Here is a 60,948-nt window from a genome sequence, read left to right on the forward strand (position 1 = left end):
TCAACCACAAAAAAGAAGAAAATCTGACATTTGCAACAATATAGATGAATCTTGAGGACGTTATGCTAAGTGAAATAAGTCAGACAGAGAAATACAAATACTATATAATCTCACTCATATGTGGAATCTAAAAAAGCTGACCTCATAGAAACAGAGAGTGGAATGGTGGTTGCCAGGGCCTGTTGGGTGGGGAAAATGGGGAGATGTTGGTCAAAGTGCACAAGCTTCTAGTTATAAGATGAATAAGTTCTAAGGATCTAATGTACAGGACAGTGACTATAGTGAACAATACTGTATTGTATACTTGAAAGCTGCTGAGAGAATAGACCTTAAATGTTTTCACCACACCCACAAAAAGGTAATTATGTGAGGTGATGGATGTGTTAACTTACCTTATTGTGGTAATCATTTTGCAATATATACGGGTATCAAATCATCATGTTCTATACTGTAAACTTACATAATGTTATATGTAAATTACATCTCAATAAAGCTGGGGAAAAAAAGAAAAATAGTGACTAAGTTTCTTCTGACAAAATCTTGACATTTGGTTGAGTAGGAGGCACCTTGAAGTTGTAGAAGGAGCTATAGTTAGTGGTGTAGTGATTTTGTGAGCTATATTTAAACATATCTAAAGAAGAATGAACGTCTATATTTATGACTCATTTTTTGAGGATGGATCATTTGCATGAATTAAATTTATTTCTTAAATCAAAACCACAATTTGCTACTTTTTCTCCCCTAATTACAGGATGGTAAAGCAGGAAGGCATTAGGTATCTGGGAGCTGCCCCTGTGTAGAGGTTCCTGGGCCCTGCGATGTGAAAGGCACAGAGAAGGAAAAGCAGGAGGCATCAGGCCCCAGCGCTTCCTGGGAATCCGCCAAACCCTCTGAGGAGCAAGACCATTTCCCGAGATCTAGAAGCCAGCAAGGCTGCACTGTTTGGAGCCTCCGAGTGTACCCCTGACAGCTCCCCAGGAGACGTGAATGCCTGGCAGGGGATGGATGATGTCTGGCAAACATGGGGGATGCCATCAGAGAGCACAGTCTTGTCCCTGACACCTGTCAACTGCCCCTGTGACTCCAGAAAGCCATAGGAAGATGTCATCCTCACCCAGGGACGCTAGGGGCCCCAGACAACTGAGGGTTGGTGTTCACTAGGTCTCGAATGTTCCCTAGGGTCTCTAGGCCACACTAGCCAAGTGACCGTGAGTTCATCTCTGAACTTGTCTCACATTCAGCTGCCCCATGAGTGAAATGGTAACAGAGCAGTTTGGTGGTTTAGCAGGTGGGTTCAAGTCTCAGCTCTGTCACGTACTGGCTGCAAAACTGGAAGTAATTCACTGTATCTCTCTGTGCCTTGGTTTTCTCAGCTGTAATATAAACATAACACTAGTATTTAGTGTTAAGGTTTCTGCTAGTTCAGGGGGTCACAGAAGCAGATGCCAAGACAGGAAGGGAATCAGACACGAGAGCGACGCGTTAGGGAAAACACCTGTGAGGGAGGTGGGAGAGGCATGGGGGGCTGGGAGAGCCTTCCGACCACCATGCAGGTGTGTCCCCTGGGCTGGAGAGAGGGAAGGACAGTTTTGGCAAGGCCACTGGGGTGTCATAGAGCCAAAGTCACTGCCAGAGGAGTCCCACCTCTGCCAGGGGTGGACCCGCCCAGGTGATGAGTTCCTGCCACACTCATCACCAGAGGGGGAACCGCCTCAGAGCACAGTGGTCAATTACTCCTGCACAGTTGGAGGTTTGAGGGCACCTCCTCATGCCACCACCGCTGTCATAAGAATTTAAGAATGTGCTTAATTCTGGTGGAAGTGTTTCAAATAGAGCTGGGTTGAGCCTCCACAAATGTCCCCAACTTCCCAACCTCTGGGACCACTTTCCTTCTCCCCTCTCTCCATCTTCAATGGCCCTCCTGATTTTATTCTTTTTTTCCATCTTCTTCCTTTCCCTTTTCTCTTTCCACTTCTGCCCTCCAGCCACAATCCCCAGCCAGAAAGGCTGCAGAAGGACAGGGGGAGAGGAATGACAGGAATGGTTTGGAGGGTCCTAATGTGAGGAGGGAAGCCTTGGACCATCTGCCCCCATGTCCCTTCCTCCCCAGGCTGGACCTTCGGGGCAGTGTGGTCCATGCAGGAGGCTGCCCCCAGAACTGTGGCCATGTGCCCATACACAGGACTTGTGCCTGGCTTACTTCCCACAGGGAGACTTTGCCAGTCCACACCTGGCCTTCACCTGCCAGCCTGTCAGCCAAGAAAGGCGGGGAGCTGGACGCCCTCGGTACCCTCACTCCCTTCCCAGCATGATGGAGATCTATTTTAGTTCCCACTGCCTGTTAGTCACCAGTGTGGTGGAGTGACATTAATCTCCACTGTTAGGCGGAAGCTGAGGAAGCCAATACTTCTCCTTCGGGGTATGAGTTGCAAAACCCTTCCTTAATCCCCAGCATTATAAATCCTGTTTTTATTTTCACAGCTATGAGCAAAATCCAAATAGTGACCTTCTAAAACTAGACAAAAGAAGCCACAACTTATCCTGAAAAGAGTCCAAGGCCCTCGGAGGAGAGGCTAAGAGGGGCTATTCCAGCAGGGGTACCTCTATGCTTGATGGGACAAGAGATGTGCCGTGAGGACAAGCTGACTTCCTCCCTTGTGTTTCTGATTCAAGGAACCAGCTGAGGTGGAGCAGTCTGGGGAACATGCATACCCCAAAGACTGGCATCCTCCCAACTAGGGAAATGCCAGCATCGTGGTACAAACTGACTCAAAGAAAGGAACTACCCTTGTGTGTTTGTCTGCTGCACAGAGGCACTGAGCTAGGTGACCGCAGCAAGGCTGTCCGCAGCCCTCCACGCCGCTGGCCTGATCTGCACTCACCACAAGGCAGCCCCCAAAGTCTGAGAAATCATTCACAGTGTCCTTCCAAGTCAGAGTCACACCACTGTGCCGGCTGTTACCTGCAAAAGGTGTTAGAGGGTTTGGGGTACAACTTCAGGCTGACAAAGTACATGATCTTCCCCTGAGCTCACGTCCCTCCTTCCCTGAGCATATCTGTGACTGGTTCCTGCCCCCAAGGAGCCTTTCTGGCTGAGCTGATATGAAATCCTGGTGCCTCTTCCGCTATCATTGGAGAAGGGTGAGAGTGTGTAGTAGAGAGACAAGCAGGCCCCCAGATTTTCATGAGGAAGAGGAAGTTCAGACACACAACCTCAGCTAGACAGCTGGCTCCCAGGAACTTGGTGGCTGACCCACCTGCCACCCAGAACTGGATGGAATTTTATCTTGTTCCTTATACAGGAGCTTCCATTTTGTGGATTGAGGTTGGTTACCTTGCAGACACCTCCCCTGGAACAGCCCAATCATAATGGTAACCCCGTGGTTAACCTACTGTTCGCTCTGCCTACGGGTGTTAAAGGTCCACATGCACGTGGACCAGTCCCTCCTCAAAACCAAACCACCAGCCAGTTGCCTTTTATTGTAATTCTTCTCCCTAAGGTCATGACTGAAAGACCATACTGTGTAGTAGTGACAAGGGGCAGCTCCAGAGGGTTACAGCCTGGTGCAAATCCCAACTCTTTCACCAACCAGCTGTGAGATTTGGGGAAGCTCTCAACACTTTTGGACTCAGTTTCTTCCTCTATAAAGTGAGAGTGACAAGGATAGTTCACCTCATAATTAACTGAATTACATGAATTACATGAATTAAAGGAATTAATATGAATTCATAGCTGTGAAGTTCTTAGACCTGGACCTGGCACATAGCCAGGGCTCCATGAATATTCCTGGTGGTGGTGGTGGTGATCATTATTGGATATGTCTCACGAGCAGAAAGTGGCCAGGCTGGGAAATGAATGCTGTACCAGGTTACTACTCAGTCATGCTCTTTCCAGGAAGCTGCTTCTAATTTGGGAACTTCCAGTCTTTAAAGTAAAGAGAGGGTGCCTCCTCTCTCATGTTATTAACATGTAACTGGATGTTTTAAAGTTATGATAGCCTTCCGTTTCAGCCCACTGATTTGTGTTGCCTGGGCCTTATCCAGGCTGAAAGCACCCAGCTGTCCTCCTGTCAGACAAGAATTATTGTTCTGACTACGGAAATAGGAAGAGAAATATCAGAGGAACTCTGGGGAAATTCACTTCAAATTTTTTCATCTTCAGATTTTGAAAAAATCAGATGAACCATTTTAAGCAGCCTAAAAACTGACTGCTGAAATATTTAACTAGATTAAGAATTAAAATTAAGAAAGTTTCTTTCATTGTTTTCCCCAACTTTTTGTTTTTAAAAATTTCAAAGCTAAGGAGTTAAACGAGTACTACAATACACATCATATAACCTTTATCTGGATTCACCAGTTTTAACCATCTGCCACATTTGTTTGATCTCTATAGAGATAGAGAAGAGAGACTGAGAGAGGTGCCTTTGGGATGCCTAAATGGTGCTGCCAATTGTCCATTTTTCTAAGTCATAGAGCCAATGTTTTCCTATCAATGTGTGTACTCTTTATATTTTAAGACCATTCTAAGATTATTAACCATGAATTTGGAAAATGCTTTTGTCCCATTTTCTGTTTTCATTTTTCTTTTGTTTATCATGAATGTTGACATCCAAACTCTTAGTTTTCAGTTAGGTAAATCTATTAATTACTTCCTCTGTGAATTCTTTTATGTCAGAAAGTCAGGAAGGACTTTGATATACTCTAGGCTGTCCAGAGCTTGGATTGACCCCAGTGGGGAACACATCATATTCCACACCTCTGGCCCCAGAGGTGGGTCCTGAGTGAGCACCTGTTCCAAGATGACCCAGTGAGAGTCAATTTCAGGATATGGTGGAACAGTTGGGAGGCAGGTGTTCCCTCTCTCTCTCTCTCTCTCTCTCTCTCTGCTGGGGAGCCTCACTTGGAGGGATGGAAATGTGGACATGTTCATCACTGTCTTGCTACCATTAGGGAAAAATCTGCTAGACAATAAGGCCAACACAAAGAAAAGCAGAACCAAAAGATGATGAAACACAGACACTCCTGATGACATAGCTTAGGAACCTGGATCCCATCACACCCAAACTTTTGGCCTTTTCATTACATAAGCCAGTAAATTCCCTTTTATATTTACTTCAATTTGATTTGCATCTTCATCACTTGCAACCTAAAGAATTGGGTAATGAAGTACATGAGATGTAATCTCACCCTGAGAGTAGGACTTTCCCACCACCTCTGCCTCAAAAGCCTATGTCCAAGCTGCACACGCACATTCCCTAGAACGCCTTTGCCTGCTTGGGACGCTGTCATTGTCCAGCTCAGCTTGGCTCCCTGATGGTCTCCAGATGACTGTTACTTGGAGGGGGACCAAAAAGGACATCATGACAGAGGATGACAGGACAGAAAGATCTGGAAGGGTAAAGAGGCCCATTTCTCATACCCACACCTTGCTCTTGTCTCAGCTATGACTCCATGGGGTGGCTCTGCATCCAGATATGTCTTCCTTCAAACATCTGTTCTTCCTATGACCTGGGTAGATTTCTTAATCTCTCTCTGTCCTTTCAGCATTCTCAAAAGCAAATGCAAAATGGAGCCAATGATACCTACTTCTGAGACAATGTTGTGAACACTAAATGAGATAAATTATGTTATGTGAAAGCATACTTTGGGGGACTTCCCTGGTGGTCCAGCAGTTAACACTCCACACTCCCAATGCAGGGGGCCTGGGTTTGATCCCTGGTTGGGGAACTAGATCTCATATGCTGCAACTAAGAACCTGCATGCTGCAACTAAGAAAGATTCTGCATGCTGCAACTAAAGATCCCACATGCCACAACGAAGATCCTGTGTGCCGCAACTAAGACCCCCATACAGCTAAATAAATAAATAAATAAATAAATATTTTTTTTAAAAAAAGCATGCTTTGGCTTTCGTCTTAGAGCTATCCAGAGAGACAAAACCAAATAGGAGATATACATATATATCCTACTGGTTTTTTATATATATGAGAAAGAGATTTATTTTAAGGAATTGGTTCATATGATTGTAGGAACTGGCAAGTCTGAAATGTGCAGTGCAGTCTAGAGACAAAATTCCCTCTTCCTCGGGGGACATCAGTATTCTTACTTAAGGCCTTCACCTAATTGGATGAGGCCCACCCATATTATGGAGGGTAATCTGCTTTACTCAAAACCTACTGATTTAAATGTTTATAACATCTTTAAAAAATACCTTCACAACAACATCTAAACTAGTGTTTGATCAAACAACTGGACACCATAGCCTAGCCAAGTTGACATATAAAAAATTAACCATCACAGGACCCAATGCAATGCTGACATTCTAATACAGGTTTGTTGATTTGAAGTAAATTCAGTTTCTCCCAACAAACTCAGCAGCAGTCTTTGGGTTTGCTTTCAAGTTTAGCTTAATCATTATTTGGTAATTAATAACACAGCACTTTATAGTTTGTAGAGCCCTTTCTTATATGGGTTCCTTTGCAGGAGACTGGGTGCCTGGGGTGTGGCAGGAAGGATGATTGGTCTCATTTTACAGACGAAAAACATGAGGATTAGTGAGAGGCAAACCCATAAACAGCTCACTATAGTTTCCTGTGGCAAGTGCTCGGACAGGTGGGCACAGGGGAGGACAGAGTCCCCCTTGTTCTTAGTTTGGTTCCAGTAAAGAAGTCTGGATGTTTGGCGTCCATCCAACTCCCTTTATTACCTGTCTCTTGAACCATTTTAATAATTACCTTGCATCTAAAGATTACTTAATTAATTTTAGTTTTCCTGCTGGATAAGGAGTAACCTTTGTCCTTTACTCTGGGGGCCTTGACATGCCCCAGGTGGTCCCCAAAGCCCAGAAATTTAGACTCCCTCCTGCCCAGAGGTCCCTTATCTGACCTGCTAGCCATTAAAGCAGGGGTCACAGACCCAAATGCTGACAAAGGCCAGGTAAGTAACTTATGGAAGTGAGGAAGCTGGGAGGGCAGAGGGGTCTTCAGCAAACTGGAGTAGGCATGTCCCATCATAAGATGGCACCTGCAATGCACCTCCAGGACACAGTGACTTTGGGGAGCTCAAGACTTTTAATATCTGGAAATTGGGTTTTTTTTTTTTTAAAAGTGAAATATCCTGATTTGAACTGGCAGCCAGTTCAAATTGTTTTTTAAAAATACTGCAAGGCGCTTCCCTGGTGGCGCAGTGGTTGAGAGTCTGCCTGCCGATGCAGGGGACACGGGTTCGTGCCCCGGTCTGGGAAGATCCCATGTGCCATGGAGCGGCTAGGCCCGTGAGCCATGGCCGCTGAGCCTGCGTGTCTGAAGCCTGTGCTCCACGACGGGAGAGGCCACAACAGAGAGAGGCCCGTGTAACGCAAAAAAAAAAAAAAAAAAAAAAGAGTCATGTACCAAAATGTTCGTTGCAGCTCTGTTTACTGCAATGGCCAGGACGTGGAAGCAGCCTAAGTGTCCATCAACAGATGAATGGATAAAGAAGATGTGGCACATATATACAATGGAATATTACTCAGCCATAAAAAGAAACGAAATTGAGTTATTTGTAGTGAGGTGGATGGACCTGGAGTCTGTCATACAGAGTGAAGTAAGTCAGAAGGAGAAAAACAAATACTGTATGCTAACACATATATATGGAATCTAAGAAAAAAAAATGTCATGAAGAGTCTAGGGGTAGGATGGGAATAAAGACACAGACCTACTAAAGCATGGAGTTGAGGATATGGGGAGGGGGAAGGGTAAGCTGTGACAAAGTGAGAGAGTGGCATGGACATATATACACTACCAAACGTAGGGTGGATAGCTAGTGGGAAGCAGCCGCATGGCACAGGGAGATCAGCTAGGTGGTTTGTGACCACCTAGAGGGGTGGGATAGGGAGGGTGGGAGGGAGGGAGACGCAAGAGATATGGGAACATATGTATATGTATAACTGATTCACTTTGTTGTAAAGCAGAAACTAACACACCATTGTAAAGCAATTATACTCCAATAAAGATGTTAAAAAAAAATACTGCAAGGGCCAAATAAAACACATCTTCAGATTATCATTCCTGCCTAGTTAGTTAAAAGAGAAAATAAAACATTCCTTCCCATGACTAGCTTGGCACGTATACAATCTGTCCACTCATAAATGAAGGAGGCAAGAATTACTATATTTGTCTATTTCTTGAGTGCAAGATAAGAGGAGGATCTTGCCTGGGAGATTCAGAAGCAAAGAAAATGGGGACCTGGCTCCCCAATATTTCCACCAGCCTCTCCACAGCAGATACTGCTTAAGTGTTGTCTACTCCCCTGCATTGTCTATCAAGAACAACCTTAAATGTCGTTTCTCTAATTTATCTGCCACTATTGATGCCTTTTCCTAGGTTGTGGAACCTCACCCAGGAAGGCACATCTGTAACCATCACTCTAGCAGGAGCTCAAGTCCTTCCAGCTAAGAGTCTCTGCATCTAGAAGCAAGCATGCTTCACCTGGTCAGCTGTACTAACACAGGAGGGGAGGGGTGAGCACAACCCTGGAGTGTTCCCACCATGGGGTGTGTTCTTCTCACTTCTCAGCTGAAGACACCCACTTGCTGCTGGGGTCTCAGTGTGTACACAGCCCTGGGCAGGAAGTAGAGCCACTCCCTCCCTCAGCCCCTTTTCAGGGAAATGCAAACCCAGACTCTTCAAGGCGGAGGACACTGCCCTGCAGTATCACTGAGTTCTCTCGCCGTACCTTCTAAGTTTAACAGTTTTCTCAACTTTTTTTTTTTCTTTTGCTCATTTTTCTCCAGCACAAGTTCTGTGGTCCTCACACACCCATGAGTTACTTGCCTGACATGAGTTACATTCCTGCCTGGAGAGAGAAGAAAACTCTGAGAATGCAGGTGTCCACCTGCCATCCCTTAGCGCCCCTTCCTCTCAGGACGTGCTCTGCTCCTTCTCCAAATCCTAGCCCAGAGTTCCCTGCCTACTCAATCTGAGATTCCCCCCAGATGGGGAGGAAGAGGCATGTATTTTATTTTTTTATTTTTAACATCCTTATTAGAGTATAATTGCTTTACAATGGTGTGTCAGTTTCTGATTTATAACAAAGTGAATCAGTTAAACATATACATATGTCCCCATATTTCTTCCCTCTTGCATCTCCCTCCCTCCCACCTTCCCTATCCGACCCCTCTAGGTGGTCACAAAGCACCGAGCTGATCTCCCTGTACTATGCGGCTGCTTCCCACTAGCTATCTATTTTACATTTGGTAGTGTATATATGTCCATGCCACTCTCTCACTTTGTCCCAGCTTACCCTTTCCCCTCCCCGTATCAAGTCCACTCCAGTAGGTCTGCATCTTTATTCCCGTCTTGTCCCTAGGTTCTTCTGACCATTTTCTTTTTTTATATTTTAGATTCCATATATATGTGTTAGTATACAGTATTTGTTTTTCTCTTTCTGACTTACTTCACTCTGTATGACAGTCTCTAGGTCCATCCACCTCACTACAAATAACTCAGTTTCGTTCCTTTTTATGGCTGAGTAATATTCCATTGTATATATGTGCCACATCTTCTTTATCCATTCATCTGTCGATGGACACTTAGGTTGCTTCCATGTCCTGGCTATTGTAAATAGAGCTGCAATGAACATTTTGGTACATGACTCTTTGAATTATGGTTTTCTCCAGTAGTGGGATTGCTGGGTCATATGGTAGTTCTATTTTTAGTTTTTTAAGGAACCTCCATACTGTTCTCCATAGTGGCTGTATCAATTTACATTCCCACCAACAGTGCAAGAGGGTTCCCTTTTCTCCACACCCTCTCCAGCATTTATTGTTGATTTTTTGATGATGGCCATTCTGACCGGTGTGAGATGATATCTCATTGTAGTTTTGATTTGCATTTCTCTGATGATTAATGATGTTGAGCATTCTTTCATGTGTTTGTTGGCAATCTGTATATCTTCTTTGGAGAAATGTCTATTTAGGTCTTCTGCCCATTTCTGGATTGGGTTGTTTGTTTTTTTGATATTGAGCTGCATGAGTTGCTTGTATGTTTTGGAGATTAATCCTTTGTCAGTTACTTCATTTGCAAATATTTTCTCCCACTCTGAGGGTTGTCTTCTCGTCTTGTATATGGTTTCCTTTGCTGTGCAAAAGCTTTTAAGTTTCATTAGGTCCCATTTGTTTATTTTTGTTTTTATTTCCATTTCTCTAGGAGGTGGGTCAAAAAGAATCTTGCTGTGATTTATGTCATAGAGTGTGCTGCCTATGTTTTCCTCTAAGAGTTTGATGGTGTCTGGCCTTACATTTAGGTCTTTTTTTTTTTTTTTTTTTTTTTTGCGGTACGTGGGCCTCTCACTGTTGTGGCCTCTCCCATTGCGGAGCACAGGCTCCGGACGCGCAGGCTCAGTGGCCATGGCTCACAGGCCTAGCTGCTCCGTGGCATGTGGGATCTTCCCAGACCGGGGCACGAACCCATGTCCCCTGCATCGGCAGGCGGACTCTCAACCACTGCGCCACCAGGGAAGCCCTACATTTAGGTCTTTAATCCACTTTGAGTTTATCTTTGTGTATGGTGTTAGAGAGTGTTCTAATTTCATTCTTTTACATGTAGCTGTCCAGTTTTCCCAGCACCACTTATTGAAGAGGCTGTCTTTTCTCCATTGTATATTCTTGCATCCTTTATCAAAGATAAGGTGACCATATGTGCGTGGGTTTATCTCTGGGCTTTCTATCCTGTTCCATTGATCTATATTTCTGTTTTTTTGCCAGTTCCATACGGTCTTGATTACTGTAGCTTTGTAGTATAGTCTGAAGTCAGGGAGCCTGATTCCTCCAGCTCCATTTTTCTTTCTCAAGATTGCTTTGGGTATTCGGGGTCTTTTATGTTTCCATACTAATTGTGAAATCTTTTGTTCTAGTTCTGTGAAAAATGCCAGTGGTAGCTTGATAGGGATTGCATTGAATCTGTAGATTGCTTTGGGTAGTACAGTCATTTTCACAATGTTGATTCTTCCAAGGCATGTATTTTACAAAATCATTCCCATGGATCCCACACAGTTTGACTGAATCCTGCAGGCAGAGCTAGTGAAAGATTCTGCCTTCAATGAGTTCACCATCTACTGGGGGAAACTAACATGAAAAATGACCTTATCTCTAGATGGCCCTTAGTCTCTCCCCTTTGTGCGGGTGGGTGAGCCCAGAGTGGGGAAGGGGTTCCTGCCAGGCAACACCAAGGGATATTAACAGAAGGGATTTGTAAGATAAACCAAAGTGGCTGCAGGAGACATAGCATAAAGTCTTTTAGCATAAACACATATATATGGAATCTAAAAAAAAAAAAGCTTCTGAAGAACCTAGGAGCAGGACAGGAATAAAGACACAAACATAGAGAATGGACTTGAGGACACAGGGAGGGGGAACGGTAAGCTGGGACAAAGTGAGAGAGTGGCATGGACATATACGCACTACCAAATGTGAAATAGATAGCTATTGGGAACCAGCTGCATGGCACAGGGAGATCAGCTCGGTGCTTTGTGACCACCTAGAGGCGTGGGAAAGGGAGGCTGGGAGGGAGGGAGTCGCAAGAGGGAGGAGATATGGGGATGTATATATATGTATAGCTGATTCACTTTGTTATAAAGCAGAAACTAACATACCATTGTAAAGCAATTATACTCCAATAAAGATGTTAAATAAAGAACAAAACACTTAGAAAATAATTTAACAAAAGAAATACAAAACTTGTACCCTCAAAAACACAAAACATGTTGAAAGAAAGGGAAGATCTAAATAAATGGAAAGATATCCCATGTTCATCGATTGGAAGACAATATTAAGATGGCCACTCCACAAACTGATCTACAAATTCAATGCAATCCCTAGAAAAATCTGATCTGGCTTTCTTGCAGAAATTGACAAGTTTATGCTAAAATTCATATGAAAATGCACAGGACCTAGAACAGTCAAAGCAATTTTGAAAAATAATGAAGTTGGCAGACTCACGTTTCCCAATTTCAAAACCTGCTACAAAGTACTGCTATAAAGGCAGACATAATAGGTTAATGAAATAGACTTGAGAGTGTGAAATAAACTTTTACATTTATTATGGTCAACTGATTTCTGACAAGGAAGCCAAGACAACTCAATGGGAAAAGAATAGACTTTTCAACAAATGGTGCTGGAACAACTGGATATCCACAAGCAGAAGAATGAAGTTGAACTACTTTCTTACATTTTACACAAAAATTAACTAAAAATGGATGATAACCCTACATATAACAGCTGAAACTATGAAACACTTAGAAGAAAACATAGGAGTAAATCTCTGTGACCTTGGGTTAAACAAAAGCTTCTTAGATACAACATGAAAAGTATACGTGAAAGCACAAGTGAAGTGTACTTTTGTTTGTGATAAAGAACACTTGATAGAAACCTATGCTCTTAAACAAATTTTCAAGTGTACAATACAGTAGTTTTTACTATGGGTACTATGTTGTACAGCAGACCTCCAGAACTTATTCATCACATATAACTGTGTAATTGAACAACTCCCCATTCCCCTGTCCCTTCAACCCCTGGCAACTACCTTTCTATTCTCTGCTTCTATGAATTTGAATATTTGAGGTACCTTATATAAATGGAATTATGCAGTATTTGTATTTCTATGACTGGCATATTTCACCTAGCATAATGTCATCCAGGTTCTTCTGTGTTGTCACAAATGGCAAGATTTCCTTCTTTTTTAAGGCTGAATAATATTCCATTGTATGTATATACTACATTTTCTTTATCAAGATCATACACTTTGAAAATATATTCCTCAGTATAATCACTCTTCCATGATATACTAGCTGTTTGACCTTGGGCAAGTGACTAACCTCTCTGAGGCTATCTCTCTGCATGTAAGATGGGAATAATGTACCTTGGACATAGTTCTTGCGCTAGTCCCTGACGTGACGTATTGTACCTCCCACACCTCCCCAGCCTATAACAAGTATTCAATAGTTGTTACTTCTGATCCTCCTTTTTCCCTTTTTCATTCCCTCCTTACCTCTTCTGGTTCAATTTGGATGCAGATATAAAGAGATTCACACACACACACAAAAAAAGTCTTTTAGCATAAAGTCAAAAAACTATACTAGTCGAGGACATTATCAAGCATGTAGGAATCTTTTTCAAGAGTAGTAACAGAAGATCAATCCAAGTAGTGAGAGATGTCCAAATTTTAAACAAAGAAGGTAGAACTGCAGAAAAGGGAAGCCTTCCTCCCTTCTTCCCTCAATATGTAAAGCCTCTCCCTGCCTCCACTTTCCAATGGTCTAGGGAGGGGGAGGGGAAAAAGGAGACTAGTCAAAGTCTGTGCAATTTCCAAAGATGAAAAAGGAGTCTGAAGGCTTGCAATTTCTAGGAAAAGAGTCACGACCCAGGTAAAGAGGGAATCTGGGTACTTTGGGTAGCCCAGGCTTTGACCTTTCTAAGGTCGAAACAAGCCCTACCCTACAACTCTCATACCCCGTGGTGTTGGTAGAGACCAATGGGAGCCTGGACTTTCATTCCCACCAGGAAGTAACAAGTAACCCCTCCCCCTCCCCGCTGGGGTGGTATCTGTGGAGGCCTACCAGAGAGTCAGGACTTTTGCCACTGCTTAGTGATAACAAGGCTACCTGCTCTCTGTTGTGTCAGTGGAGGTCACATGAGGAGCAGTAATGAGGCCCTCCTACCTCTTCTAGTCCTTCTGGACAAAGAGGTATCAGCAGAGGCTGGGTAGGAGTGAAAAACCTCACATACACCCATCAGTAACAAGGAGTTTCCCTCCTCAGGCGTCAACAAGTGGGGAACCTGAACGTCTACCTTCACCAGCAGTAAGGAGGCAACAGCACTCCTTCTCCTGCTTGAGTGGTGTCAAAGGAAGCCAGACAAAAGAGAAGGTTTCAATAAGATCCAGAGTCTTATAGTACCAAAAACGTCCAGGTTTCAATTAAAAATCATTCACCATATAAAGAACCAGGAAAATCTCAAACTGAATAAAAAGACTATCAATGGACGCCAACACCAAGATGTCAAAGATGTTAGAATTATCTGACAATGGTTTAAAGCAACCATCATAAAAATGCTGCAACAAGCAATTACAAATGTGTTTGAAACAAATAGAAGGCCTCAGCAAGGAAATATAAAGTATCAGCAAATAAATTAAAATTATAAAGAAGAACCAAATGGAAATTTTAGAACTGAAAAATACAATAACCAAAACGAAAACCAAAACTCAGTTGATGAGCTAAACAGAAGAATGGACAAGACAAAGGAAAGAATTAGTGAACATGAACCTTAAACAACAGAGAGAAAATAAACTGAAAAAAAAAAAATAGAGTCCCAGGGATATTCAAGACTATAATAGAGATCTAACACTCATGTCTTCTTCCCCAGAAGGAAAGAAGAAAGAGTGCAAGTCTGAAAAAGTACTTGAATGGCTGAAAGCTCCCCAAATTTGGCAAAAGATACAAACCTACAGATTCAGTAAGCTGAGGAAACCCCAAATGCGAGACACCAAAGAAAGTCAAACCAACACGTAATAGTCAAACTTCTGAAAACTAAAAGCAAAGAGAAAAAATTTCAAAAGCAGCAAAAAGAGAAATGACAACTTATAGATGAGAAAAACTTTTCAAATGACAGTGGGTTTCTCGTCAGATACTAAAGGCCAGAAGGAAAGTGCTGAAAGAAAAGAACTCGATCTAGAACCCTACACCCACTGAAAATATCCTTCATAAATGAATAGGAGGGACTTCCCTGGTGGTTCAGTGGTAAAGAATCCGCCTTCCAATGCAGGGGACCTGGGTTCGATCCCTGGTCATGGAGCTAAGATCCTAGATGCCGCAGGGCAACTAAGCCCACATGCCACAGCTACTGAGCTCTCACGCCTCAACTAAAGAGCCTGCGAGCCGCAAACTACAGAGCCCAGGTGCTCTGGAGCCTGCATGCCACAACTAGAAAAGAGAAAACCACACGCCACAGCTAGAGAGAAGCCCACGCAAGGCAACAAAGAGCCCATGGGCCACAATGAAAGATCCCGCATGCCTCAACGAAGGTCCCACATGTTGCAACTAAGACCCAACGCAGCCAAAAATAAATTTTAAAAAAATGAATAGGAAATCAAGACATTGTCAACTGAAGATAACCTAAGAGACCATGTTGCCTGCAGACCTACCCTAAAGAATGACTAAAGGAAGTTCTCCATATGGAAAAGAAACAATAAAAGAAAAAACTTTGGAACTTCAAAATGGAAGAAAAAACATGGTAAACAAAAATAGGGGTAAATATAATAATTTCCCTCATCCTCTTGAGTTTTCTAAATTATGTTTGATAACTGAAACAAAAATTATAACACTGTCTCATGTGGTTCTCAATGTATATAGAAGAAATATTTAAGACAATTATATTGTAAATTGGGGAGGATAAAGGGATGTAAATCCTACACGCTGGACATCATCAAAATTTAAAATTTTGCTGTGTAAAAAACTCTGTGAGGATAAGAAGACAAGCTACACAGTGGGAGAAAATATTTGCAAACAGCATATCCAACAAAGGACTAATATTAATAATATATTTTTTAAGCTCTAAAAAGTTAACCGTAAAAAACCAAATACTCCAATTAGAAAATGGGCAGAACACATGAAAAGACATCTCACCAAAGACATAGAGAAGGCAAATAAGCACATGAAAAGATGTTCTACATTGTTAGCCAGTAGAAAAGTGAAAAAAATTAAAATCACAAAGAGATACTACTATGCATCTATCAGAATGGCTAAAATAAGAAACACTCCCAGACGCTGGCAAGGATGTGGAGAAACTGGACCACCCATAGATTTCTGGTGGTGCAGACATTCTGGAAAACAGTTTGTAATTTCTTTAAAAACTAAATATGGGGACTTCCCTGGTGGCGCAGTGGTTGGGAGTCCGCCTGCCGATGCAGGGGACATGGGTTCGTGCCCCGGTCCGGGAAGATCCCACATGCCGCGGAGCGGCTGGGCCCGTGAGCCATGGCCGCTGAGCCTGCGAGTCTGGCGCCTGTGCTCCGCAACGGGAGAGGCCACAACAGTGAGAGGCCCGAGTACCGCAAAAAAAAAAAAAAAAAAAAAAAAAAGAATCTGCCTGCCAATGCAGGGGACACAGGTTCGAGCCCTGGTCCGGGAAGATCCCACATGCCACGGAGCAACCAAGCCCATGCGCCACAGCTACTGAGCCTGCACTCTAGAGCCCGCAAGCCACAACTAGTGAGCCCATGTGCCACAACTACTGAAGGCCATGCACCTAGAGCCCGTCCTCCGCAACAAGAGAAGCCACTGCAATGAGAAGCCCGCGCACCACAACCAAGAGTAGCCCCCACTCGCCACAACTAGAGAAAGCCCATGCGCAGCAACGAAGACCCAACGCAGCCAAAAGTAAATAAATAAAATAAATAAATTTATTTTTTTAAAAAAACTAAATATGCAACTACCATATAGCTCCGTTATTGTACTCCTGGGAATTTATTCCAGAGAAATGAAAACTTACGTTACAAAATATCTGTATACGAATGTTCATTAGCAGCTGTATTTGTGATAGCCCAAAAACTGAAAACAATCCAGGTGTTTTTCCAACAGATGAACGATTAAACGAATTGTGGCACCTCAATACCATGGAATACTACTCAGGAATAGAAACAAATGAACTACTGATACATGCAGCAACCTGGATGAATCCCCAAAGAATTAAGCTGAGTGAAAAAAAAAAAAAAAAAGAAAACCAACAAAACAATACCAAAAGTCCACATACTCTATGATTCCATCATTTAATACCATTTGGAAATGACAAAAATATAGAAATGAGAGGGGGATAAATTAGGAGTCTGGGATTAAAATATACACACTACTATATATAAAATAGATAATCAACAAAAACCTACTGTATAGCACAGGAAACTATACTCAATACCTTGTAATTGAAGAGAATGTAAAAAGAGAATACATACATTTATATATATGTGTATATATATGCATAACCAAATCACTTTGCTGTACACCTGAAACTGACACAACATTGTAAATCAACTATATTTCAATACAAATTTTTTTAAAAATTTAGAAATGGGTAACAGATTAGTGGTTGCTGGGGTTAAAGAGAGTGTATGGCCCTTAAAAGGCAACATCAGGCATCCTTGTGGTGATGAAAATGTTTTGTATCCTGTCTCTGTCCATGTCACTCTCCTGGTTTGGACCATATTTGTAAAATGTTGCTATTTGGGGAAATCGGGTAAAGGGTACACAGGATCTCTCTGTATTCTTTTTTTACAACTGCACATGAATCTACTACTACCTCCAAATAAAAACTTCAATTAAAAAATAATAAAAAAGAAAACTGACAGAAAAAAAATTGTGAAGCATTAATTTTAAAAATGTCTCTTGGGAATTCGCTGGTCGTCCAGTGGTTAGGACTTGGTGCTTTCACTGCTGAGGGCCTGGGTTCAATCTCTGGTCAGGGAACTAAGATCCTGCAAGCCGTGCGGCATGGCCAAAAATAAATAAATCTTAAAAATTAAAAAAAAACAACACCGCCTCTTGATACCACTTCCCCTTCTGTACCACAATCCCATTTCTCTAGTCTCCTTCACAGAAAAACTCTTTTTAAAACATAGTTTTCTTCTCTGCTTACTGACTCCAATTTCTCTCTTTCCATTTTCTCTGAAATGCACTCCAATCAAATGTCTGCCGACATGGTTTCACCAAAATAGCTCTGGCCAAGGTCATTTACAACACTACTAACGCCCATGGTCAAGCCTCAGTTCTCATCTTAATGTATGAACAATATTTAATACAACTGATCAGGTTTCTGCTCCTGGACACACTCTTTAGCCTTGCTTCCAGAATTTCTCATTTTCTTGGTTTTTCTCTTATGTCACTGGATGCTCTTTCTCTGTTTCCTTTTCTGGCTCTTCGTCTCTCCAATTTCCTAATGTTTTAGCATCCCAGGGCTCCATCCTTGATCTTTCCATGGTCTGTCTATATTCACTCCCTAGGTATTCATCCAGCCTCATGGATGTAAATATCATCCATCTACTGATGACTCTGAAATTTATATCCCCAGCCTGGACATCTCTCCCAAACTGCAGACTTGTATGTCCAATTGTTTCCCTAACATTTCCCTCCTCTCGTGTGTTAATAAATATCTCAGAGTATTGTGAATGAAACTAACTTCCTGACTTCCACTCAAAATCTGCTCCTTCTCAGTATTCCCCCTCTTGGCTTATAGCATCTTGATCCTTCTAGTTGCCCAGTCCCCAAGCTTGGACCATCCTAGACGCCTCTCTTTCTCTTCTGAGTGAAATGGGAGTCCTTGGAGGTGCTCAGCAGAGGCAGGACATGATGTTATAGATATAGATAACTTTAATTAGATGGAGTTTATACATCACATAATTCATTGTTTTATAGCATATTCACAGAGTCATGCAACCATCACCTCAGATAATTTTAGAACATTTTCATCACCTCAAAAAGAAACCCCTTCCCCTTTAGATAGCACTCCCCAATCTTCTCATCAACCCCCACCCCAGGCCTAAGTAACCACTAAGTCACTTTCTGTCTCATACAGAGACATATATAATTTGCCTACTCTGGAAATTTCATATAAATGAAATTATACCTGTATTTTTTTGTGACTGTCTTTCACTTAGCATAATGTTTTCAAGGTTTATCCACGTTGTAGCACGCAGTATCAGTACTTCATTCCTTTTTATGGCCAAATAATTTTCCATTGTGTGGATTTACTACATTTTGTTTATCCATTCATCAGTTAATGGACTTTTGGGTTGTCTCCACTTTTTGACTGCTGTGAATAATGCTATGAACATTCATATATAAATTTTTATTTGGACATATATTTTCATTTCCCTTGGGTATATACCTAAGAATGGAATTGATGGGTCAAATGGTAACTTTATATTTAACTTTTTATGGAACTGCCAGACTGTTTTCCAAAGTGGCTACACCATTTTACACACCCAACAGCAAGGTATGAGGGTTACTTCACATTCTTGCTAACACTTATTGGCTTATTTTTATTCTAGTCATGACAGTGGGTGTGAAGTATTATCACACTGTGGTTTTGATATGCTTTTCCCTGATGGCTAATGATGTCGATCATCTTTTCATGTGCTTATGGCCACTTGTAAATCTGCTTTGGAGAAATATCTATTCAGAGCCTTTGTCTATTTTTGTATTAGGTTATTTGTCTTTTTATTATTGAGTTGTAAGCATTCTTTATAAAGCGTCGATTTCCAAATATTTTCTCCCATTCTGTGGGTTGTCTTTTTACTTTTTTTTATGTTTGTTTTTTTAACATCTTTATTGGAGTATAATTGCTTTACAATGGTGTGTTAGTTTCTGCTGTATAACAAAGTGAATCAGCCATACATATACATACATCCCCATATCTCCTCCCTCTTGCATCTCCCTCCCACCCTCCCTATCCCACCCCTCTAGGTGGACACAAAGCACCGAGCTGATTTCCCTGTGCTATGCCGCTGCTTCCCACTAGCTATCTATTTTACATTTGGTAGTGTATATATGTCCATGCCTATCTCTCACTTCGTCCCAGCTTACCCTTCCCTCTCCCCGTGTCCTCAAGTCCATTCTCTATGTCTGTGTCTTTATTCTTGTCCTGCCCCTAGGTTCTTCAGAAACTTTTTTTTTTTTTAGATTCCATATATATGTGTTAGTATACGGTATTTGTTTTTCTCTTTCTGACTTACTTCACTCTGTGTGACAGTCTCTAGGTCCATCCACCTCACTACAAATAACTCAATTTCATTTCCTTCTATGGCTGAGTAATATTCCATTGTATATATGTGTCACATCTTCTTTATCCATTCATCTGTCAATGGACACTTAGGTTGCTTCCATGTCCTGGCGATTGTAAATAGTGTTGCAATGTACATTGTGGTACATGTCTCTTTTTGAATTATGGTTTTCTCAGGGTATATGCCCAGTAGTGGGGTTGCTGGGTCGTATGGTAGTTCTATTTTTAGTTTTTTGAGGAACCTCCATACTGTTCTCCATAGTGGCTGTATCAATTTACATTCCCACCAACAGTGCAAGAGGGTTACCTTTTCTCCACACTCTCTCCAGCATTTATTGTTTGTAGACTTTTTGATGATGGCCATTCTGACTAGTGTGAGGTGATACCTCATTGTAGTTTTGATTTGTATTTCTCTAATGATTAGTGATGTTGAGCATCCTTTCATGTGTTTGTTGGGAATCTGTATTTGGAGAAATGTCTAGTTAGGTCTTCTGCCCATTTTTGGATTGGGTTGTTTGTTTTTTTGATATTGAGCTGCATGAGCTGCTTGTATATTTTGGAGATTAATCCCTTGTCAGTTGCTTCGTTTACAAATATTTTCTCCCATTCTGTGGGTTGTCTTTTTGCTTTTTTGATAGTGTCTTTTGAAGCACAAAAGTTGTGTGTTTTGTATGCTAACACATATATATAGAATCTAAAAAAAAAAAAAAAGGTTCTGAAGAACGGAGGGGCAGGACAGGAATAAAGACACAGATGATAAGAATGGACTTGAGGACACGGGGAGGGGGAAGGGTAAGCTGGGATGAAGTGAGAGAGTGGCATGGACATATTTACACTACCAAATGTAAAATAGCTAGTGGGAAGCAGCCGCATAGTACAGGGAGATCAACTCTGTGCTTTGTGTCCACCTAGAGGGGTGGGATAGGGAGGGTGGGAGGGAGATGCAAGAGGGAGGAGCTATGGGGATATATGTATATGTATAGCTGATTCACTTTGTTATACAGCAGAAATTAACACACCATTGTAAAGCAATTATACTCCAATAAAGATGTTAAAATAAATAAATAAATCCTGCCGATGCAGACACGGGTCATGCCCCCGTCCGGGAAACCCACATGCTGTGGAGCAGCTGGGCCCGTGAGCCATGGCTGCTGAGCCTGCATGTCCGGAGCCTATGCTCCGCAACAGGAGAGGCCACGACCGTGAGAGGCCCGCGTACAGCAAAAAAAAATTAAAAGGAAAAGTTAACTTTAAAATATATCTTTATCATCCTTAATAAAGGGCTTTTACCCTTACCAAAAAAAAGTTGTGGTTTGTTTTTTTTTTTTTGATGAATTCCAATTGATCTTTTCTTTCATTGTTTGTTATTTTGGTGTCATAGCAAAGAATCCATTGCCTAATGCAAGGTCATGAAGATGTACACCTATGTTTCCTTTCAAGAGTTTATAATTTTGGCTTTTATATTTAGGTCTTTGATCTATTTTGATTTAATTTTTTTACATGGTGTGAGGTAGGAGATCCAGCTTCATCCTTTTATATGAGGCTATTTGGTTGTCTCAATATCATCTGTTGAAAAGACTATTCTTTCCTCATTTTTGTTTCTGTTTTTGTTTTTGTTTTTTGCGGTACGCGGGCCTCTCACTGTTGTGGCCTTTCCCGTTGCGGAACACAGGCTGCGGACGCGCAGGCTCAGCGGCCATGGCTCATGGGCCCAGCTGCTCCGCGGCATGTGGGATCTTCCCGGACCGGGGCACGAACCCGTGTCCCCTGCATCGGCAGGCTGACTCCCAACCACTGCGCCACCAGGGAAGCCCTGTTCTTTCCTCATTGAATGGTCTCGGCACCCTTGCCAAAAATCAGTTAACTATAGAAACACAGATTTATTTATGAACTCTCAATTCTATTCTATTGATCTGTATGTCTAACCTTATGTCAGTACCACATTGACTTGGTTATTGTTCCTTTGTAGTGAGTTTTGAAATAGAAAAGTGTGAGTCTTCCAACTTTTTCTTCGTTTTCAAGATCGTCTGGCTATTCTGGGTTTCTTGAGTTTCCATATGAATTTTAGGATCAGCTTGTCAATTTCTACAAAGAAGCCAGTTGGGATTCTAATAGGAACTGCATTAAATCTATAGATCAATTTGGGGAGTATTGCTAACTTAACAATATTCAGTCTTCTGATCTATGAACATGGGATGTTTTTCCATTTTTGTAGATCTTCTGTAATTTCTTTCAACAACATTTTGTAGATTTCAGGATATAAGTTTTGCCCTTGCTTTGTTAAATCTATTCCTAAGAGTTTATTCATGGTGATGCTATTATAAATGAAATCATTTTCTTAATTTCATTTTTGGATTGTTTGTTGCAAGTGTATAGAAATGCAATTGATTTTTATATATTGATTTCATATCCTGCAACCTCACTGAACTCATTAATTAGTTCTAATAGTTTTTTAAGGTTTCTTAGCATTTTCTATATACAAGATCGTGGCATTCAGAAATAGAGACAGTTTTACTTCTTCGTTTCCAATCTCAATGCCTTTTATTTCACTTTCTTGCCTGATTTACATTTTAACAAATCCTTCTGGCTGCCTTGATGAGAATACACCAGATCAGGATCAAGAGTGGAGCAAGAGTCCAGGTAAGAAAGGACTGTGCCTTGGACCAGGTGGGAGCAGAAGAAAAGTCACAAAGTACTTCAGGGTGTTTCTCTTTTGTTCTTCTCTCCTTTAGTTCTTCTTTGTCTTACTGGCCATTTGGTGATTTTTTTGCCTCAACCAACTGCAAAGCCAGTAACAACTTTTAAAAAATCCTCGTGTAGTAAAAAAAAAAAAAAAATTTCTACATGAAGGAAGCAGGAAGCAGGCACCAGACAGGAGACTAAAGAAACCCAAATCCTACAGGTCCCATTTCTGCAAGAACAGACCGTACAAGACTGATTGGACTGAAGGCCTATTTTTATGAGAAGAGAAAAGAGAAGTATCTGTCACCAGGTCTCAGAAATGCTGCAATCCTCAGCAACCAGCTAAAGATAACCCAGGCAAGGAAATCTGTGCCCAGACTTGGGGGTCCTCAGTGCTCTGGGTACACAGGATAATTCAGGCTTCTCCAGTGAGTGAGCATCCCACGCTTTCAGATCTTTTGCCTTGGGGAAATTAGCTTAACCAGCGTTCCCCAGAAACTTACTTCTCCCTGTAGATAGAAATACAGGAAAACTCCCCAGAAGTTCCCCATACCCAGTCCCTCCAAGCGAGATACGATCTCTCCCTCCTGGTGAGCAGGACCCTAGTGTTCTATTGAATAACCTGGGCTGAGCCTTGGGTGAGATAAGGGAGGTACCTAGGGCACTCGTATGACTCTGGGAGTGAGGGCCTCCTTAAACTGTGCATCCAAGGCCCTTCGCTTACCTCTCCCTAGTGCTAGCTCTGGTTCTAATCCCAGCTCTGCCACTGACAGGCCATGTAGACAAGGACAATCCCTTGTCTTCTCTGGGCCTCACTTTATTCATCTGAGAAATCAAAGTGCTGGACTTAGATCAGTGTTTCCCCATAATGAACCCTGAACCCAAACTGATCCTTAATTTTCAGATTCACAAAACCTTTTCCAAAGTCCTCATTTCTTAAAATCTGTAAACCAATTCAAAAAACTGCCCTATGAGAACTTAATGTATGACTATAGAATGTAACAGATATGTTCTCCATATGACCCAATTAGAGAAACTGCTTCATCTTACCTCCAGCCCTGTAGGGGCCTCCCCAGGAACTACTGTAACTTTGTTCCCCACCCTAACCAAAGGTAACTGGACCAGAGGCAGACCCCAGACCCAAGATGAACCAATCTATAGTCTGGATGGAGACAAGCAGATTATCCCTCTCAAAACTTGGGCATCATCGAGACTCTATAGCTAATAATGGTGTGCAGCCCTGTGGTCAAGTCAGACAAACAGGCTGGTGGTCATGGGGCTCACATGAAAGAATAGGAAGCTGCTGAAAAGAAGGAGGCAGAGAGAAGCAGCAGAATGAATAAATCCTGTGGCTCATGAGAGATGAGAAACTACTCGGCTCTTGAGAAATGGAGAGTGCCCTTGCTTCTTACTTTCCTGTATTGCTGCCAATGTGAAGCATGAACTATCCTTGCATTCTTGAATGTGTCCTTACACAAACCACAGCCGAAGGAACTGTGAATATAGCAGAGGAAAGGACAGATTCTTCAACAAATATAATTAATTGCTATGCTTGGGAGAAAACACAGAGATTCTGCCTCATACTGTGAAGAAAAATTTCCAGAAGGATTTTTTAAAATGATGTTTAAAAAGAGAACTTTAAAAAATGTATATTCCTTCCTTCCTGCATAAGTTAGTTTTCTCTTCCTTTCCCTTCCCTCTCCTTTCCTCCCCATCCCTTTCCTCTACTTCTCTTGGGGATGGTAGTGGCCACAAAGGTAGTGGCAGAGGGGTCTGGGAGCCAAGGACGTGACCAACGTGGTAGAGAAATTACTTACAGACAGAGAGATTGAGTACATAAATAACCATATTGAAGACAACGAATGAAGGTTTTCTTGTTCACAGAGAAGGAAGTTACATAGAAGGAAAGGGGAAAGGCTAAAAATAACCCTGACATATTGATGGAATTAGAGGTACCAGTGCAAATTCATGGGCCTTTAAAACATAAATAGATAGATATAGAAATAGTTATAGTAGTACGTAGGGTACACACACAAATACACACACACATGCACACGTTTACATGCGTATATGATCCACCTCTGTACATGAGAAGGCCTACAACTGATGAACCCCAGAAGCAATAAGCAACCAAATACCCAGATTTTAGTTTCCAAATATCATTCTCCACTCCAGAACTCCTTGGAGAAATAGCGAATTGCAAGGCTGAGGCAGGGAAATTACAAGATAAGCCTGGAACATTTTCTTGTGCCAGAAAGTAAAGAATTGCTCAAAAAATTATGGGGACATAGCTGAAATTCAAGGGGCCAATTGTGTTTTTTTTAAATTTTGGGGGGAAGTATGGTTGATTTACAATGATTCAGGTGTACAGCAAAGTGATTCAGTTATATATATTTTTTTTTCAGGTTCTTTTTCGTTATAGATTTTTATAAGATATTGAACATAGTTCCCTGTGCTATACAGTAGGTTCTTGTTGCTTATCTATTTTATATATAGTAGTGTGTATCTGTTAATCCCAAATTCCCAATTTATCCCTTCCTCCCCCACAGGAGCCAATTTTGATGTGGCTCTCCTGCTAGCCAAATCTGGAATGATTTGATATAAAAATAAATAATGATAATAATGGATTAAGTCCATTGAATAAAATAGTATTCCATGGGCCTACACTGATATAAATAAATGAAGGAAAAAAGACATCTCTTCCTTATAATAGGATGCCAACTAATAAACGTAGCAGGAGTGATGGTAACAGAAAATGGCCATTTGGTAACCACTATAATGGTAGTTAATTTAGGCAAGAATCACCAATGTCTAATAAATCAAATGAATAGAGATTTAATGAAATGTAGGATATTGGCATAGTTTGAGAGTATCTTCCCATAAAATACTTATCAATTACAAAAAGGGAAATAATGACTTAACGTGGAGAAACCAGGCAGACACTGAACTGACCAAGTGATCGAGATTAATATTACCAGCAGTAGAACTGGTCAACGTCACGAGCCTCCTGATGCGATGCAGTGAGGAGAAGACAGCATCACTTCTGTATATTCCTTCCAAGAATGCATGTCTGAGTCCCGTCCTGAGGAAACATTGATGAAACCAGGCTGAGCTTTAGCCTACAGAATGAAAATCCTGTACTCTTTCAAACTATTAAGGTTGTGAAGACAGGAAGAGACTAAGGATCTGTTCCAGGTTGAAAGAGACTAAAGAGATGTGATTATTAAGTGCAAAGTGTGATCCTGGGCCAAACAGGAAAGAGACCTTGTTGGGATAATTGGTGAAATCTGAACAGAATCTTTGGATTGGATGTCAGTGTTATACCAATGCTGATTTCTGATTTCCTGATTTGGAGGGTTGTATGCCAGTTATGTAGAAGAGTGTCCTTAGTTTGGGAAGATACACAGTGAAGATTTTGGGAGTTTGGGGCATCATGTTGCAAATATATAATTTATATACTTTTTATATTTTGTATTTTAAATAATACCTAAGCAAATTTTATGTATTTTACTTATTTATTGATTATCATTTGTATCCCCAGAGAGAGATTCTGCAATTTTATCTCTCAGTCCTACTACTGATTTTTTTTCAATTTAACTAGTATTTGTAATTTCCTAGAATTCTTTTTTGTAACCTTTTCCATAACCATCTGTTTTTGTTTTACCAACAAAATATGCTCTCAATCCTTCCTTCAGTGCTGGACATTGCCAATTGCTCATTCCCTAGGTGCTTCAACATCAGCCTGCTCAAAATCAACTCTCCATCTTTGTCCACAAGCCTATGGACCCTGCAGTCTTGTAGGCCACTGAAAGCAATAGCTTTTCTGAGTGGTATGGGGAGCCACTGAAGGGTTCTGAGCAGAGAAGTGACATGATAAAATTTGCCTTGCAAAAGGATCACCCTAGATCCATTGAGAATAGACTGTATGGAGGCCATGGAAGAAACAGCCCAGGTAAAAGTACAGTGAAAAACTACCCTGGTTTGCCCCAGGGTTGGGGGATTTCCTGAGACAGGACTTTCAGCACAAAAACAGAAAACCGAAAACTGGGAAAGTACCAAGCAAACTGGATATTCTAGTTAGATTATTCCAGAAGGTGCAGGCGTGACATAATTTTAGCATGAGCTAGGAGGAGGTGATTATCAGATGTCATATTCTGGATATGTAATGGGTATATAATATATCAATAGAATGTATGAGATGTGTCATGTGAGGAAAAGAGGATTCTCATGTCCTTGGAGTACTAGGGGGGAGACCTGAATTATTATTTACTGGGGGAGGAGGGGGACTGCCAGAGGAGACATTTAGAGGGGGGATGGGAATTAGGAGCTCAATTTTGGACTTGCTAAACATGAGGTGTCTATCTGACATCCAAAAGAAGATGTTAGATAGGCATTTTTTTAAGGCTTTTTTTTTTGATGTGGACCATTTTTAAAGTCTTTATTGAATTTGTTACAATATTGCTTCTGTTTTATGTTTTCAATTTTTTGGCCCCGAGGCATGTGGGATCTTAGCTCCCCAACCACGGATGGAACCTGCACCCCCCTGCACTGGAAGGCGAAGTCGTAACTACTGGACTGCCAGGGAAGTCCCTAGATAAGCATTTAAATACACGAGTCTCGAGATCAGAGGAGAGAAGTTAGGGATGTAGATATTGTATATTGTATGTACATGGCCTCTAAAAAGATAAAAGAAGCTCATGAAGAGGGTAGATTAAAGAGAAGAGGTTCAAGGACTGAGTCCTGGAGACAAGATTTGTTTCGGTAGAATGATGGGGGCAAAATCTTGATAAAGAGAGAATGGGAGATGACGAATCGGAGGCAACAAGTATAGACAAGATTTTCAACAAGTTTACCTGCAAAGCGAGGAAGAAAGGCAGTAGCCAGAGGCAGAAGCAGAGGATTGTTTGTTGTTGTTGTTTTGACAAATACTTTTTTTTTTGGCCACGCCACACAGCATGTGGGATCTTAGTTCCCCGACCAGGGACTGAACCTGCACCCCCGGCATTGGAAGCATGGCGTCTTAACCACTGGACCACCAGGGAAGTCCCTGTTTGTTGTTTTTTAAGATATGAAAAATAAGAGCGTGTTTGCATGCTGCTGGGAGTGATACAGTGTTGGGGGGGGGCTGATGCAGGAGAGAGGGGACAGAGTGGTGAAGCTACTTCTTAAGGTGGAGAGAGGGGATGGGATCTAGGGTTTAGGGGAAGAAGCTGGGTTTAGCTAAGAGTAGGGACAATTACTCCATATATAATATGAAGGAAGATAGAGTACATGGGCAACGGATCAGGTAATTGAGTAGACCTAGTGGTGGGAACTTATGAGAATTCTCATCTAAATCTTCTAATTCTCAGGGAAGTCAAGGTAATCAGCTGAGGGTGAGGTTGGGGGAGGCCACACTGGAGGTCCAAAAAGAGAGGTAAAGATATAAAATCATTATCTAGGGGAAGAAGGGCGTGAGTGGAAGAGAGAAAAGAAGGATGATTACTGACCAGCACTCACTTGGGGTTTCAATATTCACATGGATTTAGAGGAGGCCAGTCAGCACTTTCAGTTCCCTGAATTATATCTGGTGTGTTTTGTTTTGTTTTGTTCCTGTTTGTTCATCTTGGTCCTTCTTAATTTTGCTGTTGCTTTTGCAGAAACGTCTGGTGGCTAGTTGTTGCCCATTCATACTTGAAATGAGGGGCTGGGTTAATTAATATAGGTGACTGAAGACACACTCTTCTGACAGAAAGCACCCTCCAGCGCTGACTTGACTAAATGGAAAAAGGTCCAGAAGCAGACACTTCTCTTGGTCAAGTTTCAGAACCAGGAATGAAGAGGATTTGGTATGAAAAAATAAATGGTAACAGCAGTCAAAGTTGTCACCTGCAAAAGAAAGAGTATCAGAAGGTCACCAGCAACCCCGGGGGCTAGAAGACAAAAACCAAACCTTCAAAGTTCTAGAATTCCAGACCCTGCCAATTACCGATGCAGCAGGAGGGTGGAATAAACACACCCTTCATTGTATCAATACTTAGAATGTATTCCAACAAAATAAGGGAATAAATGGAGAAGGTTCTTGGACAGAGGCTTACCTTTTTTTTTTTTTTTTTCTTCACCCTGCCATGAGGCTTGTGGGATCTCAGTTCCCTGAACAGGAACTGAACCCAGGCCACGGCAGTGAAAGCCTGGAATCCTAACCATTAGGCCACCAGGGAACTCCCATAAGGCTTACTTTTAATAACTCCTAGTTGCACACCTTTCCTTAGGTTTGAATGTCTTTACTTTGTGCATTTATTAGTTTTACAACCCTTTTTGTATAAACAAGGGCTTACTGTTTACCTCTCAGATCATCAAACTTCTAAACACTACAGCTTCTCCCCTTTCTTTTCCCACATGGCCTGAAGTATTGGAAGAATAGGTATGCTTACTTCCTTATTCATTTTTCACACCAAACCTCTTCCTTTTTCATATTGTCAGAAGTATTTAGACTTAACTATAAATAACCAGTTTCATTGTTCATCATTGCTCCATACATAAATGTCTCTTTATTATAGAAGCTTGCCTCATTTTAATTTATTTTTCTTTGGGCTGAATTATATGGTATAATTTCTAAAGTTACACATTTTCTTCATCCTATCTCTAAAACACTTAGCTGATTTCTATTATTAAATTAAAAGAGGGCGTATATCCTGGCTGTTTAGTAGAATTCATAGAAATGCACACCCCAGGAACTAAACGTAACCAGCAATATCGAATTCCATGAGCTACACTCCATGGGAGCACTAATCTTAACTATAACCGTAAATGTCCTAGCAGGGAATACTTAACACTGAAGGCTAAACCCTAATCGTATCCCAACTCTAATCCTAGACTAAATAAAACAAAGCACTACAATTTACCCTAATCCCAATACCCTACCCTAACCTAAATCTTAACCTCAACCTTAATCCCAATGCTGTATTTTTAAAACAGGAGATTTTGGTACCTATGTAAAGTGGTTTATCAAAATAGTGAGTAGAGAAAGAATCTCCTTCCACTCTCCTTGTTGCCCCCCTGCTCCAGTCCCTGGCCTCCCACTGTCCCCTCACTTTCTTCAGGTCTTTACTCAGATGTCACCGTCCACAAAGCGTTTAGGACCAACTGCACAGTTAGGGAGAACAGTCCCCAAAGAGACCACCCTCACTTCTGACAACAACTGCAAGTTCAGGGGTCTCCCCCTAACCATCGTCAGGTTTGATGATTTGCTAAAAGGACTCACGGAACTCAGTGAAAGCTGACAAAGTCATGGTTAAGGCTTATTACAGGAAAGGGATACAAATGAAATCAGCCAAGGGGACAGCACAGGGCAGGGCCCACGGGGGTCCAAACAGACACTCCTCGTTGTCTCTCTGTGGAGCCATGGATGATGCGTGACCTCCTCCCAGCCACAAAATGTGACAATGCACAGAGCATTGTCAACCAGGGAAGGTCACCCAAGCCTTGTGTGTCCAGGGTATTTAGTGGGTTTTCGTCACATGCTACTCATGTAGCTGACCTGCAGTCGCCAGCCCCTCTCAAAGGGCGGCTAATAGCTTTAGTCTCCAGCTGACCTGGAGCTCAGAACTCAAGTGTGACCCAAAGTCCCCATCATAAATCACACTGTTGGACTGTCCAGTGGCCAAACCCCCCCTCCCTGCCCTCAGGCAAACAAAGACACTCCTACAGGGGCCTAGAGACACCAGCCAGGAGACGAGGAAAAGGCCAGACTCCCCCTTTGGGTGAAGTTAACTCTTCACCACATACCTTCTCAGTGTGACCCTCCCAATTTAAACATGCAACTTCTGCCCCAAGAATCCACATCACCACTTATCACCATCAGGCATAAAATTCATTTTACTTGATTGGTTATCATCTTTCCTCTCCATTAGGAATGGAAGCTCCACGGGGGTGGGAATTTTGTCTGCTTTATTCACTGCGTGTTCACTGTGTCACCTGCTTCTAGAACTGCACCATCCAATACTGAACCAACTAGCCACTTATGGTGAGTGAGCACCTGACTAGTAGCTAGCCCAAATTAAGTGTAAACTACACACTGAATTTTAAAGGCATCGTATAAAAAAAAGGATTTAAAAAATTCCACTGATACTTTATTATATTGGTTATAAGTTGAAATATACTGGGGACATATTGGGTTACATAAAATATATTATTGAAATTTATTTCGCCTTTTTCTATTTTGTAAGCTTATTTAATGTGGCTACTAGAAAATTTTAAATTACATATGTGGCTCCAATCTGAATCTCACTTTATGTACATATATAAGTAAAATTTACTATTTTTATATATATATACACATATGTATGTTTATACATCAACACAGATCTAGAAGAGATGTCAGCAAACGTTTTCTGTAGAGCATCAAAAAGTAAATATTTTAGGCTTTGTGGGCTATATGGTCTCTGTTCAGCTCTGCCATGATAGCACAAAGGTAGCCATAGACAATATTTAAACAAACACATGTGGCTGTGTTCCAATAAAACTGCATTTATAAAAACAAGCAGCTGCATAACTTGGCCTGTGGGCCACAGTTTATGCACTCCTGATCTAGAACATTGTTTAGTCCATAGTAAATATTCAGTAGATATTTGTTGGGCGAATGAATAGAAAGAAGGCTAAAGTGACAGCACAGTGAGCCTGGGAGCATGGTTAATGCCGAAGGTAATCAGTGGCCAGAAAATGTAGACAACTCAGAAAAGCTACCCCAGCTCCAGAGCTCCTCATAGGATTGGCCGCTGTGATCCTTGTTGTGCCTGCAACTTTTGTTGCAACTGCACTGCAATTCAAGTGTCAGCTCCACTCCTCACAGGAGTACATCTCCTCCCGTCCCTCTCCCACCGGTACTGATCCCCTAAGCACTCCCCCCAAAACTTCTGGCATGAAAATCTGCATCTTAGAGCCTGAGTCCTAGGGAACCTGACCTACAACAGCTGATACCAGGAGCGGTCTGAGAAAGCAGACTCTGGACATGGGATTTTGGAGTTGATTATCTATCAGCTGAATGGCAGCGAGAACCCCATTGCTGGTTGTAAGTTAAGGATGCATAGCCCCTGGCAAGCTGTGGCAGTGCAAATGTTAAAACTGTAAGTGGTGGTGAACTGGGATGATATGTGGAGGAAGAGGATGCGCTGATGGGTGCAATGTATCAGGACTTTAGAGGGTGCATATAGTTATTACAGGGGCAGCGGAAATGAAGGCTGCTGCTGGAGCCATTGAAGCATCAGAGAAAGACAATGCCAAGGGTGAACGCCAGGGGTCAGCATATAGAAATCTCATATCCTGTATCCAGAGGGCAGAAAAGGCTGGAGGGCCAGTGTAGACAGGGAAAACAGTAAGCAGGCCTTTGCTTCAACCCAGGCAAGGGATGGAGCTGGCTTGGCCCAGGATACCAGTGGCACAACTGGGAAGTGTTCAGATCTTGGCTGCATTTTGAAGATAAAAGCAACATAATTTGCTATGGTGTTTGCATTAGTTTCCTATTGCTAGTATAACAAATCACCACAAACGTAATGTCTTAAAACAACTCAGATTTGTTCTCTCACAGTTCTGAAGGTTGGAAGTCTGAAAAGAGTCTTTGGGGGCTAAAATCAAGATGCTGTCAGGGCCGCTTCTTTCTGGAGGCGCTGGGGGGAGATTCTGTTCCCTTGCCTTTTCCATCTCCTAGGGGCTGCCTGGATTCCCTGGCTTGTGGCCCTTTCCTTCATCTTCAAAGCACATCACTCCAACTTCTGCTTCCATCCTCACATCTCCTTTCTCTGACTTTGACCTTCCTATCTTCCTTGTGATTACATTGTGACCACTTCAATAATCCAGGATAATCTCCCCATCTCAGAATCCTTACTGCAATCACATCGGCAAAGTCTCTTTTGCCGTGTAAGGTAACATGTTCACAAGTTCCAGGGATTAGGATGTGGATGTCTTCAGAGGGCCATTGTTAAGCCTACCACAGGGTAGGATGCAGGGGTGCTAGAAAGAGAAGAGTCAAGAATGACCTTAACAGTCTCCCAAGGCGATAGAAATAAAAACAAAAATAAACAAATGGGACCTAATCAAACTTACAAGCATTTGCACAGCAAAGGAAACCATAAAAAAAAAAAACGAAAAGACAACCTACGGAATGGGAGAAAATATTAGCAAATGATACAACAGACAAGGGCTTAATCTCCAAAATATACAAATAGGTCATACACCTCAACAACAAAAAAACAAAAACCCAATTGAAAAATGGGCAGACCTAAATATGTCTTCCAAAGAAGACATACAGATGGCCAGTAGGCACATGAAAAGATGCTCAACATCACTAATTATTAGAGAAATACAAATCAAGACTACAATGAGATACCACCTCACACCAATCAGAATGGCCATCATTAAATAGTCTACAAATAACAAATGCTGGAGAGGGGGTAGAGAAAACAGAACCCTCCTACACTGTTGGTGGGAATGTAAGTTGGTGCAGCCACTATAGAAAACAGTATAGAGGTTCCTCAGAAAACTAAAAATAGAATTACCATATGATCTAGCAGTCCCAGTCCTGGGCATATACCCAGGCAAAACTCTAATTCAAAAAGATACATGCACCCCTATGTTCATAGCAGCACTACTCACAATAGCCAAGTCATGGAAGCAACCTAAATGTCCATCGACAGATGAATGGATAAAGAAGATGTGGTACATGGACTTCCGTGGTGGCGCAGTGGTTAAGAATCCGCCTGCCAATGCCGGGGACACGGGTTTGATACCTGGTCCAGGAAGATCCCACATGCCATGGAGCAACTAAGCCCGTGCGCCACAACTACTGAACCTGTGCTCTAGAGCCTGTGCGCCACAACTACTGAGTCCATGTGCTGCAACTACTGAAGCCCGTGCACCTAGAGCCTGTGCTCTGCAATGAGAAGCCACCACAATGAGAAGCCCGCGCACTGCAAAGAAGAGTAGTCCTCGCTCACTGCAACTAGAGAAAGCCCGTGCACAGCAACAAAGACCCAACGCAACCAAAAAAAAAAAAAAACAAGTAAAAGATGTGGTACCTATATACAATGAATACTACTCAGCCATAAAAAAGAACGAAATAATGCCATTTGCAGCAACATGGATGCAACTAGAGATTATCATACTAAGTGAAGTAAGACAGAAAGAGAAAGACAAATACCACATATCACTTACATGCAGAATCTAAAATATGGCACAAATGAACCTATCTACAAAACAGAAACAGACTCACAGACATAGAGAACAGACTTGTGGTTGCCAAGGGGGAGGGAAGGACTGGGAGTGTGGGATTAGCAGATGTAAACTATTACATATAGGATGGATAAACAACAAGGTCCTACTGTATAGCACAGGGAACTATATTCAATATCCTGTGATAAACCATAATGGAAAAGAACATAAAAAAAAGAATGTCTGTATGTGTATAACTGAGTCACTTTGCTGTACAGCAGAGATTGGCATAACATTGTAAATCAACTATACTTCAATAAAAGAAATAAAAATAAAAAAGAATGACCTCAATGTTTGGAGGCTGGAGCATCTAGAAGGATGGGTGGCCATGACCTGAGATCAGGAAGACAGAGGCTCAGAGATTCAGGCAGTTCTTCTTTAGAAGCTAAGTCCTTCCACCTCTCCCCCCAGAGGCTTCCCTGTGTTAAAAGATACTTTTCAGAAGGTAAAACCATGACTCTCATTACAGAAGTAAAAATGAACGCATGTTGAGGAATTTATTTTACTCATATGATCTGAGAAAACCAGGCAGATGTTATAACCGATTCTAAGGAAAGCTCAAAACAGCACAAATTTATATGGTAAAGGAATGTTGAGATGAATTGCAAAAGGGGACAAAAATGAACAGGGCTAGAACCTGAAGACCCAGAAAGGTATGTTGCAGATGGTGCATAGTTATCTACTAAAACACGGAATTTTTTCTACACCTGATTCTCCTGTCAGAGTACTCAACATGTAAGTCTCAGGTGGGAGCAGGAGCACCTGAGAATGAGAAGGTGGGTTTGACATCTAACAAGATCCAACAAAAGACAACAGAAAGAAAAACAAAAATGACACATATCAACACAAACATTTTGCACTGGATTCATTATAATACTTTTTGACTGGTTAGTATTTCTTTGTAGAGAAGTTGTTATAGCCTAAGGTTTGTGTCTCCCCAAATTCGTATGTTGAAGACCTAACCCCAATGTGATGGTATTTGGAGGTGTTTCAGTTTAGATGAGGTCATGAGGATGGAACCCCATTGATAGGATTAGTGTCCCTATAAGAAGAGGTAGGGAGACCAGAGCTCTCTTTCTCTCTCTCCCCCGCACCATGTGAGGACACAGGGAGAAGGTGGACATTTGCAACCTAGGAGGTGGCTTTCACCAAAGAACCAAATCAGCAGATGCCTTGATCTTGGACTTTCAGCCTCCAGAACCGTGAGAAATCAATTCCTGTTGTTTAAGCCACCTAGTCCATGGTATTCCATTATGGCAGCCCAGCTGACTAATACAGAAGATGTTGATTTTTTTTTTTTTTTTTGGTCCAGTCACTATGTAATCAGCCGCCCGGTAACATTTTACATTCCACTCAAATACAATTAGACCAGACTGAATGAAAACAAGTGTCATTCACCCACTTTCCTAGCCATTATTGCTTTGGAACCAAGAAAGTATTCCTTTTGTGCAGCTGCTCCCGAGCGCACATGAGCCCTTCACTGTCGGTGACTAAACTGGAGGTACAATTATTTCATAAATAAGTAATAAATTTAGTGGTATCCTCTCTTATATGTTCTTTTTTTCCCCATCCCTTCTTCTAGTCCAATTAACACGCATGGGAGAGAGGGAGGGAGAGAAGGAGTGAACACTTTGCTATACAGTGACATTGGCAGAGCAAGAGGACACACTCCAGGACAAGATAGAAAATCTTACACAGTCACCCATACTCTTGTCAAAGAAGAATGTGTTGGGAGGAAAAAATTCCCCTCTACCAGCTTAGGTTCAGTGGTGGGGGGCCTGTGAATTAACTAACAAAAGACAGATTAACAGGAGAGAAGACCAAGTTTATTTACCAGAGAGGCTTCAGATGAATTGGCTCCCTGGACATCCAAAGATAAAGGTTTATAAACCCACTTAACGACTAGAAAGGAGGGAGAAAGGTCTTCTGTGGAAGAATAAATGGAAGGTAGGACAGTTTCAGATACAGTTTGTTTAAGCAATTACTCATCCCTGTGATAGTGGTTAGTCTCCCTTCTGGCTGTAAACTTGCCAGAGAGGATTTATACCAACTGTATTTTCCAGGAGGTCCTGCTTAAATCTACAAAAGAAGTTGAGATCAGGTTTTTTTCTGTGACTGCTGTTTGTTCAGATGTTTTTAGCTCAGCAACTAACAAAGGATTAATCTCCAAAATATACAAGCAGCTCATGCAGCTCAATATCAAAAAAACAAACAACCCAATCCAAAAATGGGCAGAAGACCTAACTAGACATTTCTCCAAATACAGATTCCCAACAAACACATGAAAGGATGCTCAACATCACTAATCATTAGAGAAATGCAAATCAAAACTACAATGAGGTATCACCTCACACCAGTCAGAGTGGCCATCATCAAAAAATCTACCAACAATAAATGCTGGAGAGGGTGTGGAGAAAAGGTAACCCTCTTGCACTGTTGGTGGGAATATAAATTGATACAGCCACTATGGAGAACAGTATGGAGGTTCCTCAAAAAACTAAAAATAGAACTACCATACGACCCAGCAACCCCACTACTGGGCATATACCCTGAGAAAACCATAATTCAAAAAGAGACGTGGGCTTCCCTGGTGGCGCAGTGGTTGAGAGTCCGCCTGCCAATGCAGGGGACACAGGTTCGTGAGAGGCCCGCGTACCACAAAAAAAAAAAAAGAGAGACATGTACCACAATGTGCATTGCAACACTATTTACAATCGCCAGGACATGGAAGCAACCTAAGTGTCCATCGACAGATGAATGGATAAAGATGTGGCTCATATATACAATGGAATATTACTCAGCCATAAAAAGAAACGAAATTGAGTTATTTGTAGTGAGGTGGATGGAACTAGAGTCTGTCATACAGAGTGAAGTAAGTCAGAAAGAGAAAAACAAATACCGTATGCTAACACATATATATGGAAATTTAAAAAGAAAATGGTTATGAAGAACCTAGGGGCAGAACGGGAATAAAGACTCAGACCTACTAGAGAATGGACTTGAGGACACGGGGAGGGGGAAGGGTAAGCTGGGACGAAGTGAGAGAGTGGCATGGACATATACACACTACCAAATGTAAAACAGATAGCTAGTGGGAAGCAGCCGCATAGCACAGGGAGATCAGCTCCGTGCTTTGTGACCACCTAGAGGGGTGGGATAGGGAGGGTGGGAGGGAGGGAGACATAAGAGGGAAGAGATATGGGGATATATGTATATGTATAGCTGATTCACTTTGTTATAATGCAGAAACTAACACACCATTGTAAAGCAATTATACCCCAATAAAAAAATTATAGATAATATAAATAAATATTAAAATATATAAATAAAATAAATAAATAATTAAAATAAAATAAAAGATTATTTTAAAAGAATCCTCATGCCGCTGAGCTGAATTTTGAATCCCTACAGGTGCAAAACCATGCGGGATCTTAGTTCCCCAGCCAGGGATTGAACCCGTGCCCCCTGCAGTGGAAGTACGGAGTCCTAGCCATTGGACCGCCAGGGAACTCCCAAGAGGGTTTCTTGAAGGAAAGGGCTGTTCTTCCTTCCGCCTCAAGTCTGATAGGGGGGCTTCAAGGGAGCATGGCCTGAATTCCCTGGAGCTGACTGGGGTGCAAGTGTGAAGCGGGCCACTAAGGTCTGCTGTGAGCCCCACCGGCAGGGCAGATAGAGACAGGTCACAGAGTCGACCTGAGGTTGTGTCACCCTGGTCAGGGGATGGTGCACCCTCAGGTGGTGTCTCCAATGCTGAGCAGCCCACGAGAGGAAGAGCCAGCATCTGGGCATCTGACTGCCCCCCAGAAGGCACCACCACACTTTTTCTGCACCTGTATCTCTTCTCCCTCTCCTCCCGTCACCCTAAATGAGGCTGGAGTGATATCGTGAACCGGTGAAGGGTAAAGAGGGCTGAGAATAGGGAGAGGGAATAGTGAGGAAGCCAGCCACACCTCCCTTCCCCACTGAGTTTCCAAGCTGAACCAGGGCAGCCTGCTGGGGCCCCACCAGCTCACCTCCCCTGCTGCCCAGTTTGCCCTTCAAGTGTTCTGACCCTTCCAGACTCTTAAGTTCAGGAGTAGGGCAGGAGAAGAGATAAAGGTGGAAGCTGGACTGTCTCTAATGACCCAACCTCAGAAGTCATAAAGTATCCTTTCTACTCACCTGGATTCTAGGGGATGGCACAGAGACTGCTTTCTCTCAAACTGGAGGAATGTCACATTCGCAGTATAAGGAATTCATATAGGATGGGAGATACTGGACTAGCCATCTTTGGAAAATACATCCAATCTGTCCCATGAATAAGCAAACACATCAGAGTGGTGGACCCAGTAAATGAACTCAAGTTTTGTTAGTACCTTTTCTTCAAAGAGGAAGGAATATATGTCACACATTCTAGAAAGTTTCTCCTGCAACTTGGAGAAGATAAAAGCTTTGTTGATAAAGAGGGTTGATTGACAGTTATGAGAATAATTCACTTATTTGTGTAATCTGCCTCTTTAACAAAAATGCAGGCTCTGTGAGGAGCTCTAGACAGATAGGTAGTTAGATAGGTAGATAAATTCTCCAGTGCATAACTCAGAGCCCAGTACATAGTAGCTGTGCAAAAAATTCTTATAGAATAAATAAATGAAATGATGAAATGCAGTGCCTGGACTTCTGAGATGAAGTGTCACTTGATGAAGTGCTGCCACCTTCTGGTCACTGGGGACCTTGCCAGCCATTTCCAACATTCCATTTCCCCATCTGCCTTTGGAAGGATGCACCCATCTCTTGCCATCACTTTTCTCAGTTTACAGGGCGCTTTCCTGATGGCTGATTGGTTTGGGTTTTAACAACAACCCTGACTCCTATGTTGATTCCCATTTGACCAGTAAGAACCGTGAAGACCAGAAGAGTTATTTACCAGAATTCTCTCTCCCTGATCTCCACATGCTCAGCCCGAGCCCCACTCAACCCTCTGCAGCCTGGTGTGGCTTCCTCCACTGCACTGTGGCTGTTCTGGCCAAAGTCTTCAAGGGCACCCTCGTGGAATCCAGCAACCCCTTCCCCTCCATATCTCACTCTGTACAGCACTGTACACTGTCAATCTCTTCCCTCCTCTAAGTACGTCCTTCCCTCAGCATCTTCCATTAACTAACTCCTCCCCGGATTTTCCCCTGCCTCCCTGGCTGCTGCTTCTCCTCTGCTACCTCTCTACAGTCCACCTTCCCCAGGGCTGTCCTGAGCCCACTTCTCCTCACAGACTCCTGGGAGACCACCTCCCTCAAAGCCTCGATTCCCGCCTGCACACAAGTGGCCCACCAGGTCTCTGTCACCAGCCCAGTCTTCTCTCCCACCTCCAGATCCGTTCATCCAGCCCCTGAAGACGGGCTCTGCCTGGAGACCCTGCACCTCACGCCCATCTTGTCCGAAGTCAAGCTGTGGTCTCCCCTCTCTGCCAACCTCCCTGCCCTTCCCCTCACGCCCATCACCCAGCCTAGGGAATGGCACCCCCACCCACTCACTTCCCCAAGACAGAAGGCTGGGGACCACCCCTGAGTGCTCCTTCCCCTCACGGCCGAGTCCACTGAATAGTTGTCAGTCTGCTCCCTCAAACCAAGCACCAGGCACTCAGGCATCTTTTAGCTCTTTTAGGTCTTGTCTAGTCTACGCCCTCGGCATCCCTCGGACCAGCCCCTCCTCCCTCCCCTCCTCTCTGCCACCATTAACATCTTCATCATTCAGAACCTGGGCCACTATGACAGGCCCTCATCACCAGCCTCCTGTGACCCAAATTGCCCCTGGTTAAAACACTTCAGGATGGGGCCTAAACTCCTTGCCTGGCATCCATAGATTAGCCCTGCCTGCCACCCAAGACCAACCTCCACCCTCTGCCCATCCACCCTGCCCTCAAGTCACACCATGCACACCTCTGTGCCTCTGCCCATTCTCTTCCCTCTGCCTGGAATACCTTTCTTTCATCTGCCTATATCTAAAGCATCTCATACCCACTGTACAGACACGGAACCTGAGGCTCAGAGCACTAACATAACTTGTCCAAGGTTGTAGAGCTGGGAAGTGGTGGAGATGAGGAACCAAAGGAGGACGGTCTGAAACCTGCTCCTTTCACTCCAAAGCATCCAGGCTCTGCTGCAAGCCTCAGTTTCCCCAAGTGTAAAATGCGAGGAAGGAAAGACTCTGGGCTCTTCCTGCTCTGACTTCTTCCCTAACCAGGATTTCTTGATTTGGGGATGCTCTGAAGCTCTCTGGTGGTGACCTGGGGGTACTAAGCACCGCTGCCTAGAATCCCCTAGCCAGCCACTCAGTAGAGAATGCTTGGGCCAAGCTCTGAGCTGGCTGGGCTATGTTACAAGTGGACAGACATGGTCTCCTGCCCTCCCTCCCTCAACTGCTCCAGTTTCCATTCTCTATTAGTTTTCTGTAGCTGTGTGGCAAAATACCACAAACTCAGTGGCTTAAACAATACCCATTTGTTAGCCTAGTTTTGTAGGTCAGAAGTCTGGCACAGCAGGGCTGGCTTCTCTGCTCAGGGAATCCTAAGGCTGAAACTAGTCCTCATCTGGAAATCAAACTTCTGTTCCAAGCTCATTCAGGTTGGTGACAGAATTCAAATTAAAAAGTTCTGCTGTATGAAAGACAATGTCAAAAGAATCAGAAGATGAGGCACAGACTGGGAGAATATATTTGCAAAAGGCATATCAGATAAAGGACTGTTATCCAAAATATACAAAGAACTCTTAAAACTCAACAATAAGAAAACAAACAACCCAATTTTAAAAATGAGTCAAAGACCTTGACAGACATCTCATCAAAGAAGATACACAGATGGCAAATAAGCATATGAAAAGATGCTCCACATCATATATCATCAGGAAAATGCAAATTAAACCAATGAGATATCCCTACATGCCTATAGAAATGGCCAAAGTCCAGAACATTGACAACACCAAATGTTGGCAAGGATGTGGAGCAACACGAACTCTCATTCATTGCTGGTGGGAAGGCAAAACTGGTACAGCCACTTTGGAAGACAGTTTGGCTGTATCTTACAAAACTAAACATACTCTTATCATTCCATCCACCAAGCATACTCCTTGGTATTTACCCAAAGGAGTCGAAAACGGATGTCTACACAAAAACCTACACACAGATGTTTACTGCAAATTTATTCATAATTGTCAAAACTTGGAAGCAACCAAGACATCCTTCAGTAGGTAAATCAATAAACTGTGGTACATCCAACCAATGGAATATTATTAAGCCCTGAAAAGTCATGAAAGAACCTTAAATACATACTACTAAGTGAAAGAAGGTAATCCAAAAAGGCTATGTACTATACGATTCTAACTATATGACATTTTTTGAAAGACAAAACTATGGAAACATCAAAAAGATCAGTGGTTGCCAGGGGTTAGAGGGGAGGGAGGGATGAATAGGCAGAGCACAGAGGACTTTTAGGGCAGTGAAACCACGCTGAATGATTCCATAATGATGGATACATGTCATTATACATTTGTCCAAACCCACAGAATGTACAACACCAAAAATGAACTCTAATGTAAACTATGGACTTTGAGTGACAATGATGTGTCAATGTAGGTTCATCGATGGTAACAAATGTACCATCTGGTGGGGATGTTGATAGTGAAGGAGGCTGTGCACTGTGTGGGGGCAGGGGGATCTATGAGAACTCTGTACTTTGCGCTCAATTTCGCTGCAAACCTAAAAACTGCTCCAAAAAAAAACCAAAGTCTATTTCAAAGGAAAAAAATATACACTGGATTTGGAAGGTTCAATTCAAAATAAAGAATGTAAAAATATCTCATTAAAAAAAAAAAAAAAAAATATCTCATTAATAATTTTTATTGATACATGTACATATGATAATGTTTTGGAAATTTGAGTCAGATAAAATATAATATTAAAATTAATGTCACTTTTTTCTTTTTTCTTTTTACAATGTGGCTACTAGAAATTTTTAAATGCCTTATGTGGCTTGCATTGTTTTTCTACTGGGCAGCACTGGCCTAAATCTTCAAAGCAACTGCATGACATAGGCACATTATTATCTCACAGGTGGGAGAAGTTAATGTAGCAGACGCTGCTAGTGCCCCCGGATCCCTCACATCTCCCAGGGGTCACCTGCAGCTTCAGTGCGCAGTCCCTGTACAGGCTCACAGAGTCCTAACCTCAAACATGTGCATCTCTCTGCCTGAGGGGCAGACCGGAAGTCCAGGGCAGCTAGCGCTTCTGGGACCAGCCCTCAACCAGTGGGGTGAGGAAGGGTGGATAAATACCCCAGCTTCCTCACCCTGGGTGAGGCGTGTTCTACACCAGCTCCCAGAGGGTCCCCAGTGGTATCCAGTCTCAGCTGTCCACAGAAGTAATCTGCTTTCCTTCCCCTCCTCACTTCTTTACTCCCTCACCACCTTCCTCCCCTCCCAGTGAAATCACTTGCACCCAAATGCTCCTATCAGGCTCTGCTACTGGAAGATCCCAAACGAAGACACTAGAACACAGACAGCTGGAAGACTCTCAGAGGTCGTATAAATAGGAAGAGACAGGCTGGTGATTTGATACCAGCAGTCTGACACCAGATCTCACACTCAGAAACCACACCTTGCTGCCCCTCATGCCACAGCCATGACATTCCTATGCGAGGAGGGTAGAGACTGTGCCCTCAAATCTGTCCAGCTTTGAGCTGACCCCCAAGCAGAGCAGGAAGTGCCTTCTCTAGGTTCAGATGATTTTGTCAAGAGGCTGAGCTGACCTGTCTCCTGCAGCCCTGGAAAGGACCCAGCCTGGCCTGCCCAGAGCTGTGCCTTGACACCGTGTCTGCTTCCCAGCTGGAGGGAAGCCAGGACTGCCAGCCAGTGCTTTGAAGGGCACTCGTCTTTGGACCAAAAGGACACACTGGGATCTGGGACCTGGGAAAGCTGGGGGTGGCGAGGATCCAGGGGAAGATATATGGAGCTTACTCATTAATTCAGCTTATATATGCTGGGCACTGTTGCAAATGTGTTGTGTGTGTGTGTGTGTGTGTGTGTGTGTGTGTGTGTGTGTGTGTAATAAGTGTGTATTCCTCACAGCAACCTTCTGAAGTATACACTATTATTATGCCCATTTTATAGGTGAGGAAACTGAGGAACAGAGAGGGTAAGTAACTTGCCAAGGTCACACAGCTAGTAAGTATCACAGATAGGATTCAAATTTAGGCAGTCTGGCTCTTAACCATTCCTGCATTCTGACTCTCCTGAAACTTCTGGTGAGTCTACTGCCAGCTGCTCACTCTGAGCTCTGCCTGAGTACCAGTTCTCCTGGGAGACAGGCATGAACTTCTGACTAATCCCCAACTTTAGCAGAGCCCCACTCACTTAGAGGAATGGACTGACAGAGGAATGTGCCCTCAAGACTGGAAAGCAGTAAGCTCCAGAAGGGGGGCTGTAATCACTGGAAAACGACACCCTTCCCTCCTACCCCCTCCCCCAGGGCCCCTCTGCCTTTTGACAGAGATCAATTAATAAGCACAGCCATTCAACCTCAGTGTAATTATTCCCAGCCTCATTCCCCAAATGATTTGAGGGGGCTTAAAAAGATAAATTCACAGCATCTCCACCAAAGATATTCTGATAAATAATGCCTGGTTCATTGCCTTAATGGCCTTGTCACTGACACCCTGATGATGTGATACTGTTAGATCATTACACATAGGGTGATCAGCTCATCCTGGTTTTCTTTGAACTTTCCCAGTTTTAAAACTGAAAGTTCCTTGTTCTGGGAAACCCCTCAGACAGGCAACAAGGACAGTTGTTTACCCTCATTACACAGGATACAGCCCACAAAGTCTACTTGCTAGAAGACTAAAAATTTAGCTCTGAGCTTCCTCAGAGCCAAGGCAAAGAGGGAAACACTGGGACTTCCCTGGTGGCGCAGTGGTTAAGAATCCGCCTGCCAATGCAGGGGACACGGGTTCGAGCCCTGGTCCAGGAAGATCCCACATGCTGTGGAGCAACCAAGCCCGTGTGCCACAACTACTGAGCCTGTACTCTAGAGCCCGCGAGCCACAACTACTGAGCCCACGTGCTACAACTACTGAAGGCTGTGTGCCTAGAGCCCGTGCTCCGCAACAAGAGAAGCCACTGCAATGAGAAGCCCGTGCACCACAACAGAGAGTAGCCCCCGCTTGACACAACTAGAGAAAGCCTGCGAGCAGCAACAAAGACCCAATGCAGCCAAAACTAAAAATAAATTTAAAAAAAACAGAAAACAAACAAAAAAATCAGGTGGTCATAAAAAGCCTTTCTTAATATTGAGACCTAAGAAATTTCTACCATGAGTTATCACACTTGTGGTGAGTACAAAAGTGGGTTCCCTCTAGGCGCTTTTCTTACGCCTTATGTAGTAACAGCAGGCCCTTCCATAGCACATGCCATGTGCTAAGCGCTCTCACAAAACCTTCTCATACGTGAATTCATTCAAGTCTCAAAACCACTCTAGAAGGCGCACTGAGGCTCCTCTTTCCTTGGCCTGAGAGGACGCACGTCTCCCTGTCTTTCCAGGGAGAGCCAGGAGTCCACGGAGTAAGAGGAGGGGCAGGGAAAGCAGCAAGAGGGAAGAGGCCAGGGATGGGGGCTTCCAGATGCCCCTCTCCCCTCCCCCAGGCCAACACTGCCTGCCTGACATTGACTCAATGGAAAGAGTGAGCAGTGCCTGGTGTCACTCCCTGGCACCAGAGGGCATGCCGGATGTCAGAAGATCCTGTTCTGCCAGGTAGCAGAACGCACCTGCAGGGCCTGCAACACGGACCCCGGGCAAAATGCCTCCTTCGCGTGTGCTCTGCGTGGTCCCGACACTCCTTACCACACCGCCCTTCCACGCCAAAATGCCAAGATCTCTTGAGCCTACTAAGCCCCTTGGACTCTGGGCAAAAAGGAGGGGGCGGGCATGACCCACCCCCCAATCCTTCTGTGACTGGGAAGCTGATGACTCCAGGGTCAGAAATAACCCCAGAGTCAGCTCCCCGTGTGCCGCCCCTCCCCTCCCCTCCCCTCCCTTCCCAGAAAGCCTGGGCCCTGAGTCAGAGGCAAGAGCCTGAAAATAAACAAGGACCCAGATAATCTGCTGTGAACACCACAGAACCACGCTGTGGAATTCCCTGATAAATCAGGGACCCAGTGAAGAACTGAGGCCTGGAAACACAGACGTCTTTCCCCCAGATCCAGCTGCGTGTGCTCAGGGCCAAATATACCTGTGCTGTGGAGGGACAGAAGAGAGAGGGGAAATCTTTAGTGCAGAGGGAGTCGGGGAGAAGGAGTGCTGGGCCTTACTCTCAGGGGTTTCCAGGCCAGGAACTGAGGAGGAGGGCCCCAGGCCTGCCCTCAGGGGGCCTCCAGTCTCCTGGCAAGGTGGACACACAGCACATGTCAGGAATAGTCAGAGGCTGGTCTGGAGTACGGAGGTGGGAGCTGGGCCACTCAGGTGTCAGATGCCCCTCCTTATTCATGCCTTCAAAACAGTGTGGGATACCGGCACCATACACCATGGCTGAGTCACTGACCCCAATCCTCAGATCAGACCGGGATGAATGAAGCTCTCCCCTCCCCACTCCTCTTCCCCTCCCCAACAGAAAGGACATGTAACTGATTCCCAGGACAGACCAGTTAACTTCCACAAGCCCTAAAAATAACGGAACCACTTCATACTCTGAACTGAGCCTCCCCCCACCCGCCCCCACCTTGGCCCACCCCCTAACCAGCCAGATAAAGGCAGCTGCTGGGGCTGGCAGGGGACAGAGACCTGGAGCCAGGGCAGCGAGAAGGCATCTGACGGAGCCGGCAGAGCAAGACCAGCCCCAAACAACGAGAGGAACAACAGCCCCTTAGGCCGCACCTGCCACAGACCCCAAACCCCCATCAGCCAAGCAGGACCCTCGGGTGAGTAACCCACCCCTTTGTCTCGCCACGGCAGGGCTGGATCTCCAGGCTGGGACCCCCCCTGGATCCTCTCAGGGTAGCATGTATGAGGGGCAGCTCTGGGTGGGGGAAGGAGGGTGAGGGGCGTGCATCTGGAGGCAGGTGAGTGGAGGGGTCTGATAGAAAGATTCCAAGAAGAAGTTAAGAGAGAGTTATCGTGAGCTCCACGGGGGGTCCCAGAGTGGCTGCCACAGGCCTGAGGCCTGCAGAGGGGCAGGTTCCAGCCAGCCTGGCATAATCCAGAAAGGCTTGCGGGAGGAAATGGCCTGGGGTTGCAATTTTTAAAATACAGGTATGGAGCTCCTCAGGCTTCAGGGCTTCTTCCCATGAAAGCCTCAGCTAGGCCCAGTGTCTGGAAGAAAGGACAGAGGAGGCGGGGGAGAACATGGAGGCTGGAGGGGGGTAAGTGGGCCCGACTCTGCACTGGTAGGACAAGCCCGGTGCCCAGCTGCTGCGGGTGAAAGTCTTGGCATATCTGTACCGGGAATGTCTCCCCAGGGCTGGCCTGAGCCCAGCTCCCCACAAATCATGGCCTAGGGCCTGGGGTGGGATGCAGGCCATCGACTTGCCCAGTTGGAAAGCCCTTGGGGAAGATCTGGGGCGGGGTGGGTGGCGGCGCAAGGTAGGGCAACCAGATCTGAGTCTGTCCAGATGTAGAGATGTGTGGAGGTGCTGGGCCAAGAAAGAGCAGACCTGGAAGCAAAAGTAGGGGTCTCCCTGAGAGGCCGGCCCAGCCCTGGGAGGCCGAGCTCAGGGACACCCACTGAGGCTCAGGCCCTGCCCTAAGTCTTGTCCCAGCTCTGAACTCTGCCCTCATCCCGCCCCTGTCCCTGCCCTCAAGAACCACGGTGGGAAGGCCTTGCTACCACCTGGCGGAGCCTCCTGGGTCACCTCCTTCCCCTCTTGGGGCCTGTTTCCCTGTCTGAACAGTGAGGGGGTTGGGCTCAGTGACCTCTGCGGGTCCTCAGGTCTGCCATCTCTGGACTTTGCGATGCTGACAACTTGTGACCATAGTAGGAATTCTGGAGATTCCTGGGGGTGGGGATAGGGTGGAGCTGGTGGCCTGTACATACCATCTGCTCAGGCCACCTGGGTGACAGGACAGTGAGGAGGTTGGGACAGTTGAGGTCTGCCTGTGGCAGAGCATTCTCATGAGAACTCAGAGACTAAAGGAAGCACCCGGAGCAGGTAATGAGACTCGGGCTGCCGGCTTTAGACGTCACACTCCTTGGGGCTCGGATGCCTTTGGTGGACAAGTCGGGGTGGGGTGGGGCACGCAAGGCTCAGTTTCCCCCCTTCTGAGGCAGCCGTGAGAAGAAAGTCCTTTCCCCAGCCCCAGGTCGCTTCGGCCAGGAGAGGGTTCTAGCACTGGTCATGCTGTAGGCCAGGGGCCTGACACCAGCTCAGGAGGCAGGATCAGGGAGCCCAGGGCAGCGAAGGAGATGAGGTGGGCCCAGGCTCCCAGGGTCCCACTGGCTGAGCCTGACCTCTCCCCAGCGCAGGGCTGCTGTGCTGAGGCCAGGACCTTGGCTATATTTAGCACCGAGTGTGGAGCAGAGCAGTGGGTCAGGGGCAGTAAGAGGGGGAACGTGCTTCTCATACTTTCCCTACTGGCCTCTGGGGACTGTTAGTACACCTGTCACAAGACAGATAAGACACTGAGGACAGAGACCAGAGAAGGGCTTGAGCGGTGGGAGGCCATGGGGGGCAGGGATGGGAGGGGCCTTTGTGGAAGCTGATGGGCATGAAGAGGGAGAAAGAAGAGGAGCACAGGAGATTCGGGTTGCACACAACTGGGGATGAGGATCCACGAGTGAGGGGCGGGGCTATCTCTGCAAGAAGGCCCTTGGTCGCACTGCCTCCCCTCCCTGTGGGTGTCACCCTCACACTCTCCTGGGGTGCCTTCCGGGGAACAGAGGGGCACCACGGCCACTAAGAAAGCTTCACACTCCCTACCTATAGGGTCTAGGAACTCCAAGCCAGCACTGCCTGGCCCTCATTCGCCAAGATCTGACTCTAGGCCTCTTCTTTAAGTAACAGTGGTTGGGCCAGAAGATCCTTGAGGTCGCTCTAGCTCAGATCTTCTGAGTCTTGGCACAGAAAACCCCTAACTAGGATTCAGAATCAGGCTCTGCCTAACCATGAGATACCTGGTGAACCCTCACTCAACCTCGCTGCTTCCGCTGTAGCTCGGGCTGCTGGCCCCCGCTTTGCCTCCCTGGCCTGGGAAGGGTGGGTGGAGCTGGGCAGGCCACCCCCCTTGCCCCCCTCCCCCATGAAAGTGACAAGTGCGCCCTCTGGTGTTACGAAAGGAAACATAACTGATGACTATTTCTCTCCATGGAAAATAGTTACCAGTTTAGGGAACTGCCTCCCCCTGACTGGGACCCCTTAAATCAGAATTCCCCCAGGCCACTCACCTGAGAGTCTGCCAGGGAAAAACTGATTTTGGCAAAGGCAGGCAAGGACGGGCACGTCCAATTTTCCCAGTGGAGGTTTGGGCATCCCTTGGCTGAAGGACAGAGCTTCAAAGCCCGCAGTGCCCTGTTTGCTCCCTAGCAACCCAGGTGATTCTGGGGAAGCACCCTGATGGATGGCTCCATGTGCATTAAACTCAAGACTTGTCATATATCAACCACGCAGGTGGCAGGGTGAGACCCAGGCGAGGTCTGGAAAGGGAGGGGGTCTCTAAGCACATGCCACAGCAGGGCTACTCTGCCCCTGGGCCCTGCTCCCTGCCATTTCTCCCAGCAACCAGTCCCATCCCACCTAAAGCCCCCCACCCCATCCTCATCTCTGTCCCCTCTCCTCAGAAGGATGGCCGACGCTCAGACACAGGTGGCCCCCACCCCAAGCATCCCAGTGGCAGCTACAGAGGACCTGCCCCTCCCTCCACCACCTGCTCTGGAGGATCTGCCACTGCCGCCACCCAAGGAGTCCTTCTCCAAGTTCCACCAGCAGCGGCAAGCCAGCGAGCTCCGCCGCCTCTACAAGCACATCCACCCCGAGCTCCGCAAGAATCTGGCTGAGGCTGTGGCTGAAGACTTGGCTGAGATCCTGGGTTCCGAAGAGCCCACTGAGGGTGATGTCCAGTGCATGCGCTGGATCTTTGAGAACTGGCGGCTGGACGCCATTGGGGACCATGAGAGGCCACCTGCCAAGGAGCCTGTGCCCGGCGGCAATGTCCAGGCCACCTCCCGCAAGTTTGAGGAAGGCTCCTTTGCCAACAGCACAGACCAGGAGCCAGCCGGACCTCGGCCATCTGGAGGGGACGTCCATGCAGCCCGCTGGCTGTTTGAGACAAAGCCACTGGATGAGCTGACGGGCCATGCTGAGGCACCGGCAGCTACAGTGAGGGAGCCTGCAGCCAGTGGAGATGTCCAGGGTACCAGGATGCTCTTTGAGACGCGGCCACTGGACCGCCTGGGCTCCCGCCCCTCCATCCAGGAGCAGAGCCCCTTGGAGCTGCGCTCAGAGATCCAGGAGCTGAAGGGCGATGTAAAGAAGACGGTGAAGCTGTTCCAAACAGAGCCACTGTGTGCCATCCAGGACGCAGAGGGAGCCATCCACGAGGTCAAGGCCGCCTGCCGGGAGGAGATCCAAAGCAACGCGGTGAGGTCTGCCCGTTGGCTCTTCGAAACACAGCCTCTGGACGCCATCAACCGGGACCCCAGCCAGGTGCGGGTGATCCGGGGGATCTCTCTGGAGGAGGCGGCCAGGCCTGACGTCAGTGCAACTCGCTGGATCTTTGAGACACAGCCCCTGGATGCCATCCGGGAGATCTTGGTGGACGAGAAGGACTTCCAGCCATCCCCAGATCTTATCCCTCCTGGTCCAGACGTTCAGCAGCAGCGGCATTTGTTTGAGACCCGAGCACTAGACACTCTAAAGGGGGAAGAGGAGGCTGGACCAGAGGCGCCACCCAAAGAGGAAGTGGTCCCCGGTGATGTCCGCTCCACCCTGTGGCTATTTGAGATGCAGCCCCTGGATACACTTAGAGACAAGGTCCAAGTGGGTCACCTGCAGCGGGTGGGACCCCAGGAGGGTGAGCGGTTCATGTACGAGCGTCTATCCAGTGATGGTTCCTCAGCACTGTGCCTCTCTCAGAGTGCCCCCCAGAGGGATGGGGTGAAGGGAGACGTGAAGACCTTTAAGAACCTTTTTGAGACCCTACCCCTGGACAGCATCAGGCAGGGTGAAGCTTCGGCCCATGGGAGCATAAGCAGAGCAGAAGGAACTGATTCTGCTGGGCAGTCCCAGGACATAGGGTCCCCGGTGTATGCCATGCAGGATGGCAAAGGCCACCTCCATGCCCTGACCTCTGTCAGCAGAGAGCATGTAGTCGGAGGTGATGTACAGGGTTACAGGTGGATGTTTGAGACACAGCCCCTAGATCAACTAGGCCAAAACCCCAGTACCGTCGACGTGGTGCGGGGCATCACCCGGCAGGAAGTGGTGGCTGGAGACGTGGGCACTGCCCGGTGGCTCTTTGAGACCCAGCCCCTGGAGGTAATCCACCAACGGGAGCAGCAGGAACGACAGGAAGAAGAAGGAAAGCTTCAGGGAGGCCCTCAGCTTGAAGCATCCCCCAAGGGCGATGTGCAGACCATCCGCTGGTTGTTCGAGACATGTCCAATGAGTGAGTTGGGTGAGAAGCAGGGGTCAGAGGTCACAGATCCCACACCCAAGGCCAAGGCACGGTCCTGCACCTGGATGTTCACGCCCCAACCCCCAGACAGACCAGAAAGCTCCAGGGAGCAGCACCTTGAGGTCAGCCAGGTCCAGGCTGGGGAAAGACAAACAGACAGATACGTCTTTGAGACTGAGCCTCTGCAGGCCTCAAGCCATCCCTGCAGAAGGGGGCCTGTGCGATACTGCAGCAGAGTGGACATCCCCTCAGGGCAGGTGTCTCGTCAGAAGGAGGTTTTCCAGGCCCTGGAGGCAGGCAAGAGGGAAAACCAGGGATCCAGGGTAATCCCTGAGCCCATCCCAGCAGGCTCTGTGCACAAGTTCACCTGGCTCTTTGAGAATTGCCCCATGGGTTCCCTGGCAGCTGACAGCATCCATGGGGGCAACCTCCAGGAAGAGCAGCCCATGGGCCCCTCAGGCAACAGGGTGTGGGAGAGGCAACAGACTGCAACTGAGGGGACCCTGCGGACTCTGCACGCCACGCCTGGCATCCTGCACCACGGAGGCATCATCATGGAGGCCCGAGGGCCAGGGGAGCTCTGCCTTGCCAAGTACGTGCTCCCAGGCCCAGGGCAGGGCAGCCCCCACGTTCGGAAGGAGGAGCTGGTGTCTGGCGAGCTTCCCAGGATCGTCCGCCAAGTGCTGCGCCGGCCAGACGTGGACCAGCAGGGGCTGCTGGTGCAGGAGGACCCAGTGGGCCAGCTTCGCCTCAAGCCACTGAAGCTGCCAGCACCAGGCAGCAGCTGGAAGGTCGAAGACATGGACCCTGAGTTCCAGCAGTTGCTGGCTTGTGGCCTCGGGACGTCGGTGGCGAGGACTGGGCTAGTGATGCAGGAGACAGAGCAGGGCCTAGTGGCACTGACCGCCTACTCTCTGCAGCCCCGGCTAACCAGCAGGGCCCCCGAGAGGAGCAGTGTGCAGCTGCTGGCCAGCTGCATAGACAAAGGAGACCTGAGTGGCCTGCACAGTCTGCGGTGGGAGCCACCGGCTGACTCAAGTCCAGTGCCAGCCAGCGAGGGGGCCCGGAGGCTACCCCTGACTGAGAGCATCATCCATGTTCCCCCACTGGACCCCAGCATGGGGATGGGGCATCTGAGAGGGCCGGGGGCCACCACCTGCCCCCCACAGGCCATTGGAAAGGCAGTCCCTCTGGCTGGGGAAGAAAAGCAGGAAAGCAGGTGCACTGGGCAGAAAGGGATGGAAGCTTTGGGAAAGTCAGATGGAGCCACGACTATGCCCCTGGGGCCCAGGTCCCCAAACCTCCAGGCTGCCATGCAGAGTCTGCGAATGGCAACAGCCGAAGCCCAAAGCCTGCACCAGCAAGTTCTGAGCAAGCACAAGCAGGGCCCCACCCCTGGAGCCGCCTCTATGCCCTCCCAGGATAGTCTTCTGCAAGTACCGGCCACAGCCACTGGGACTGCCCAGAGCAACACCAGGCCTCTGGCTGGAGGTGACACCAGGATCCCAGCAGCCCCCAGAAAGGTCAGTGGGGAACAGAAAGCACTGCCTGGAGGGCTGCCTAGGGGGTGGGTGACTATTCAGGATGGCATTTACACTGCTCACCCCATCAGGACCTTTGACCTACCAGGGGGTGTCTGGCTTTCTGAGAGAGGAGCCTTGCCAAGGGGCAGGGAGACTGCGCTCCCATCTCAGGCTCCCAGCCCACTCCTGGAAGGCCCAGGTCAGAGTCTCGGGCCTGGGCAAGAGGAGCCTGGGAGCCACACACAGAAGGCCTGGGGACCTCCAGAGAAGGTGATGGCAGGACTCGGCCCAGGGGTCCTCCAAGCTGCAGAGACCACCCTGAAGGCTGCCCCTTTAGCCCCCCACACTCTGGCCTCTGGGCCTCAGGCTGCAGGTGCCAGCCTGCACTCCCATAATGCCTCTGTTCCGCCTCCTCCTCCTCTCCCAGCTGCTGTGATGGGACCTGACTTCCCAGCCCAAGCCGGCCATGATGAGAATTCCATCCAGCAGGCCTCTGAGCCCACGCAGGACCCCCTTCTCCAGTCCCACAGCAGCCCTGCTGGCCAGAGAAGCCTTGGGGATTCACAGACAAAAACCCCAAAACTGGAGCCCACCACGCACCCAAGGAAGAAGCCCCAGCTGCCCCCCAAACCTGCACACCTAAGCCAGATCCCCCCGCCTCACTGGCTGCCCAAGCCCTCAGCCCTCTCTCCCAGCTCCTCTAAGGAGGTGGGGCAAGGAAAATACAGACAAGGTGAGACTGGTACAGCTGACCATGACCTTCGGCCAACCAAGGTCCCCACCACTGCAGGCCAGGGCCGAGTATCGCCGGCTGGATGCTCCACTGGACAGAGCCAGCACAGCCCCCAGCATGACTCCAGCACCGTGGCCCCCAGGCCCACCAAAAGTCAGGCTGCGGGCAGCAACGACCAGAGCCCTGAGCCCCTCAAGCTCTCAGCTCTCAGCAGTGACCCTACCTCACCACAGCAGGGCCCCAGCCCCTCAGGAAAGAAGTGCACAGATGGTTCCCAGCAAGGGGTCCCTGAGAGCTCCAAGATTCTGCAGGGAAGCCAGCAAGAGCTCCAGGGCCTCCTGAGCCAGGTGCAAGCACTGGAGAAGGAGGCCAAAAGCACTGTGGACGTGCGGGCATTGAGGAGGCTCTTTGAGGCTGTGCCCCAGCTGAGAGGGGCCCCTCCAGCTCCTGCTGCCCCCAACAAGCCCGAGGCCTCAGTGGAGCAGGCCTTTGGGGAGCTGACAAGGGTCAGCACGGAGGTGGCCCGGCTGAAGGAGCAGACCCTGGCCAGGCTGCTGGACATCGAGGAGGCCGTGCACAAGGCCCTCAGCTCCATGTCTAGCCTCCAGCCTGGGACTAACACCAGAGGCCATTCCCAGGGACCTCTAAAGGACCACAGTGCCCACAAGGTCAGTGTCACAGACAGCAGTAGAGTCAGGCCCAACTGCCCAGGCCAGGAGGTCAGGAGTCAAACTGAGGTTACATGCCACACTGAGGTCCAGGGTCAGGCCAAGGTCAGAAATCACACTGAGGCCAGAAGTCAAGCAGCCCCAACCACCCCTTCTACTCGGAGGCTGGAGACCATGAGAGAAGAGTCAAGCCTCCCTCGAGTGTTACCTCCCAGCAGAGATTCACCCTCCTCCCCAACCTTTATCTCCATCGAGTCGGCCACTAGGAAGCTTCTGGAGGCTCCCAGCCCCAGGTGCAGCCCCAAGGTCTCAGTGAGAAGCACACACCTCCCCCAGGATGTGGGCCAGGCTCAGCCCCACCAGAAAGATGTCTGGGACAAGGCCAGGAAGAAAGAAGCCACCCAGTGCTCCGGACAGCCCCAGCATGCCCCTGCCTCAGCCAGCCCCCTGCCCACCAGGCAGCAGAAAAGTGTTCTGGAGCTGCAGACTGGGCCCGGTGGCTCCCAGCACTATGGAGCCACAAGAACAGTGACCGAGCAATACGAGAGGGTGGACCAGTGCAGGACCTCAGTGCTCACCTCCCCCACCACGGTCACCGAGCCCACAGAGCCACCCAGGGGCCCAGGCCCCCACCTCGGGCTCCACGCCTCCCCCTTGATGAGGCAGTTCCTGCACAGTCCAGCCGGGCTCAGCACAGGCCTGGCAGAAGCTGGGAAGGTGTGTGTGCCCTGCAGCCACTCCCAGCCAGCTGCCCAGTGAGCCCCTCCACCTCCCACCACAGCCTCCCACCCATCCCCAGGGCCCTGGGACGGAGGTGGGTGCCTACCTCCTGCACAGATGAGGCAAGGACCAAAAAGAAAGGGCATCTTCTGAGACTTGTGGAAAGTTTCCTTTTCATCAGTTCTTGCCAAAGGGGGGAAAGAAAAGTAGAAAGAAGCCCCTCTGAGTAGCCCAAGCCCAGGAGCTGGATGGGGGCTCACAGCTGCTCGCGGAGGATGTAATCTGTACAGGCACACACGCTCCTCTCACAGGCCTGGCCCGCGTGCCAACACGAGTGAGTATGCACGCCACTGCCTGAGACAGAGCCCCGTGAGTGACCTTCAGCCTTCATTTCTTTTAATACAAGTCAAATGTTCTTAGTCTTCTGCTCCTTAATTCCTGGAGAGGACAGGGCCAGCTGCACTGGTCTCTGTTTCAGATTGGCTAGGGCCCCAGAAGGGCCCCTTCATTACCATCTCTCTCATTCAGCGAGTCATCCTGGCAGCACAAAGGTCATACAGAAAAGGTCGGTGATCACCAATGTCCCTAGAAGCCAAAGGTTCTCTCCACCCCCAATGCCCCTGACTCTGTACCCCAAATGGGAAGGATACAGTCTGAATAAACCCAAGTTTTATTCCCTCCTCTCTGTGTCTAACTGTGCATCTGTCCCAGAGTCTGGATTCTCACTGTAGGGGAAAAACAGCCACACCTCCAGGTGCCCTGTGTTCCTGGCAACAGCAGTGTTAGAAAGCTCTGAAAAGCCACCCCTTCTTCTACCATCTTGGTTGGGAACCAGAAAGGCCTGCCCATCCCCCATTCTCCTTGCTCCCCATGCCCCAACACATACATACACTGCTGCCCCCTACCTTGGACACCACCCTGGAGTGGAATCTGAACAGAATCTTGCCCCAGAGTGGAAGAATGGCCCAGTCAGGCCCGGGAAGGAGGGAGGGCCACAGCCAGGAGAACTCCAGTGGCCAAGACTGCTAGGCCACCTTCCTCCTGGTCAGGCCAGGTGCAATGTTTAGAGCAGAGGTTCCTGGGAAGGGGAGGGCACAGATCCTGGCCTGGAAAGTCAGAATGATCTGGTGAAGGGCCCTTTTCCACACTTTGAAAAAGCAATGAGCGCCTGCGGCATGCCAGGCCTGTTCTAGGCAGCTGGGACACAGAGGTGAGGTCTAATGGGGTCATACACTCAGGGAACTGACTTTCTAGAATGAGGAGGCAGAGAGACTATGAATAAACAGGAAAAATCAGTTCAGGAATAAGGGTTATGCGCCTGACTAAGCCATTCTCCCACTCTGGGGTAGGAATCTTAAAACATGATGATGTGACATGTGCCTTAGAGAGTGTGGCCAAGGCACACCCCTCCAAGGAGAAAAAAATTTTCAACTGAGATCTGAATAACAAAAAGCCAGTTATGGGACAATCAGAGGGAAGTGCCAGCTAGGCAGGGGGACGAGCACATGCAAACACCCAGAGGTGGGAGTGAGTGTAGTTCCTGGATTGCCTAGACACCCTTCCGTATAGGTGGACAACTACGATTGTCCACCCCTGCCTCCCCCGACGCACACACGCGTCCTGCCCCCGATAAGGTTAGGTGGAAACTTGTCCATACTTTGCTTTTGTTGAACAGGTAGGCTCCCATCATACCACCAGCCCAGGGATCAGCCCTCCACACCCCTCCCAGCCCCATCATTGCCTGCTCCACTGACAGGGGTTCCCCTGGGGCAGCAGAGCTCTGAGCTGGAAGCAGCCTGTCCCCTGGAAGACTGGTGTGTATAAGCAATTAAGATAGCAAATCGGCCTACCTGGGCCGGCTACACATCTCATTATTACCCCCTCGCCATGGGTTACCCTCCCCCGTCCTCTGTGGGATCTCACTTGATTACAGGGCCCAGTAACTTATGGCATGACTGTTCTCAGTGTTCCCATTTGTAAAGTGGGCACGATTATAAGTGCCTACTATTGTGCAGATTAAGTGAATTAATATATGTAAAGTGCTTGGAACTATGCCCAGCATCTGGAAACTCAAGGCTGTTCACTTCTCCTACTGTAATTATTAGTTTTAATCTATCTCTTGTTCTCACCTCCAGGTGGACTCCCTGTCTCGTTCATCTCAGTATCCTTACTGCTTATCACAAGTGCCTAGAAGGCACTGCACAAATGTCAAATAAATGAACCCCTGGGTGAATGAAACGATTGAGTGAATTCACTGATTCATCCAACTAACATTTATTGAGCACCTACTTCATGCCAGGTTCCAACCAGGGTGCTGAGAATAGAGATGAACATGGCAGAATTTACCCCTGACCTCGTGGAACTTAGAGAAGGAAGACAATATATTATAAGCAGAGAAGGTAATTTTAGAAGGGAGCGATACTGTGAAGGAAATAAAAACAAGGTCAGCCCACGAGAGGAGAATTGGCAGTTACTTTAGCTTGCGTGGTTGGGGAAGGCATCTCTGAATGACAGAGGAAGCCAGTCCTAATAGCTGGAGGTGGCGGCCTAGGGGGAAGAGTGGGGAGAGGTTGGTGGATGGGTAGTGAGCGCACCAGAGGCAGCACGCATGGAGAACAGCGGCCGCTCGGTAAGGCCTCGCCCAGTGCCCTCACAAGCTATCACACCTGCCATCACACCTGCTGCCGAACCCCAGGCACCGCCTCTCCTCCTGCCGGGGGAGTGGGCGGCATTCCCACGCGGGCCGACTGGGGGCGGAGCATGCGGCGCCCAGACCCCGCCCCTAGCCTGGAGGGGGCGTGTTCCCACCCGCCGTCGCCAAGGTGACAATGACATCACCTCGGCCGCTGGGTTCGGAACTTTTCGGGCGGCGGTAGCCGTTGCTGGGAAACACCCGGCAGGCGCGCAGCCAGGGGCAGGCTCCGCGCCGCAGACCCCGGACGCCAGTACACGCCGTCCTGGCAGGCCCCTGCTCGGAGCCTCCCTCCCGGATTCCAGAAGGATGCCAGTTCCGGTCCTCACCCCTGCCGCGGCCCCATCCAGGACCGTCCTGCCGGCCGGGCGCCTCCTTCCTTCTCATTACTCTGTCACTGCCTCTGTTCCGAGCGTATCCAACAGTCCCATCTTCACCGCCATCACCCTGTCCCAGGCCACCATCCATCCCCCCTTTCCTGGACCACTGCCATAGCCTCCCAAGTGGTCTTCCCTTTGCCCTGTCTTTACAGTCTGTCATCCACCTGGCACCCAAAGCTCTTATCAAGAGTTTACCAGACCAAGTCACTCCTTTATAATACCCTCCACAGGTTTTCAGCTCACTCAGCCTGAAATCTAACTCTTCTCAGGGGCCTGTAACACCAGAATGCCTTGCCTCTCAACCTTCCTCTCCAGCTTCATTGCCCCACTCTCCTCCTCACCCACATGCCCCTAGTTACACTGGCCTTCCTGATCTTCACAGAACACACCAAGCTGATTCCCGCCTCAGGGCCTTTGCACCTGCTGTACCCTACGCTAGGAAGTCTCTTCTGCAAGATCTTTAGTGGCTGGGCTCTTTCTCACTCACATTCCAGTTCAAATGTCTCTCCAGAAAGAACTTTCCTGATCCATACCTCCTCTGCCTCCCCCACCTATCCCGACACCCACCCACTGCCCACCTATAGCGGCCTTCCTCCAAGTTATCATGCTGTGCTATTTTTGTTTGTTTTCCTGAGAACCTATCACAGTAGAAAAGTATCTTGCTCACATATTTGCTTGTTTATCGTCAGCGTTCTGCATACTATTCCTGCATGGCAAACCACCCCAAATTTAGTGGTTTAAAAAACCATTTTATGGTGCTCATGAATTCTGTGGGTCAGGAATTTGGACAGAACACAGTGGGCATGATGTGTGAGGCCTCAGCTGGAAAGTCTCAAAGGGTCGGGTAATATGACAGCTAGGGTCTGCAAACATCTGAAAACTCACTCACTCACTCACTCAAATGTCTGGCAGTTGATGCTGGCTACTGGCTGGGACCTCAGCTGGAACGTCAGCCAGAACACATATGTGTGGCCTCCCCGTGTTGCCTGGGCCTCCTCACATTATGGGAGTCTCAGGGTAGCTGGACTTCCTGTGTTGCATCTCATTTCCAAAGGCGTGTGTCCCAACTAACAAGGCAGAAGCTGTATTGCCTTTTATGATCTAGCCTCAGAAGTCACACACAATCACTTCTGCATTATGTTGGTTACAAGTAAGTCACAAGTCTGTGTATATTGAATGGAAGGGGTATTAGACACTACCTGTTGATGAGGAAGAGGCAACGTTCTAGAAGAATATGTGGCCAACTTTGGAAAGCGCCATCTCCACAGGCAAATCTCCCTCCACTGGAGTATCATCTCCATGCCAACCACTTCTCATTTGTTTATTGTTGCATCTCCAGTGCCTAGAATGGTACAAAAGCACATAGTAGGTGCTCAATCCATGTTTTAGAGTGAATAAATGAAGGTTTGTCTTTCAAGGAGTCAGTTGAGCCCAGTTCTTCTCCCTGTAAGTATAGTTCCTATCCCAGCCCTTGATTTTGGTCTGGTCTGCTCTGGAGGAAGCCCAGTGTTTGCGTTGGAAGGTGGGAATCACGTATAGTTTTTTGTTTGTTTTTTGTTTTCTGGCAGGGACTGCAGGGTGGGGGAGAAAGGGCAGTTATTGGGGATTGAGCAACATGTAGCCAAATGAGATTCTGGAACAGTGTTCTACTGTAAGGGGTGTTGAAAACCCAGTCTGTTTCTTCTCATTCTGAACTCTGGAAATGCCCAGGTGAGGACTGTGGTTTTGTCTTCTGGGCCATCTGGGCAAGAGGTGGCCCTGAAGCCCCCCACACACCTATTAAGGTATGCAAACTCTCCCTGCTTTGTGACTGGTGAAGGACCCTCCATTTGATCTTCCCAAAGTCCTGAAGCCGGTACAGTTTCTCCTCTTGTTTTCTCCTGTCCAGGAGGGATGAGCCAGAGAAGTCAACCCAGGCTTCTCCAGGCCCCATCTCCTCACATCAATCTGTGGCTTACCCTTCCCCCTCCCTTCCATCTCCACTGTGGCTCAGGAAGAGTTTGGATGTCATTACAGCAACAGCGATCCCACTGCCCTTCCCACCTCCAGTGCCACCCCCAAACTGTCAATCCTCCAGTCCAGCCCTGCAATGGCTCCTCACCACCTCCACCATAAAATCCACACTCCTCACGTCATTCAAGGCCCTTCTTGTTCAGCTGCCGCCTGTGTTTATTGCCTCTCTCGCTCCATTCCCCCAAGAGAATCAGAACTTCCAGGTCCTTTAATGTTCTATCCAGGCTTTGTCACCCCACCCTGGCTTTGTCCAGGGTCAGCTTACCCACTGGGCACAGCAGGCATGGATGGAGCCTCAGGCCCACAATACTTGATGGGCTCATGAAAATATTCTTCTTTTAAAACCAACAGGAAAAAAAGAACTTTTGGGTAGAAGAAAATGGTTTAGTATATAACATTAGTAACCACCACAGTTGTTAAATATATTCTTAAATATTTTTTTATGGAGGAAGGAGCCCATGAAAGCCCGAGTGCCTAGGGCTTACGAAAGTCATAATGCAGCCCCCCTCATTTCCCCCTCCGGTTCATTTCTGTAAGCTTGGTGTTGAAGACACAGCTCTGAGGCAACCTTTTGAAGGAAGCAGAAGCCATGGAGGGTGTCCTTCTCTGACCTCTCAACTTTATGCAGTTTTGTAGCTTGGAAAACACCGTTGTAAACTTTCCGTTTTGTACGTGTCCCCACTCCCCCCCTACCGTTGGTACCTGCGAGTCAGCGACACACACACACTTTTTCTCCCTCATGAAGGTACCCGCTCCCCACCTGTGGCAGAGCTGCCAAGTTAGACAACTATCTAACTTCGGAAGAAAATTCTGGCAGAGGCTCAGCCTGGGGGACACAGCAATTGGCTCCTGGTCCCAAACCTGTAGCGACGGGCGCCCGGACGCTAGTCCCGGGGTGGCGCGCGCACCCGGCCGCGGTGGGTGTGGGGGGCGTGGGGGACGTGGGGGGGGGGCGTGGGGGGCGGGGCCTCGGGTCTAGCAGGCGGCCGCTCGGCCTCACGCCGCTGCCAGCTCCACCCACACCCGACCGGAAGGAGGAAGCTGCCTCTGAGTGGAGAGCTCCGGCCCTCCCCTGACGCAGCCCCTTCCTCCTCCCCTCCCGCCTCTCCCGTTAGTTTTCTTACGAAAAAGTGCTGCTGAGAATTCCCAGAAGGTCCCGGATGTGAAGTCACCGGCGTGAGGTCACCGAGCCTGGTTCCAGGAATCTGAAGCTTGTGGGGGAGGAAGGAAAGCGCCGAAAACAGGGGAGCAGGGGGGGAGCAAGTGGAGCCGTGGCTATTGTTGGCGGGGGCCCCCTGGCTCCCCTGAGTCCCCCGCTTGTCTCCAGCTGGGTCTTCTGACCCCAAGAGAGGTTCCAAGGGAAAAGATGCTTCACTTCTCCCATAGTATAGAAATGCCAGTTGAAACCAATATACTGATCCAAAAGGAATGTTTATCCACTTTTGGGAGGCGGAGGGGTGGGAGAGAAGTGGAGAACAACCTGGCATTAGGATCAGAATTTTAAATGAACATACCCTTTGACCTAACAGTTGCGCGTACAGTAGCTCTATCACCTACTAACTAACCTTGGAAATCATACAGTATCACTTGCACATTTTGTTCATGATAGGTCACTAAGGCTGGCCCATATTCAAGGGGAGAGGAATTAGATTCCCTCTTTTGATAAGTGTGAAAGAATTTGCAGCCATGTTTTTAAACCATCACAGCTGTTATTATTGTGGCCCTTAGTATACTCTAGCTTCTAGTAAGTGAATTATCTCACTTCTTACTTATCAGCTCCACGTGGGAGAGCAAGGATTCATTTGATTCGTTAAGATCTCAGCCCCTCATCGCTTCCCAGTGAACCTAGGGCCCTGTTCACTGCAGAGCTCGA

At 46.7% G+C, this 60,948-nt stretch overlaps 1 protein-coding gene and 1 long non-coding RNA gene across 2 annotated transcripts; one reads left to right on the forward strand and one right to left on the reverse strand.

Annotated features, from left to right (window-relative positions):
* Positions 1 to 25,227: 25,227 nt before the first annotated feature.
* LOC149748259 (uncharacterized) lies at positions 25,228 to 59,980 on the reverse strand. The gene is made up of 4 exons (XR_016394716.1): positions 59,836 to 59,980; positions 58,262 to 58,404; positions 27,982 to 28,350; positions 25,228 to 25,564 (listed from the first exon to the last, which is right to left on the reverse strand). It is a non-coding gene; the product is annotated as an uncharacterized LOC149748259 (long non-coding RNA).
* On the forward strand, positions 48,404 to 54,815 carry XIRP1 (xin actin binding repeat containing 1). The gene has a single exon (XM_089919150.1). It carries the CDS (start codon positions 48,516 to 48,518, stop codon positions 54,027 to 54,029), a length of 5,514 nt encoding a protein of 1,837 aa, XP_089775276.1. The 5' UTR covers positions 48,404 to 48,515; the 3' UTR covers positions 54,030 to 54,815.
* Positions 59,981 to 60,948: the final 968 nt, after the last annotated feature.

This window comes from Delphinapterus leucas, chromosome 10 (assembly GCF_059928025.1).
Source record: "Delphinapterus leucas isolate spDelLeu-1000000601 "Yukka" chromosome 10, BTC_Dleu_Yukka2, whole genome shotgun sequence".
In the NCBI taxonomy this organism is placed as follows: Eukaryota; Metazoa; Chordata; class Mammalia; order Artiodactyla; family Monodontidae; genus Delphinapterus; species Delphinapterus leucas.

Excerpts from the sequence above, each read along its gene's own strand:
- XIRP1 (XM_089919150.1), top strand. The coding sequence starts at position 48,516 with ATGGCCGACGCTCAGACACAGGTGGCCCCCACCCCAAGCATCCCAGTG.